Source organism: Monodon monoceros, unplaced genomic scaffold, assembly GCF_005190385.1.
Source record: "Monodon monoceros isolate NGI ecotype Baffin Bay Population unplaced genomic scaffold, NGI_Narwhal_1 Super_Scaffold_1, whole genome shotgun sequence".
Taxonomy (NCBI): Eukaryota; Metazoa; Chordata; class Mammalia; order Artiodactyla; family Monodontidae; genus Monodon; species Monodon monoceros.
Genome location: NW_021703765.1, coordinates 27238111 through 27310199, shown reverse-complemented (window position 1 = coordinate 27310199; position 72089 = coordinate 27238111).

The following is a 72089-nucleotide window of genomic DNA, read 5'->3' as shown; positions in this document are numbered from 1 at the left end:
TGGTGGCTAGGCAATACACTACTAAATAACCGAGATATCACTGAAGAAATCAAAGGGGAAATCAGAAAATACCTAGAAACAAATGAGAAAGGAAACACAATGACCCAAAACTTATGGGATGCAGCAAAAGCAGTTCTAAGAGGGAAGTTTAGAGCAGTACAATCCTACCTCAAGAAACATCTCAAATAAACAACCGAACCTTAGGCCTAAAGCAATTAGAGAAAGAAGAACAAAAAAACCCTAAATTTAGCAGAAGTAAAGAAATCATAAAGATCAGATCAGAAATAAATGAAAAAGAAATGAAGGAAATGATAGCATGGATCAACAAAGTTAAAAGGTGGTTCTTGAGAAGATAAAGAAAATTGATAAACCATTAGTCAGACTTATCAAGAAAAAAAGGGTGAAGACTCAAATCAATAGAATTAGAAATGAAAAAGGAGAAGTAGTAACTGACACTGCAGAAATACAAAAGATCATGAGAGATTACTACAAAAAACTATATGTCAGTAAAATGGACAACGTGGAAGAAAGGGACAGATTCTTAGAAAAGCACAACCTTCCGAGACTGAACCAGGAAGAAATAGAAAATATAAACAGATCAATCACAAGCACTGAAATTGTGACTGTGATTAAAAATCTTCCAACAAACAAAAGCCCAGGACCAGGTGGTTTCACAGGTAAATTCTATCAAACATTTAGAGAAGAGCTAACACCTATCCTTCTCAAACACTTCCAAAATATAGCAGAGGGAGGAGCACTACCAAACTCATTCTATAAGACCACCATCACCCTGATACCAAAACCAGACAAAGATGTCACTCAAAAAAGAAAACTGCAGGCCAATATCACTGAAGAACACAGATGCAAAAATCCTCAACAAATAATAACAAACAGAATCCAACAACACATTTAAAGGATCATACAACATGATCAACTGGGATTTATCCCAGGAATGCAAGGTTTCTTCAATATACACAGATCAATCAATGTAATAAACTATATTAACAAACTGAAGGAGAAAAACCATATGATCATCTCAATAGATGCACAAAAATCTTGCGACAAAATTCAACACAAATTTACGATAAAATCCCTCCAGATAACAGGTATAGAGGGAACTTCCCTCAACATAATAAAGGCCATATATGACAAACCCACAGCCAACCTTGTCCTCAATGGTGAAAAAGTGAAACCATGTCCACTAAGATCAGGAAGAAGACAAGGCTGCCCACTCTCACCACTCTTATTCAACATAGTTTTGGAAGTTTTAGCCAGAGCAATCAGGGGAAAAAAGGAATAAAAGGAATGCAAATCAGAAAAGAAGAAGTAAAACTGTCACTGTTTGCACATGACATGATACTATACATACAGAATCCTAAAGATGCTACTAGAAAACTACTAGAGCTAATCAATGAATTTGGTAAAGTAGCAGGGTACAAAATTAATGCACAGAAATCTCTTTCATTCCTATACACTAATGATGAAAAATCTGAAAGAGAAATTAAGGAAATATTCCCATTTACCACTGCAACAAACAGAATAAAATATCTAGGAATAAACCTACCTAAGGAGACAAAATCCTGTATGCAGAAAACTATAAGACACTGATGAAAGAAATTAAAGATGATACAAACCGATGGAGAGATATACCACGTTCTTGGATTGGAAGAATCAACATTGTGAAAATGACTATACTACCCAAAGCAATCTACAGATTCAATTCAATCCCTATGAAACTACTAATGGCATTTTTCACAGAGCTAGAACAAACAATTTCAAAATTTGTATGGAAACACAAAAGACCCCCAATAGCCAAAGCAATCTTTTTTTTTTAACAGTTTTTTGGAGTATAATTGCTTTACAATGGTGTTTTAGTTTCTGCTTTATAACAAAGTGAATCAGATATATATAAACATATATCCCCATATCTCCTCCCTCTCATGTCTCCCTCCCTCCCTCCCTTCCCACCCCTCTTGGTGGTCACAAAGCACCAAGCTTGTCTCCCTGTGCTATGCGACTGCTTCCCACTAGGTATCTATTTTATATTTGGTAGTGTATATATGTCCATGCCACTCTCTCACTTTGTCCCAGCTTCCCCTTCCCCTTCCCTGTTTCCTCAAGTTGATTCACTACGTCTGTGTCTTTAGTCCTGTCCTGTCCCTAGGTTCTTCATAACCTTGTTTGTTTTTTCTTTTTTTAGATTCCATATATATGTGTTAGCATACAGTATTTGTTTTTCTCTTTCTGACTTACTTCACTCTATATGACAGACTCTAGATCCATCCATCTCCCTACAAATAACTCAATTTCTTTTCTTTTTATGGCTGAGTAATATTGCATTGTATATATGTGCCACATCTTTATTCATTCATCTGTCGATGGACACTTAGGTTGTTTCCATGTCCTGTTTATTGTAAATAGAGCTGCAATGAATATTGTGGTACATGACTCTTTTTGAATGATGGTTCTCTCAGGGTATATGCCCGGTAGTGGGATTGCTGGGTCATGTGGTAGTCCTATTTTTAATTTTTTAAGGAACCTCCATCCCGTTCTCCATAGTGGCTGTATCAATTTACATTCCTACCAACAGTGCAAGAGGGTTCTCTTTTCTCCACACCCTCTGCAGCATTTATTGTTTGTACATTTTTTGATGATGGTCATTCTGACTGATGTGAGGTGATACCTCATTGCAGTTTTGATTTGCATTTCTCTAATGATTAGTGATGTTTAGCATTACTGTAGTCCAAAGCAATCTTGAGAACGAAAAACGGAACTGCAGGGATCTGGCCCCCTGACTTCAGACTATATTACAAATCTACAGTAATCAAGACAGTGTGGGACTGGCCCCCAAACAGAAATATATATCAATGGAGCAGGATAGAAATTCCAGTGAAAAACCCATGCACATATCATCACCTTATCTTTGATAAATGAGGAAAGAATATAAAATCAAGAAAAGACAGCTACATGTAAAGGAATGAAATTAGAACACTCCCTAACACCATACACAAAAATAAACTCATAATGGATGAAAGACATAAATATAAGGCCAGACACTATAAAACTCTATAAAATTCTTATAGTAATAGGCAGAGCACTCTATGACATAAATCACGTCAAGACCATTTTTACCCACCTCCTAGAGAAATGGAAATAAAAACAAAAATAAACAAATAGGACCTAATGAAGCTTAAAAGCTTTTGCACAGCAAAGGAAAACATAAAGAAGATGAAGAGACAACTCCCAGAATGGGAGAAACTATTTGCAAATGAAGCAACTGACAAAAGATTAATCTCCAAAATATACGAACAGCTCATGCAGCTCAATATCAATTAAACAAACAACCCTGGGCTTCCCTGGTGGCACAGTTGTTGAGAGTCCGTCTGCCGATGCAGGGGACACGGGTTCATGCCCCGGTCCGGGAAGATCCCACATGCCGCGGAGCGGCTGGGCCCATGAGCCATGGCCACTGAGCCTGCGCGTCGGGAACCTGTGCTCTGCAACGGGAGAGGCCCCAACAGTGAGAGGCCTGTGTACTGAAAAAAAAAAAAAAAAAAACCAAAAGAAACAAACAACCCAATACAAAAAGGGGCAGAAGACCTAAGCAGACATTTCTCTGAAGAAGATATAGAGATTGCCAAGAAACACATGAAAGGATGGTCAACATCACTAATCCTTAGAGAAATGCAAATCAAAACTACAATGAGGTACCACCTCACACTGGTCAGAATAGCCAGCATTAAAAAATCTACAAACAATAAATGCTGGAGAGGGTGTGTAGAAAAGGGAACTCTCTTGCACTGTTGATGGGAATGTAAATTAGTACAGCTACTATGGAGAACAGTACGGAGGTTCCTTAAAAAATTAAAAATAAGACTACGATACAACCCAGCAATCCCACTACTGGGCATATACCCTGAGAAAACCATAATTCAAAAAGAGTGATGTGCCACATTGTTCATTGTAGCTTTATTTACAATAGCCAGAATATGGAAGCAACCTAAGTGTCCATCGACAGATGAATGGATAAAGAAGATGTGGCACATATATACAATGGAATATTACTCAGCCATAAAAAAGTGAAATTGAGTTATTTGTAGTGAGGTGGATGGACCTGGAGTCTGTCATACAGAGTGAAGTAAGTCAGAAAGAGAAAAACCAATACCATATGCTAACACATATATATGGAATCTTAAAGAAAAAAAAAAGGTTCTGACGAACCTAGGGGTAGGACAGGAATAAAGAGCAGACGTAGAGAATGGACTTGAGAACACAGGGAGTGGGAAGCGTAAACTTGGACGAAGTGAGAGAGTGGCATGGACTTATGTACACTACCACATATAAAATAGATAGCTAGTGGGAAGCAGCCGCATAGTACAGGGAGATCAGCTAGGTGCTTTGTGTCCACCTAGAGGGGTGGGATAGGGAGGGTGGGAGGGAGACAAAAGAGAGAGGTGATATGGGGATATATGTATATGCATAGCTGATTCACTTAATTATACAGCAGAAACTAACATACCATTGTAAAGCAATTATACTCCAATAAAGATGTTAAAAAACTAAATGTATCTATTGGTCAAGATTTTATTCTAGGTAGTATTATAAACAATGTTGGTGGGTGCAAATTCTTAGTAATAGTAGTCTCCACTCTTAATGAGCTTAATATCTATTAGGAAAAACAAGACATGTACACCAACAACTGAAAAATTATATGTTGAAGATACTACAGCTCTCTTTCAAATAATTTCTTACATTTGAATATTTTTAGTTTGGCACACACATTTGCATAAAAGGAGGCCGATTTGTTTTAACAGTGAGTCTTCATGGAGAAGTGAAATTTTATCCAGGCCACAGAAAATGGCAGTCACATTCATTCCCATTTTATATATTACATAAACTTTACATAACCATGTAAAATTTAACAATTTTCAAGGATTATAGTTGTTATAGTTTGAAAAGGAGCCATGAGATTTGGAATCAGACCTAGATTTAATTTCTAAGTCTACTGATTACAACTGCATGGTTAAGGGTGAGTTATTTAATCTCCTGAAGTTTCAGTGTTGCTTCCCTAAAAATGGAGACACTAGCTCCCTCCTGGTCATGTTGTTGATGACTGAGATAACATATGTAAAGCACTCAGATGCATCAAGTGCTCAATAAATATTAGCTGTCTTCTCTCGCTGTGGTTGTTGTAGCTTAGATTGCTATGACACAATGCTGATTGAATCTATGATTTACCCGGTGTGGGCCCTGGGTCTGGCATACTAGTCTCAATAATAAAATTGTCCCTATATGAAAATATAATTTGGCTCTCAGTGATCTGTGTTTGATAATCCTTTCTGGTATGGTTTCCAGGAACATGGCTTGATGAAAAACAAGGACTGTCTTATATGAGGGTGTGTGAATACATATATTCATATGTAAAAAAATATATATATATATATTTGTACTATTTTCAAGTACTTTAAGTAATACAGTCTAGTGTCTCACAAAGTGTTAAGAGAACAGGGTTCCTACCAGATGTGTTTGAATGACTGGCTATCAATCATTTGTAATTAGCACACTGTATGTAAATTTATGCAACTTAAGTACTTGAAAACAATTTATTCTTGTAAGTAGATTAAATTGTCCTTTTTACAATCCTGTTTACATTGGTAATTTACTTAACAGACCCTCATTTCATTGATGGTAAACTTTACTCCTGCTTAAGTTCAAATTCTCTCATTTTGGCTAAGTGCCACCTGAATTCATGAGGTTATATTGTACTAAGAAAAAAAAGGTGGAGTACCAAATTCCATCAATCAACTCCTGGCTGTCAGTGACTGGGAATTGGCACACGCACAAGGACTCCTGACCAGATGGTAGACATCTGTGCTTTTCTCATCCACAGGGCCAGGTCAACAGATAGGCCTCAAAGAGTCAGGGCCCTATAGGTGGAGGGCACCTCAGGGCTGTTAAAACATTTGGGTTATGAGCACCAAAGAAGGAACAGACACCTTGGGATGCCTTGAACTATTTTTTTAAATTATGTCATAGAATTTAGGACAGGAGCCAAGCTTGATCTCCTTGAGAGCTCCTAAGCCTGGGTTAGTACCTGTATCTTCAGAACAGAGGGGAAGATACAAAGGAGCAATATTCCAGAAGGTCATTCTATTAGAAAGTGTCCTTGGAGGGAACCTGAGGGACTTTGGCTCTGACTTATTGTGGGAATTTCGGCTACTTCACAAGTTAGGATATTAATTTCTCTGCAGAAAAGGAACAAAATATACTTTCTGCTTTCCCTACTTGCCAGGGACAGTTTGAGGGTCTCATGAGCTAAAGGATGTGAACATACTTCTTAAATCCAGAGAGAACACAAGAAAGCATTGCACCACAATCCCCTTCACCTACTTAGATCCCAGTTACCCTTCATGACAAAATTAAGCATTTTGTCCTCCATGCAAACCACCTGTTCTTGCCACCTGGGTTGTGCTTTCCAAGTCTGGAGTGTTAGAACCTCTATGGTCTAACAGGGTCTTGCACTCTTCTTGACTCCGCTCTGCAATGGTAAGGAATTTGAGTACAGGAGCCATGTCTTCTCATCCTCTTTCACAGGAAGATGCTAAATAAAAATGTGTTAACTGATTCACAGCTCTGACATTTCCACTCATATTCACAGCCCACTAGGCTGCAGTACTTTTCCCTCAAATATCTGGCTGAAATCCTGTTAAAAGGACAAGCAGGATATTTCCATTCTGGGGCCTTGTCAGTAAGCATTAAGCCCTGCCAATGCCCACGGATGAATCCCTGCCTCTTCTGTTCTGTGAAAGTAAAGGGAATCCATCAACAGCCTCTTGCACTCTGAGAAAGTCATCACTGAGCTTCAAATGCACTTGCAAATCTGTCTCTTTACAGACAGTTGTTATCGAATTTTGATAAACAATAGCGATAGCAAGGACGATAAAGAGAGAGGTAGAGATCCCTTATCATTGTGGTGATAGAAAAAAAGCACTGGTCATGAAAATTTAGAGATTTGAAATAATTCTAACTCTGCTTTTAACTAGCTCTGTAACCTTGAAGTTATTTCACAAATCTGAGCCTCAGTTTCTTTTCTTCTGAAATGTTCATTTGGACAAGATCGTCTCCAATGGTCCTGCCTGTTCCACTACTTAATGATTCTCAGTGGAAAAGATCACAGGTAGAGTAAGTAAGAGGGTATGTAATGGCCAAAGAGGCAGACCAACTCTTATACTCTTTTCTGAAAACAAACAAATAAACAAAAAAACCTCTGTAGTTATTTATATGTTAGCAGAATTAAATTAACCTTTTTTTCTTCCAGTTATATTGAGATATAATTGACATACAGCATTGTATAAGTTTAAGGTGTACAGCATAATGATTTGACTTAATACATCATGACATGATTATCACAATAAGTTTAGTGAATATCCATCATCTCATATAAATATAAAATTAAAGAAATAGAAAAAATATTTTTCCTTGTGATGAGAACTCTTAGCATTTACTCTCTTAACATCTCTCATATATAATATACAGCAGTGTCGATTGCATTTATCATGTCATACATTACATCCCAAGTACTTATCTATCTTATATAAGGAAGGTTGTAACTTTTGACTGTCTTCATCCAATTCCCCCTTCCCCGCAACATTGGTCTCTGGTAACCAAATGCCTGATCTCTTTTTTCTATTAGTTTGTTTGTTTTTGGAGCTTAATTGACCTATAACACTATGTTAGTGCCTGTTATACAACACAGTGATTAGATATGTCTATACATTTCAAAATGATCACCACAATAAATCTAGTTACAATATGTCACCATATGAAGATATTTTACATAGTTGATTATATTCCCCACACTGTACATTTCATACTCATGACATTTATTTTGCAACTGAAAGTTTGTACCTCTTAATCTCCTATTTTTTTTCTCCCCCTACCCTCTTCCCTCTGTCAACCATGGTTTGTTCTCTGTATCTTTAACTCTGTTTCTGTTTTGTTCATTTTTCAAAAATTCCACATATAAGTGAAATCATACAATATTTGCCTTTCTCTGTCTAACATATTTCACTTAGCATGATAACCTCTAGGTCCATCCATGTTGTCACAAATGGTGAGATTTCATTCTTTTTTATGGCTGAGTAATATTCCATTGCATGTATATACTACTTTTTCCATTTGTCTGTTGATGGGCACTTAGATTGCTTCAATATTTTGGCTATTGTAAATAATGCTGCAATGAAATAGGGTTGCATATACCTTTTCAAGTTATTTTTTTTTCATTTTCTTCACATAAATGCCCCAGGATAGAATTTCTGGATCATACGGTAGTTCTAGTATTAATTTTTTGAGGAAACTCCATACTGCTATCCATAGTGGTTGCACCAATTTACATTCCCACCAACAGTGCATGAGGGTTCTCTTTTCCACATCCTGGCCAACACTTATTATTTGTTGTCTTTTTGATAAAAGCCATTCCGACAGCTCTGAGGTGATACCATGTTGTGGTTTTGATTTGCATTTCCCTGATGATTAGGGATGCTGAGTACCTTTTCAATGTGCTTGTTAGCCATCTGCATGTTTTCTTTGAAAAAATGTCTAATCAGATCCTCTCCCATTTTTTAATCAGGTTGTTTGTTTTTTTGATGTTAAGTTGTATGAGTTCTTTGTATTAACCTCTGATAATATATATTGTTTGCAATATCTTCTCCCATTTAGGAGGTGGCTTTTTCCTTTTGTTGGTAATTTCCTTTGCTGTGCAAAAGCTTTTTATTCTGGTATAGTTTCATTTGTTTATTTTTGCTTTTGCTTCCCTTTCCTGAGCAGACTTATCCAAAAAAATATTACTAAGACCAGTGTCAAAGAGCTTACTGCCTATGTTTTCTTCTAGAAGTTTTACATTTAAGTCATTAATCCTTTTTTTTTTTTTTTTTTTTTTTTTTTTTTGCGGCATGGGGCCTCTCACTGTTGTGGCCTCTCCTGTTGTGGAGCACAGGCTCTGGATGCGCAGGCTCAGCAGCCATGGCTCACGGGCCCAGCCGCTCTGCAGCATGTGGGATCTTCCCTGACCAGGGCACGAACCCATGTCCCCTGCATTGGCAGGCGGACTCTCAACCACTGTGCCATCAGGGAAGCCCCATTAATCCATTTTGAATTTATTTTTGTTCATGGTGCAGAGAGTAGTCCAGTTTGATTCTTTTACATGTAGCTATCCAGTTTTCCCAATGCCATTTATTGAAGAGGCTGTCTTTTCCTCATTTTCCTATTTTGCCTTCTTGGTCATAGATTAGTTGACCATATAACTGTGGGTTCATTTCTGGGCTATCCTGTTCCATTGATCTGTTGCCTGGTTTTTTTGTATGTGTGTCTGTATCATATTGTTTCAATTGCTGTAGCTTTTTTTTTCTTAATTTGAAATCAGGGAGTGTCCTATTTCCAGGTTTGTTCTTCTTTCTTAAGATTGTTTCAGCTATTTGGGATCTTTTGTGTTTTCATACAAATTTTAGAATTATTTATTCTAGTCCTGTGAAAAATGTCATTGGTATTTTGAAAGAGATTACATTCAATCTGTAGAATGCCTTGGGTAATATGGTCATTTTAACAATATTAATTCTTTCAATCCATGAACATGATATATCTTTCCATCTGTTTGTGTTGTCTTCAATTTCTTTCATCTGTGTCTTATAGTTTTCTGAGTGCAGGTTTTTTACCTCCTTTGATTGATTCCTAGGTGTTTTATTCTTTGTGATGCAATTGTAAATGGGATTGTTTTCTTCATATTTCTTTCTGATAGTTCATTGTTAGTGTATAGAAATGCAACTGTTTTCTATATATTAATATTGTATCCTGCAACTTTACCAAATTCATTGATGAGTTCTAGTAACTTTTTGCTAGCATCTTTAGGATTTTTTATATATAGTATTTTGTTATCTGCAAATAGTGACAGTTTTATTTCTTCCTTTCCAATTTGGATTCCTTTATCTTGTTTGATTACTGTGACCAACACTTTCAATAATAAGTTGAATAAAAGTGGCAAGAGTGGGCATCCTTGTATTTTTCTTGATCTTAGAGGAAATATTTTCAGCTTTTACATATTGTGTGTGATGTTAGCTGTGGGCTTGTCACATAAGGTCTTTATTATGTTGAGGTATATTCACTCTACACCCACTTTGTCGAGAATTGTTAACATAAATGGATGTTGAATTTGGTCAAAATATTTTTCTGCATCTGTTGAGATGATCATGTGGTTTTTATTCTTTCATTTGTTGACGTGGTGTATCACACTGATTGATTTGCAGATATTGAGACATCATTGCATCCCTGGGACAAATCCAACTTGATCATGGGGTAAGATTCTTTGAATATATTATTGAATTTGATTTGCTAATATTTTGTTCAGGATTTTTGCACCTATGTTCATCAGTGATATTGGGTACTGGTTATTGGGTGTTATATTTCCTTTTTTTGTGATATCTTTGGTTTTGGTATCAGTGTGATGCTGGTCTTGTAGAATGAGTTTGGAAGTGTTCTTTCTGCAATATTTTGGGGATAGTTTGAGAAAGATAGGTGTTAACTCTTCTCTAAATGTTTGATAGAAAGGTAAAGCCATTTGGTCCTAGACTTTTGTTTGTTGGGAGTTTTAAAATTATGGATTAAATTTCATGACTGGTAATTGGTTTGCTCATATTTTATATTTAATCCATATTCAGTCTTGGGAAATTGTATATTTCTGGGAATTTTTCCATTTTTTCTAATTGTCCATTTGATTAGTGTATAGTTGTTTGTAGTAATCTCTGATGATCCTTAGTGTTTCTGTGGTGTCAGTTTACTTTTTCTTCTCTGATTTTGTTGGTTGGGGTCCTTTCTCTTTTTTTCTTGATGAGTCTGCCTAAAGGTTTATTAATTTTATTTATTTTCCTGAAGAACCAGGTCTTAGTCTCATTTATTTTTGTATTGATTTTCTAGGCTTATTTCATTTACATCTGCTCAGACCTTATGATTTCATTCCTTCTAATAACTTTGGGTTTCGTTTGTTCTACTTTCACTAGTTGTTTTAGGTGTAAGTTTAGGTTGTTTGAGATTTTTCTTGTTTCTTGAGGCAGGAATGTATTGTTATAAACTTCCCTCTTAGAACTGTTTTTGCTGCATCCCATAGGTTTTGGATCATTGTGCTATTTTTTTTTTTCTAAATGTAAGTGTGAACTCTTAATTTTTTTTTCTTTTTAACATCTTTATTAGAGTATAATTGCTTTACAATGGTGTGTTAGTTTCTGCTTCATAACAAAGTGAATCAGCTATACATATACATATATCCCCATATCTCCTCCCTCTTGAGTCCTCCTCCCATGCTCTGTATCCCACCCCTCTAAGTGGACACAAAACACCGAGCTGATCACCCTGTGCTATGTTGCTGCTTCCCATTAGCTATCTATTTTACATTTGGTAGTATAAATGCCACTCTCTCACTTTGTTCCAGCTTAACCTTACCCCTGAAAGTGTCCTCAAGTCCATTCTCTACACCTGTCTCTTTATTCCTGTCTTCCCCCTAGGTCCTTCAGAAACATTTTTTTTTCTTTTTTAGATTCCATATGTATGTGTTAGCATATGGTATTTGCTTTTCTCTTTCTGACTTACTTCACTCTGTATGACAGTCTCTAGGTCCATCCACTTCACTTGAAATAACTCAATTTCGCTTCTTTTTATGCCTGAGTAATATTCCATTGTATATATGTGCCACATCTTCTTTATCCATTCATCTGTCAATGGACACTTAGGTTGCTTCCATGTCCTGGCTACTGTAAATAAAGCTACAATGAACAATGTGTTACATCACTCTTTTTGAATTATGGTTTTCTCAGGGTATATGCCCAGTAGTGGGATCACTGAGTTGTATGGTAGTCCTATTCTTAGTTTTTTAAAGAAGCTCCATACTGTTCTCCATAGTGGCTGTATCAATTTACATTCCCACCAACAGTGCAAGAGGGTTCCCTTTTCTCCACACTCTCTCTGGCATTTATTGTATGTAGATTTTTTGATGATGGCCATTCTGACTGGTGTGAGGTGAAACCTCATTGTAGTTTTGATTTGCATTTCTCTAATGACTAGTCATGTTGACCATCCTTTCATGTTTCTTGGCAATCTGTATATCTTCCTTGGAGAAATATCTGTTTAGGTCTTCTGCCCCTTTTTGGATTGGGTTGTTTGTTTTTTTGATATTGAGCTGCATGAGTTGTTTGTATATTTTGGAGATTAATCCTTTGTCAGTTGCTTCATTTGCAAATATTTTCTCCCATTCCAAGGGTTGTCTTTTCATCTTGTTTTATGTTTTCCTTTGCTGTGCAAAAGCTTTTAGGTTTCATTAGGTCCAATTTGTTTATTTTTGTTTTTATATCCATTTCTCTAGAAGGCAGGTGAAAAAGCATCTTTATGTGATTCATGCCATAGAGTGTTCTGCCTGTTATTTCCTCTAAGAGTTTTTTAGAGTCTGGCCTTACATTTAGGTCTTACATCCATTTTGAATTTATTTTGGTGTATGGTGTTAAGGAGTATTCTAATTTCATTCTTTTGCATGTAGCTGTCCAGTTTTCCCAGCACCATTTATTGAAGAGGCTCTCTTTTCTCCATTGTATATTCTTGCCTAATTTATCAAACATAAGGTGTCCATACGTGTGTGAGTTTATCCCTGGGTTTCTATCCTGTTCTATTGATCTATATTTCTGTTTTTGGGCAGTCACATACTGTCTTGATTACTGTAGCTTTGTAGTGTAGTCAGAAGTCAGGGAGCCTGATTCCTCCAGCTCCATTTTTCTTTCTCAAGATTGTTTCATTTTTCAGTGTCTTTTGGGTTTCCATGCAAATTGTGAAATTTTTTGTTCTAGCTCTGTGAAAAATGACATTAGTAGTTTGATAGGTATTGCACTGAATCTGTAGATTGTTTTTGATAGTATTGTCATTTTCACAATGTTGATTTTTCCAACCCAAGAACATGGTATATCTCTCCATCTGTTTGTATCATTGTTAATTTCTTTCATAAGTGTCATAGTTTTCTGCATACAGGTCTTTTGTCTCCTTAGGTAGGTTTATTCCTAGGCATTTTATTTTTTTTTGTTGCAATGGTAAGTGGGAGTGTTTCCTTAATTTCTCTTTCTGATTTTTCATCATTAGTGTATAGGAATGCAAGAGATTTCTGTGCATTAATTTTGTATCCTGCTACTTTACCAAATTCATTGATTAGCTCTAGTAGTTTTCTGGTAGCATCATTAGGTTTCTGTATGTATAGTATCATGTCATCTGCAAGCAGTGAAATTTTACTTTTTCTTTTCTGATTTGGATTCCTTTTATTTTTTTTTCTTCTCTGATTGCTGTGGCTAAAACTTCCAAAACTATGTTGAAGAATAGTGGTGAGAGTAGGCAAACTTGTCTTCTTCCTGATCTTAATGGAAATGGTTTCAGTTTTTCACCATTGAGAATGATGTTGGCTGTGTGTTTGTCATATATGGCCTTTATTATGTTAAGAAATTTCCCTCTATGCCTACTTTCTGAATGGTTTTTACCATAAATTGGTGTTGAATTTTGTTGAAAGATTTTTCTACATATTGAGATAATCATATGGTTTTTCGCTTTCAATTTGTTAATATGGTTTATCACATTGATTGATTTGTGTATATTGAAGAATCCTTGTGTTCCTGGGATAAGACCCACTTCACCAGGGTGTAGGAACTGTTTAATGTGCTGTTGGATCCCGTTTTCTAGTATTTTTTGGAGGATTTTTGAATCTAGGTTCATCAGTGATATGGGCCTGTAGTTTTTTTTTTGTGACATCTCTGTCTGGTTTTGGTATCAGGGTGATGGTGGCCTCGTAGAATGAGTTTGGGATTGTTCTTCCCTCTGCTATATTTTGCAACAGTTCGAGAAGGGTAGGTGTTAGCTCTTCTCTCAATGTTGGATAGAATTTGCCTGTGAAGCCATTTGGTCCTGGGCTTTTGTTTGTTGGAAGGGTTTTAATCAAAGTTTCAAATTCAGTTCTTGTGATTGGTCTCTTTATATTTTCTATTTCTCCTGGTTCAGTCTTGCAAGGTTGTGCTTTTCTAAGACTGTGTCTATTTCTTCCAGATTGTCCATTTTATTGGTATATAGTTGCTTGTACTAATCTCTCATGATCCTTTGTATTTCTGCAGTTTCAGCTGCTACTTCTTCTTTTTCATTTCTAATTCTATTGATTTGAGTCTTCACCCTTTTTTCCTTGATGAGCCTGGCTAATGGTTTATCAATTTTGTTTATCTTCTCAAAGAACCAGCTTTTAGTTTTATTGATCTTTGTTATCATTTCCTTCATTTCTTTCTCATTTTCTCTGATCTGATTTTTATAATTTCTTTCATTCTGCTTACATTGGGGTTTTTTAGTTGTTCTTTCTCTATTTCCTTCAGTGTAAGTTTAGGTTGTTTATTTGAGATGTATCTTGTTTCTTGAGGTAGGATTGTATTGCTATAAACTTCCCTCTTAGAACTGCATTTGTTGCATTGCATAGGTTTTGGTCCATTGTGTTTTCATTTTCATTTGTTTCTTGGTATTTTTTGACTTCCTCTTTGATTTCTTCAGTGATCTCTTGGCTATTTAGTAGTGTATTGTTTAGCCTCCATGTGTTTTTCTTTTTTACAGATTTTTTTCCTGTAATTGATATCTAGTCTCATAGCGTTGTTGTTGGAAAAGATACTTGATACAATTTCAATTTTCCTAAATTTACCAAGGCTTGATTAGTGACCCAAGATTTGATCTATCCCAGAGAATATTCCATGAGCACTTGAGAAGAAAATGTATTCTGTTGTTTTTGGATGGAATGTCCTATAAATACCAATTAAGTCCATCTTGTTTAATGTATCATTTAAAGCTTGTGTTTCCTTATTCATTTTCATTTTGGATGATCTGTCCATTGGTGAAAGTGGGGTGTTAAAGTCCCCTACTATGATTCTTTTACTGTCAGTTTCCCATTTTATGGCTGTTAGTATTTGTCTTATGTATTGAGGTGCTCCTATGTTGGGTGCATAAATATTTACAATTGTTATATCTTCTTGGATTGATCCCTTGATCATTATGTAGTGTCATTCTTTGTCTCTTCTAATAGTCTTTAGTTTAAAGTCTATTTTTTCTTATGGGAGAATTGCTACTCCAGCTTTCTTTTGATTTCCACTTACAAGGAATATCTTTTTCCATGTCCTCACTTTCAGTCTGTATGTGCCCCTAGGTCTGAAGTGGGTCTCCTGTAGACAGCTTATATGGGTCTTGTTTTTGTATCCATTCAGCCAGTCTATGTCTTTTGGTTGGAGCATTTAATCCATTTACAATTAAGTTAGTTATCAATATGTATGTTCCTATTACCATTTTCTTAACTGTTTTTAGTTTGTTATTGTAGGTCTTTTCTTTCTGTTTTGTTTCCTGCCTAGAGAAGTTCCGTTAGCATTTGTTGTAAAGCTGGTTTGGTGGTGCTGAATTCTCTTAGCTTTTGTTTGTCTGCAAAGATTTTAATTTCTCTGTCAAATCTGAATGCGATCCTTGCTGTGTAGAGTAATCTTGGTTGCAAGTTTTTACCTTTCATCACTTTAAATATGCCCTGCCACCTCTTCTGGCTTGCAGAGTTTCTGTTAAAAGATGTGCTGTTAACCTTAAGGGGATTTCCTTGTATGTTATTTGTTGCTTTTCCCTTTTTGCTTTTAATATTTTTTCTTTGTATTTAATGTTTGATAGTTTGATTAATATATCTTGGCATGTTTCTCCTTAGATTTATCCTGTATGGGACTCTGCACTTCCCAGACTTCACTCACTATTTCCTTTCCCATATTAGGGAAGTTTTCAACTATAATCTCTGCAAATTTTTTCTCAGTCCTTTTTTCTTCTCTTGCTCTTCTTGGACCAATATAATTTGAATGTTGTGTTTAATGTTGTCCCAGAGGCCCTGAGATTGTCCTCAATTCTTTTCATTCTTTTTTCTTTATTCTGCTCTGCCATTGTTATTTCCACTATTTTATCTTACAGGTCACTTATCCATTTTTCTGCCTCAGTTATTCTGCTATTGATTCCCTCTAGAGAATTTTTAATTTTATTTATTGTGTTGTTAATCATTGTTTGTTTGCTCCCTAGTTCTTCTAAATTTTTGTGAAATATTTCTTATATTTTCTCCATTCTATTTGCAAGACTTTGGATCATCTTTCCTATCGTTACTCTGAATCCTTTTTCAGGTAGACTATTCTTCTTCATTTGTTTGGCCTGGTGGGTGTTTACCTTGCTCCCTCGTCTGCTGTGTATTTCTCTGTCTTCTCATTTTGCTTAACATTTGTGGTTGGGGTCTCATTTTTGCAGGCTGCAGGTTCATAATTCCCGTTGATTTTGGTGTCTGCTCCCAGTGGGTAAGGTTGTTTCAGTGGGTTGTGTAGGCTTCCTGGTGGAGGGGACTGGTGCCTGTGTTCTGGTGGATGAGGGTGGATCTTGTCTTTTTGGTGGGCAGGACAATGTCCAGTGGTGTTTTTTGGGGTGTCTGACCTTATTATGATTTTAGACAGGCTCTCTGCTAATGGGTGGTGTTGTGTTCATGTCTTGTTAGTTGTTTGGCATAGGGTGTCCAGCACTGTAGCTTGCTGGTCATTGAATGGAGCTTGGTCTTAGAGTTGAGATGATGATATCTGGGACACCTTTCACCATTGGATATTATGTGAGGTCAGGAAGTCTCTGATGGAGCAATGTCCTGAAATTGACTCTCCCACCACAGAGGCTCAGGCCCGCCACCCGGCCAGAGCACCAAGACCCTGTCAGCCACAATGCTCAGAAGAAAAGAGAGGAAAAGAAAGAAAGGAAGAAAGAAGGAAAGAAAGAAAGAAAGAAAGAAAGAAAAGATAAAATAAAGTAAGGTTATTAAAATTAAAAATATTAAGAATAAAAAAGTAATAAAAAAAAGAAAGAAGAGAGCAATGAAACCAAAAACAAATCCACCAGTGATAACAAGCACTCAAAAAAAAAATACAAAAAAAACCCCAAAACAAAACAAAATATAGACAGAGAGAACCCTAGGAGAAATGGCAAAACAAAACTATACCTAGAAAATCACACAAGGAAGCACATGCATACACACTCATAAAACGGGAAAAAGGAAAAAAATATATACATATATATAAAAAATAAAGGAAGAGAGCAACCAAAACAAATCTACTGACGATAATAACCTCTAAATGCTAAACTAAGATAAACATAAAACCAGAACAAAATTAGATGCAGAAAGCAAACCCCAAGTCTACAGTTGCTACTAAAGTCCACTGCCTCAATTTTTGGGATGATTCATTGCCTACTCAGATATTCCAGAGATGCAGGTTACATCAAGTTGATTGAGGAGATTTAATCTGCTGCCCCTGAGGCGGCTGGGAGAAATTTCCCTTTCTCTTCTTTGTTTGCACAGCTCCTGGTGTTAGCTTTGAATTTGGCCCTGTCTCTACTTATTGGTCACCTGAGGGCGTCAGTTCCCCACCCAGACAGGAGAGGGTTAAAGTAGCAGCTGATTCGTGGACTCTGGCTCACTCAGGTCTCAGGGAGGGAAGGGTATGGAATGTGGGGCAAGCCTGTGGTGGCAGAGGTCTGCATGACGTTGCAACAGTCTGAGGCATGCTGTGTTCTCCTGGGGTAGTTGTCCCTGGATCGCAGGACCCTGGCAGTGGTGGGCTGCAGAGTCTCCCAGGGGTGTGTGGATAGTGACCTGCACTTGCACACAGCCTTCTTGGTGGCTGCAGCAGCAGCCTTAGTGTTTCATGCCCATCTCGGGGGTACACACTGATAGCTGTGGCTTGTGCTCATCTCTGGATCTCGTTTAGGAGGTGGTCAGAATCCCCTCTCCTTCTTCACCCTGCAGCAATAGTCTCTTGCCTCTTAGGCAGGTCCAGAATTTTTCCTGGACTCCTTCCCAGCTAGCTGTGGTGCACTAGCCCCCTCAGGCTGTCTTCACACAGCGAACCCCAGGCCTCTCCCTGGGGTCTGACCTCTGAAGCCCGAGTTTCACCTCCCAGCCACCCCCCCACCCTGGCAAGTGAGCAGACAAGCCTCTCAGGCTGGTGAGTGCTGGTTAACACTGATCCGCTATGCGGGAATCTCTTTGCTTTTATCTCTGCACCTGTGTCACTGCGTGCTCCTTCATGGTCCCACAGCTTCCCCCAGCCCACCCCCCACCCCAGTCTCTGCCAGTAAAGGGGCTTCCTAGTGTGTGGAAACATTTCCTCCTTCACAGCTCCCTCCCAGAGGTCCAGGTCCCATCCCTATTCTTTTGTGTCTGTTTTTCCTTTTGCCCTACCCAGGTACGTGATGAGTTTCTTGCCTTTTGGGAAGTGTGAAGTCATCTGCTAGCGTTCAGTAGGTGTTCTGTAGGAGTTCTTCCACATGTAGATGTAGTTTTGATGTATTTGTGGGGAGGAAGGTGATCTCCACGTCTTACTCCTCCACCATCTTGAAGGTGCCTCTATCATTGTGCTTTCATTTTCATTTGTCTCAAGGTGTTTTTTGATTTCCCCTTTGAGTTCTTCAGTGATCCACTGGTTGTTTAGAAGCATATTGTTTAGCCTCCACGTGTTTGTGTTTTTTGCAGTTTTTTTTCTTGTAGTTAATTTCTAGCCTCATTTTGTTGTGGTCAGAAAAAATGCTTGATATAATTTTAATTTTCTTAAATTTACTGAGACTTGTTTTGAGGCCTAACAGGTAATCTATTCAGGAGAATTTTCCATGTGTACTTGGAAAGAATGTATATTCTGCTGCTTTTGAATGGACAGTTCTATATATATATTTAATTATTCTATCTGGTTTGATGTGTCAAATAAGGCCAGTGTTAGTGATTTTCTGTCTGGATGATCTGTCCATTGATGTAAGCGGGGTTTTAACATCCCCTATTGTTATTGTGTTATTATCAATTTCTCCTTTATGTTTGCTAATATTGCTCCTATATTAGGCCCAGGTACATTAGTGAATGTTATATCCTCTTCTTGTATTGATCCCTTTATCTTTATATAATGCCCTTCTTTGTCTTTTGTTATAGACTTTGTTTTACTTTGAGTCTACTTTGTTATGAATATACTTACCCCAGTTTTCCTTTCATTTTCATTTGCATGAAATATCTTTTTCCATCCCCTCACTTTCAGTCTGTGTGTGTCTTTAGGTCTGGGGTGAGTCTCTTATAGGAAGTATACAGTGGGTCTTTTTTTTTTTTCTTAGTGGTCTTATTTTTGTATCCATTCAGACACTCTATGGTTTTTCATTGGAGCATTTAGTCCATTTACATTTGAAGTAATGATTGATAGCTATGTACTTATTGCCATTTTAATTGTTTTTGCAGTTCCTTTTGTTTCTTTCTTCTTTTGTTCTCTCCCCTTGTGATTTGATGGCTATATCTAGTGTTATGTTTGGATTCTTTTCTCTTTTCTGTGTGTGTATCTGCTATAGATTTTGGTGTAAAGTTACATATAACAATCTATATACATGTGATTATTTTAAGTTGCTCACCTCTTAAATTCAAACACATTTTAACAACCTTGTAATTCTTTTCTTTTTTTATATTCCTTCTTTTATGAGTTGTATGAACTGTTTGTATATTTTTGAAATAAAGCCCTTTTCTTCATATTATATGTTACAGGTGTATAATATTGTTATTTACAATTTCAAAAGTTATATTCCATTTATAGTTGTTATAACATATTGGCTATATTTCCTGTGTTGTACAATATATCCTTGTTGCTTAGTTTTTTTTTTTAAACTGAAGTATAGTTGATTTACACTGTTGTGTTAATTTCTGCGGTACAATAAGGTGGCTGAGATATATATATACATATATATATATATATATATATAATGTTATTTTCCATTATGTTTTATCACAGGATATTGAATAAAGTTCCCAGACCTTGTTGATTCATCCTATGTATACTAGTTTGCATCTGTTAATCTGAAACTGCAAATCCTTCCCTCCCTCACACCCCCTTGACAACCACAAGTCTTCTCTATTCCTGTATTTTTTTGTTTTGTAGATATGTTCATTTGTGTTGTATTTTAGATTCCACATATAAGTGATACCATTTGGTATTTGCCTTTCTCTGTATGCCTTACTTAGTATGATAATGTCTAGGTACATCCATGTTGCTGTAAATGACTTATTTCATTCTTTTTTATGGCTGAGTAATATTCCATTGTATATATGTACCACATCTTCTTTATCCATTCCTTTGTTGTTGGATATTTAGATTGTTTACATGTCTTGTTTATTGTAAATAGTGCTGATATTAACATAGGAGTACATGTATCTTTTCGAATTGTAGTTTTCTCTGAGTATATGCCCAGGAGTGGGATTGCTGGATCATAAGGCAACTCTATTTTCAGTTTTCTGAGGAACACCCATACTGTTTTCCATAATGGCTGCACCAATTTATATTCCCACCAACAGTGTAAGAGGGTTATTTTTCTCCACACTGTCTCCAATATTTGTTATTTGTATAGTTTTTAATGATGGCCATTTTGGGTGGCATGAGTTGGTACCTCACTGCAGTTCTGATTTGCATTTCTCTAATAACTAACAGTGATGAGCATCTTTTCATGTTCCTGTTGGCCATCTATATGTCTTCTTTGGAGAAATGTCTGTTTAGGTCTTCTGCCTGTTTTTTGATAGGATTTTTTATTTTTTTGTTATTGAGTTGTATGAACTGTTTGTATAGTTTTGAAATAAAGCCCTTGTCGGTAGAATAATTTGCAAATATTTTCTCCTATTCTGTAGGTTCTCTTTCCATTTTGTTTATGGTTTACTTTGCTGTGAGAAATCTTATAAGTTTGAGTATGTCCCATTTGTTTATTTTTGCTTTTATTTTTATTGCCTTGGGAGACTGACCTAATAAAACAATGCTAAGATTTATATCAGAAAATGTTTTGCCTATGTTCCCTTCTAGGAGTTTTATGGTGTTGTGTCTTATATTTAAGTCTTTAAGCCATTTTGACTTTATTTTTGTGTATGGTGTGAGGGTATGTTCTAACTTTATTGATTTATTGTACATGTGGTTGTCCAATTTTTCCAACACTACTTGCTGAAGAGATGGTCTTTCCCCCATTTTATGTTCTTGCCTCCTTTGTCAAAGATTAATTGTCCATAGGTGTGTGGGTTTATTTCTGGGCTGTCTATTCTGTCCCATTGATCCATATGTCTGTTTTGTGCCAATATCACACTGTTCTGATTACGGTAGCTTTGTAGTATTGTCTGACATCTGGAAAGGTTATGCGTCATGCTTTTGTCTTTTTCCTCAGGACTGCTTTGGAAATTCTGGGTCTTTTATGGTTCCATTTAAATTTTAGGATTATTTGTTCTAGTTCTGTAAAAAATGTCATGGGTAATTTGATAAGGATCACATTAAATCTGTAGATTGCTTTGGGTAGTATGGTAATCTTAACAATATTAATTCTTCTAATCCAAGAGCATGGGATACCTTTCTTTTCTTTGAGCCATCTTCAACTTCCTTTATTAATGTTTTGTAGTTTTCAGCAGATAAGTCTTTCACCTCCTTGGTGAGGTTTATTCCTAAGTATTTAATTTTAATTTTGATGTGATTTTGAAAGGGACTGTTTGTTTACATTCCCCTTCTGATATTTCATTGTTAATGTAAAGAAATGCAACCGATTTCTGTATGTTAATTTTGTATCTTGCTACCTTGCTGAATTTATTGATCAGTTCTAGTAGTTTGTGTGATGTCTTTAGGGTTTTCTATATATAATATCATGTCATCTGCATATAATGACAATTTGCTCTCCTCCTTACCAATCTGAATATTTTTTATTTCTTTTTCTTGTCTGATTGTTGTGGTTAGGACTTCCAATACTATGTTGAATAGAAGAGGTGAGATTGGGCATCCTTGTCTTGTTCCAGATTTTAGCCAAAAGGCTTTCAGCTTTTCACTATTTAATATTATATTGGCTGTGCATTTGTCATAAATAGCTTTTACTATGTTGAGATATGTTCCCTCTATACCCACTTTGGTAAGAGTTTTATCATGAATGGATGTTGAATTTTATTGAGTGCTTTTCTGCATCTATTGAGATGATCATGTGGTTTTTGTATTTTCTTTTTTTGATGTGGTGTATTGCATTGATTGATTTGCATATGTTGAACCATCCTTGTGACCCTGGGATGAATCCAACTTGGTTATGGTGCATGATCTTTTTTGTGAGTTGTTGGATTCAGTTTGCTATTTTGCTGAGAATTTGCATGTGTATTCATCAAAAATATTGGCCTGTAATTTTCTTTTGTGATAGTGTCTTTGTCTGGTTTTGGTATCAGGGTGATGGTAGCATCATAGAATGTCTTCAGGTGTGTTCCTTCCTCTTCAATCTTTTGGAAGAGTTTGAGAAGGATAGGTATAAATTCTTCCTTATACTTTTGGTAGAATTCATCTGTGAAGCAATCTGGCCCTGGACTTTTGTTTGTAGGGAGTTTTGGTTTTTTTATTTTAGAGATTCTATTTCACTTTTAATGATCAGTCTGTTCAAGTTATCTATTTCTTCTTGATTCCATTTTGGTGAACTGTATGTTTCTAGAAAGTTGTCCATTTCTTCTAGGTTGTCAAATTTGTTGGCATATAATTTTTCATAGTATTCTCTTATGTTTTTTTTGTATTTCTGAAGCATCTTTCATTTCTAATTTTTCTTATTTGGGTCTTCTCTCTTTTCTTCTTGGTGAACCTGGCCAGAGGTTTGCCAATTTTGTTTACCCTTTCAAAGAACCAACTTTTGGTTTTATTGATTTTTCTATTGCCTTTTAATCTCTATTTTAGTTATTTCCTCTCATCTTTATTATTGCCTTCCTTCTGCTAACTTTAGGTTTTGTTTGTTCTTTATTAAATTCTTTTAGGTGATGAGTTAGGTTGTTTATTTGAGATTTTTCTTGTTTCTTAAAGAAGGCCTGCATCTCTATGAACTTTTCTCTAAAAACTGCTTTTGCTGTATCCCATAGATTTTGTATGGTTGTGTTTTCATTGTCATTTGCCTCAAGGTATTTTTTAATTTCTTTGATTTCTTCATTGACCCATTGGTTTTTTAGTAGCATGTTGCTTAGTCTTCATGTAGTAGATTTTTTCTCATTTATTTTTCTGTGGTTGATTTCTAGTTTCATGCCATCATGGTCAGAAAAGATGCTTGAAATAATTTGTATACTCTTAAATTTGTTGAGGCTTGTTTTTTGCCCTAGTATGTACAACCCTGCATTTTATCCCTTCCCCCCCCACACACATTTACTGCTTTTCACATCATTTTTTACATCTTTTTGTTTTGTGTACCCCTTAACTACTTATTGTGTATATAGATGACTTCACTACTTCTGTCTTTGAACCTTCTTACTAGCTTCATATGTGGTTGATTTACTGCATTTACTGTATATTTGTCTTTTCAAATGAAAATTTTCCTTTTGTAATTTTCATACTTCTAGTTGTGGTCTTTTCTTTTTCACTGAGAAAAGTCCCTTTAACATTTCTCATAAAGCTGGTTTTATAGTGCTGAACTCTTTTAGCTTTTGCTTATCTGTAAAACATATGACCTCTTCATCAAATCTGAATAAAAGCTTTGCCAGGTAAAATATTCTTGCCTGTAGGCTTTGCCCTTTCATCACCTTAAATATATCATGCCAGTCCCTTCTGGCCTGCAGGGTTTCTGCTAAAAAGTCAGCTGATAGCCTTATGGGAGTCTCCTTGTACATAGCTTGTTGCTTTTTTCTTGCTGCTTTTACTATTGTCTCTTTAATTTTTCCCATTTTAATTAAAAAATGTCTTGGTGTGGTTTTCTTTGGGTTTATCCTGTTTGGGACTCTGTGCTTCCCAGAACTAGGTTTCTGTTTTCTTTCCCAAGTTAATGAAGTTTTCAGTTATTAAGGCTTTATATAATGTTATCTGCCCCTTTCTCTCTCTGTTCTCATTCTGAGACTCCTATACTGAAAATGTTAGTTTGCTTGATGATTTCTCAGAGGTCTCTTAAACTGTCCTCATTTTTTAGAATCTTTTCTTTTTTCTGTTCAGCTTCAGTGTTTTCCACTACCCTGTCTTCCAGATCACTGATCCATTCTTCTGTATCATGTAATCTACTTTTGTTCCTTCTAGTGTATTTTTAATTTCAGTTATTTTATTGTTCATCTCTGTTTGGTTGTTCTTTATATTTTCTCTTTATTAAAACCTTCTGACTTCTTACTCTCTTCATCCAATCTTCTCCTGGGCTCTTTGAACATCTTTATGATCCTTACCTTGAACACTCTATAGAATAGATTGCTTATCTCCACTCCCTTAGTTCTACTTCTGTGGTTTTATCTCTTTTCTTCATTTGGAACATGTTCCTCATTTTTGCCTAATTTGCTCTTTTTATTTCTATGTGTTTGGTAAGTTGTTTATATTTTCTGACCTTGTAAAAGTTACCTTTTTTAGGAGACATCCTATGAGTCCCAGCAGTGCATTTTATCTCTGGTCAGCAGAGCTATATGCTCTGGGGTATCCCTTATGTTGGCTGTATGTGTCCTTCTGCTGTGGTGGACTGACTACTGTAGATGGTCATATAGGTGTAGCTGACTCCCAGTCTGGTTAGTTGCCTGGCCTTGACCTGTGCAAAGGCTGCTGTACTCTGATTGACAGCATCAGTTCATAAGGTGGCTTGCTGTAGAGCCCAGGAGGGTCCCAGGGCTTATTCTGGCCCCCTGGTGGGCAGAGCTGTGTTCTTGTGTGAGTGATTTCAGGACCTGTATTCTTGGATATGTTGATGGGCTTAAGTCAACCATTAGAACTCTATTCTAATGAAGGTGGAGACTCCGTAGATGATACAGAATACAGAAGGTTTATTTATTTGCTTGCGTTTGTGTTCATTCATTCATTTCATTCATTTACATATTAATTTATTTATTCAATAAACATTTACTGAGCATCTATTTTGTACCAGGCAATCTTTTAGTCATTGAGGATACAGGTGTACATAGATACATACATACATAGATTAAAAACCTGGCCTCCATGGAGCTTATATTCCAATATTCTAATAGTGACAGATACTAAAAAAAACAAATAAATAGATAATATGTGAGGTAGGGTTAAGAAATCTTTGAAAGAACAAAGTAGGATAAGGGTATAGAGTCAGGATGAGAAGGTGCTATTTTCAATGTACCTGGTATGTTTGAGGACCAACTAAGAAACCAGTGGCTGGAGTTGAAAGAACTATAAGAAGAATGGTAGAAAATGGTGTCAGAGCAGCAGCAGGACTGGAGACTATAGAGTTTTATAAGATAGTATGTGTTTGAGCTTTTACTCTGAGTTAAATGGAAACTATTATGGGATCTTGAGTCAAGGAGTGTCATGATCTGACATTTTAGAAGGATTATTCTGCTGCTTTTTAGAGAGTACACTGTATAAAAGCAAGGATAGAAGCAGAAAAACCAGTTTGGAGGCAATTTAAATAATTCAGGAGAAAATGGATGGCTGTCAGATTAGGGAAACAGCAATGGAAGTGGAGAGAAGTGGTCTGGAATCTAAATATATTTCCAAGGCTGGGCTGACAGAAGTTATAAGATGACAGAATATGCTAACGAATTGGATGTGTGTCATCAGAGAAAGACAGACATCAAAGATGACTCATATTAAGGAATGACTCTAAGTTTTTTTGGTCTAAGAAACTAACTGGTAGAATGAAGATGCCATTTGTGAGATGAGGAATAAAGTGAGAGCACAAGGACTTTGATGGAAGGTTTCAAATCAAGAATCATGTTTCAAAAATGTAGAGCTTGAGTTGCCTATCAGACAGCCAAGTAAGGATGTCAAGGAGGAAGTTATAGACATGCACCTGGAGATCAGAGAAAGGTCAGAGGTAGAGATATACATTTGGGTATCATCAGCATATAGATATGGGGCCGTGAGATTGAATGAGTTCACTGGGTAAGAGAAAATAAATAGAGAAGATGACCAGGAACTGAGCCCTAGAATTCTCTAACAAAGGTCAGGATGTTGATAAGAGAGTTATCAGCTTTGTCAAATACTGCTAGTAAATCCAGCAGAATGACGGATTTTACTTAGAATCCTCATTGTGACACAGGTGACTTTTTCTCCCTCATATACAATTGTGGTTCCCATCAATAGCTTTTCCTGCTAATTTGAATATGAAAAATGACCACTAAAATGAAACCAAACCTTCATCCACCACTTGTATGAAGGCTCAGAACTGGCTTCTATTTGGGATCTGTGTGTGTGTGTGTGTGAGAGAGAGAGAGAGAGAGAGAGACAGACAGACACAAAGAAACAGAGAGATATTGTGCAGAGAAGCACAATAGAATTAGACATTGTCCCTGGCTTTGAGGACTTTGTCTAAAAAGAAAGACAAGAGAACCACTAACTTGTATTCATGTGGATTCAAAACATGCTTAAATAACTGCCTGCAGAATTTCAGCATAGAAATATTAAGCAATCAAACAGGTGTTATGGGGCTGGGAAGGGTCTATAATGCTTGGAAATTATTGTGACTGCCTTTGGGAAAGCTAAGAAATCTCTTTCAGGAAGCTATGCCTCAGAGTCATTTCTCAAGTTGTGTTATTACATTCTAGATTTGCTTAAGAATGTCCAAAAGTGTTCCATTGTCTAGAGGATAATCTCTCTCCATAGCCCTGGCTGGCTTTCAAAGTTTTTCAAAATCTCATCCCAATCAGTCCTTCTAACTATTCTATTCTAACTTATAGCAAGCACTTCCTTCAAACTCTTAGATCACTAGTTATCTACCTATCATTCATTAGTTGTCTTTTTAAAAAGTTATTATTAAGATTTTACAGTTTTGGAACACTTTTAAGTTCACAGCAAATTTGAGGGGAAGGTACAGAGATTTCCAATATATACCCTGCTCCCACATATGCATAACCTTCCCCATTATCAATAACCCCCACCAGAGGGTACATTTGTTACAACTGATGCACCTACATTGACAGATGATAATCAGCCAAAATCTGTAGTTTACATTACATTTCACTCTTGATGTTGTACATTCTATTGGTTTGTACAAATGCATAATGATACTATTCATCATTACAGGATCATACAGAGTATCTTCACTGCCCTAAAAATCCCTCTGTGCTGCATGTACTCCTCCCTCCCCCCAATCCCTGGAAGGCACTGATTTTTTTACTGTCTGCATACTTTAGAATATAATATAGTTGAAATCAAGCAGTATGTATCCTTTCAGATTGACTTCTTTCACTTAGTAATATGTATTTACATTTTCTCCATGTCCTTTCACAAATTGGCAGCTCACTTCTTTTCAGCACTGAATAATACTCCATTGTCTGGATGTACCAGAGTTTATTTATCTATTCACCTACTGATGGACAACTTGATTGCTTCTAAGTTTTGGTAGTTATGAATTAAGAGTCTATAAAATCTGTGTGCAGATTTTTGTGTAGACCTAAATTTTCAAATCCTTTGGGTAAATACTAAGGAGCACAATTGCTGGTAAGAGTAACTTTAGTTTTGTAAAAAACTGCCAACTGTCTTCTAAAGTGGCTGTACCATTTTGCATTTCCACTAGCAATAAATGAGAGCTCTTGCTGCTCCACAACCATGTCAGTATTTGGTGTTGTCAATGTTTGGATTTTGGCCATTTTAATAGATATGTATAGGTATCTCATTGTTATTTTAATTGTCTTGTCTTTTTTTTTAAAACATCTTTATTGGAGTATAATTGCTTTAAAATGGTGTGTTAGTTTCTGCTTTATAACAAAGTGAATCAGTTCTACATATACATATGTCCCCATATCTCTTCCCTCTTGCATCCCCCTCCCTCTCACTCTCCCTATCCCACCCCTCTAGGTGGACACAAAGCACCAAGCTGAACTCCCTGTGCTATGTGGCTGCTTCCCACTAGCTATCTATTTTACGTTTGGTAGTGTATATATGTCCATGCCACTCTATCAGTTCGTCCCAGCTTACAATTCCCCCTCCCTGTATCCTCAAGTCCATTCTCTAGTAGGTCTGCACCTTTATTTCTGTCTTGCTCCTAGGTTCTTCTGATCATTTTTTTTTCTTTTCTCTTTATTTATTTTTTTTAGATTCCATATATATGTGTCAGCATATGGTACTTGTTTTTCTCTTTCTGACTTACTTCACTCTGTATGACAGTCTCTAGGTCTATCCCCTCACTACAAAAAACTCAGTTTCGTTCCTTTTTAGGGCTAATATTCCACTGTATATATGTACCACATCTTCTTCATCCATTCATCTGTTGCTGGACACTTAGGCTGCTTCCATGTCCTGGCTATTATAAATAGAGCTGCAATGAACATTTTGGTACATGACTATTTTTGAATTATGGTTTTCTCAGGGTATATGCAGAGTAGTGGGATTGCTGGGTCATATGGTAGTCCTATTTTTAGTTTTTTAAGGAACTTCCATACTGTTCTCCAGAGTGGTTGTATCAAGTTACATTCCCACCAACAGTGCAAGAGGGTTCCCTTTTCTCCACACCCTCTCTAGCATTTATTGTTTGCAGATTTTTTGATGATGACCATCATGACCGGTGTGAGATGATATCTCATTGTAGTTTTGATTTGTTTTTTTTTTTTTTTTTTTTTTTTTGGGTACGCGAGCCTCTCACCGTTGTGGCCTCTCCCGTTGCAGAGCACAGGCTCCGGACATGCAGGCTCAGTGGCCACGGCTCACGGGCCCAGCTGCTCCGCGGCATGTGGGATCTTCCCAGACCGGGGCACGAACCCGTGTCCCCTGCATCGGCAGGCGGACTCTCAACCACTGTGCCATCAGGGAAGCCCTGTAGTTTTGATTTGAATTTCACTAATGATTAAGGATGTTGAGCATTCTTTCATGTGTTTGTTAGCAATCTGTATATCTTCTTTGGAGAAATGTCTATTTAGGTCTTCTGCCCATTTTTGGATTGGGTTGTTTATTTTTCTGATATTGAGCTGCATGAGTTGCTTGTATGTTTTGGAGATTAATCCTTTGTCAGTTGCTTCATTTGCAAATATTTTCTCCCATTCTGGGGGTTGTCTTTTGGTCTTATTTATGATTTCCTTTGCTGTGCAAAAGCTTTTAAGTTTCATTAGGTCCCAATTTGTTTACTTTTGTTTTTATTTCCATTTCTCTAGGTGAGTCAGAAAGGATCTTGCTATGATTTATGTCATAAAGTGTTCTGCCTATGTTTTCCTCTAAGAGTTTGATGGTTTCTGGCCTTACATTTAGGGCTTTAACCCATTTTGAGTTTATTTTTGTGTATGGTGTTAGGGAGTGTGCTAATTTCATTCTTTTATATGTAACTGTCCAGTTTTCCCAGCACCACTTACTGAAGAGGCTGTCTTTTCTCCACTGTATATTCTTGCCTCCTTTATCAAACATAAGGTGGCCATATGTGTGTGGGTTTATCTCTGGGCTTTCTATTCTGTTCCATTGATCTATATTTCTGTTTTTGTGCCAGTACCATACTGTCTTGATTACTGTAGCTTTGTAGTATAGTCTGAAGTCAGGGAGCCTGATTCCTCCAGCTCTGTTTTTCTTTCTCAAGATTGCTTTGGCTATTCAGAGTCTTTTGTGTTTCCATACAAATTGTGAAATTTTTTGTTCCAGTTCTATGAAAAATGCCAGTGGTAGTTTGATAGGGATTACATTGAATCTGTACATTGCTTTGGGTACTAGAGTCATTTTCACAATGTTGATTCTTCCAATCCAAGAACATGGTATATCTCTCCATCTATTTGTATCATCTTTAATTTTTTTCATCAGTGTCTTATAATTTTCTACATACAGGTCTTTTGTCTTGTTAAGTAGGTTTAGTACTAGATATTTTATTCTTTGTGTTGCAATGGTAAATGGGATATTTTCTTAATTTCAATTTCAGACATTTCATCATTAGTGTATAGGAATGCAAGAGATTTCTGTGCATTAATTTAGTATCCTGCTACTTTACCAAATTCATTTGTTAGTTCTAGCAGTTTTCTGGTAGCATCTTTAGGATTCTCTATGTATAGTATCATGTCATCTGCAAACAGTGACAGCATTACTTCTTCTTTTCCAATTTGGATTCCTTTTATTTCTCTTTCTTCTCTGATTGCTGTGGCTAAATATTCCAAATCTCTGTTGAATAAGAGTGGTGAGAGTGGGCAACCTTGTCTTCTTCCTGATCTTAATGGAAATTGTTTCAGTTTTTCACCATTGAGGAATAGGTTGGCTGTGGGTTTGTCATATATGGCCTTTATTATGTTGAGGAAAGTTCCCTCTATGCCTACTTTCTGCAGGGTTTTTATCATAAATGGGTGCTGAATTTTGTCGAAAGCTTTCTCTGCATCTATTGAGATGATCATATGGTTTTTCTCCTTCAATATGTTAATATGGTGTATCACATTGTTTGATTTATGTATATTGAAGAATCCTTGCATTCTGGGGATAAACCCCACTTGATCATGGTGTATGATCCTTTTAATGTGCTACTGGATTCTGTTTGCTAGTATTTTGTTGAGGATTTTTGCATCTATGTTCATCAGTGATTTTGGCCTGTAGTTTTCTTTCTTTGTGACATCTTTGTCTTGTTTTGGTATCAGAGTGATGGTGGTCTTGTAGAATGAGTTTGGGAGTGTTCCTCCCTCTACTATATTTTGGAAGAGTTTGAGAAGGATAGGTTTTAGCTCTTCTCTAAATGTTTGATAGAATTCGCCTGTGAAGCCATCTGGTCCTGGGCTTTTGTTTGTTGGAAGATTTTTAATCACAGTTTCAATTTCTGTGCTTGTGATTGGTCTGTTCATATTTACCTATTTCTTCCTGGTTCAGTCTTGGCACGTTGTGCATTTCTAAGAATTTGTCCATTTCTTCCAGGTTGTCCATTTTATTGTCATAGAGTTGCTTGTAGTAATCTTTCATGATACTTTGTATTTCTGCAGTGTCAGTTGTTACTTCTCCTTTTTCATTTCTAATCGTATTGGTTTGAGTCTTCTTTTTATTCTTGATAAGTCTGGCTAATGGTTTATCAATTTTGTTTATCTTCTCAAAGAACCAGTTTTAAGTTTTATTGATATTTGCTACCATTTCCTTCATTTCTTTTTCATTTATTTCTGATCTGATCATATGATTTCTTTCCTTCTGCCAATATTGGGTTTTTTTTTTGTTCTTCTTTCTCTAATTGCTTTAGGTGTGAGGTTAGGTTGTTTATTTGAGATGTTTCTTATTTATTAAGGTAGGATTCTATTGCTATAAACTTCCCTCTTAGAACTGCTGTTGCTGCAGGTTTTGGTTTGCCATGTTTTCATTGTCATTTGTTTCTTGGTATTTTTTTATTTCCCCTTTGATTTCTTCAGTGTTCTCTTGGTTATTAAGTAGCGTGTTGTTTAGCCTCCATGTGTTTGTATTTCTTCCAGATTTTTTCCTGTAATTGATATCTAGTCTCATAGCACTGTTGTTAGAAAATATACTTGATATGGTTTCAATTTTCTTAAATTTACCAAGGCTTGATTTGTGACCCAAGGTATGATCTATCCAGAAGAATGTTCCATGAGCACTTGCAAATAATGTGTATTCTGTTGTTTTTGGATGTAATGTCCTATAAATATCAATTAAGTCCCTCTTTTTTAATGTATCATTTAAAGGTTGTTTTTCCTTATTTATTTTCATTTTGGATCATCTTTCCAGTAATGAAAGTGGGGTGTTAAAGTCCCCTACTATGATTGTGTTACTGTTGATTTCTCCTTTTATGGCTCTTAGTATTTACCTTATGTATTGAGGTGCTCCTATGTTGGGTGCATAAATATTTACAATTGTTATATCTTCTTGGATTGATCCCTTGATCATTATGTAATATCCTTCTTTGTCTCTTGTAATAGTCTTTGTTTTAAAGTCTATTTTGTCTGATATGAGAATTTCTACTCCAGTTTTCTTTTGATTTCCATTTGCATGGAATATCTTTTTCCATCCCCTCACTTTCAGTCTGTATGTGTCCCTTAGTCTGAAGTGGGTCTCTTGTAGATAGCATATATACGGGTCTTGTTTTTATATCCATTCAGCCAGTCTATGTCTTTTCATTGGAGCATTTAATCCATTTACATTTAAGTTAATTATTGATATGTATGTTCCCATTACCATTTTTTAATTGTTTTGGGTTTATTATTGTACGTCTTTTCCTTCTCTTGTCTGTCCTGCCTAGAGAAGTTCGTTTAGCATTTTTTGTAAAGCTGGTTTGGTGGTGCTGAATTCTCTTAGCCTTTGCTTGTCTGTACAGCTTTTAATTTCTCCGTCAAATCTGAATTAAATCCTTGCTGGTAGAGTACTCTTGGTTGTAGGTTTTTCTCCATCACTTTAAATATGTCCTCCAGCTCCCTTCTGGCTTGCAGAGTTTCTGCTGAAAGATCAGTGTTAACCTTATGGGGATTCCCTTATGTGTTATTTGTTGTTTTTCCCTTGTTGCTTTTAATATTTGTTCTTTGTATTACTTTTTTTTATAGTTTGATTAATAGGTGTCTTGGCATGTTTCTCCTTGGATTTATCCTGTATGGGACTCTCTGTGCTTCCTGGACTTGATTAACTATATCCTTACCCATATTAGGGAAGTTTTCAACTATAATCTCTTCAAATATTTTCTCAGTCCTTTTCTTTTTCTCTTCTTCTTCTGGGATCCCTATATTTCGAATATTGGTGCATTTAATGTGGTGCCAGAGTTCTCTAAGACTGTCCTAAAGTCTTTTCATTCTTTTTTCTTTATTCTGCTCTGCAGTAATTATTTCCACTATTTTATCTTCCAGGTCACTTATCCGTTCTTCTGCCTCTGTTATTCTTTTATTGATTCCTTCTAGAGAATTTTTAATTTCATTTATTGTGTCGTTCATCATTGTTTGTTTTCTCTTTCATTGTTCTAGGTCCTTGGTAAACATTTCTTGTATTTTCTCCATTCTATTTCCAAGATTTGGATCATCTTTACTATCATTTTTCTGGATTCTTTTTCAGGTAGATTGCTTATTTCCTGTTCATTTTTTAGGTCTGTTGGGTTTTTGTCTTGCTCCTTCATCTGTTGTGTGTTTCTCTGTCTTCTCATTTTGCTTAACCTACTGTGTTTGGGGTCTCCTTTTCACAGTCTGCAGTTTCGTAATTTCTGTTGTTTTTGGTGTCTGTCCCCAGTGGCTAAGCTTGGTTCAGTGGGTTGTGTAGGCTTCCTGGTGGAGGGGACTAGTGCCTGTGTTCTGGTGGATGAGGCTGGAACTTGTCTTTCTGGTGGGCAGGTCCACGTCCGGTGGTGTGTTTTGGGGTGTCTGTGGCCTTATTATGATTTTAGGCAGCCTCTCCGCTAATGGATGGTGTTGTGTTTCTGTCTTGCTAGTTGTTTGGCATAAGGTGTCCTGCACTGTAACTTGCTGGTTGTTGAGTGCTGCTGGGTCTTGGTGTTGAGATGGAGATCTCTGGGAGATTTTCTCCATTTGATATTACATGGAGCTGGGAGGTCTCTTGTGGACCAGTGTCTGGATATATATCGTTGTTCCAAAGTCCACCTCCTCAATTTGGGATGATTCATTGTCTATTTAGGTATTCCACAGATGCAGGGTACATCAAGTTGATTGTGGAGATTTAATCTGCTGCTCCTGAGGCAGCTGGGAGAAATTTCCCTTTCTCTTCTTTGTTCGCACAGCTCCTGTGCTTCAGCCTTGGATTTGGACCTGCCTGTGCATGTAGGTCACCTGAGGGCATCTGTTCTTCGTTCAGAGAGGACGGGGTTAAAGGAGCAGCTGCTTCAGGGGCTTGGGCTCACTCAGGCCAGGGAGACGGAGGGAGTAGTACGGATGCGGGGCGAGCCTGTGGCGGCACAGGCTGGCATGATGTTGCATCAGCCTGAGGTGCACCGTGCGTTCTCCCAGAGAAGTTGTCCCTGGATCACGGGATGCTGGCAGTGGCAGGCTGCCCAGGCTCCCAGGAGGGGAGGTGTGGATAGTGACCTGTGCTTGCACACAGGCTTCTTGGTGGCGGCAGCAGCAGCCTTAACGTGTCTGGTGTCCATGCTGATAGCTGAGGATCTGCCCGTCTCTGGAGCTCCTTTAAGTGGCGCTCTTATTCCCCTCTCCTTGCGCACCACGAAACAAAGAGGGAAGAAAAAGTCTCTTGCCTCTTCGGCAGGTCCAGACTTTTTCCCGGACTCCCTCCGCTAGCTGTGGCACACTAGACCGTTCAGCCTGTGTTCATGCAGCCAACCCCTGTCCTCTCCCTGGGATCTGATCTCTGAAGCCCGAGCCTCAGCTTCCAGCCCCCACCTGCTCCTGCAGGTGAGCAGACAAGCCTCTCGGGCTGGTGAGTGCTGGTCAGCACCAATCCCCTGTGCGGGAATTGCTCCACTTTGCACTCCACACCCCTGTTGCTGCGCTCTCCTCTGTGGCTTCGAAGCTTCTCCTTCCGCCACCTGCAGTCTCCACCCGCGAAGGGGCTTCCTATTGTGTGGAAACCTTTCCTCCTTCACAGCTCCCTCCCACTGGTGCAGGGCCCGTCCCTATTCTTTTGTCTCTGTTTATTCTTCTTCTTATTTTTTTGCCCTACCCAGGTACGTGGGGAGTTTCTTGCCTTTTGGGAGGTCTGAGGTCTTCTGCCAGTGTTCAGTAGGTGTTCTGTAGGAGTTGTTCCACATGTAGATGCATTTATGATGTATTTGTGGGGAGGAAGGTGATCTCTGCGTCTTACTCTTCCGCCATCTTGAAGCTCCTCCCTGTCTTGTTTTTAAAAAGTGTGTTTCTTATCTCCTCAAACAGAGGAGATAAGCTATGGAATAAATGAGACATTATTTTACTTTTTTTTCTGTCCTGTACTACAAAGTATTATTAATAATGCTATTTGGATGAATGCACAAAAAATACCAAATATGTTCTTTACCTGTCATTCCTAGTGTTTACCCAGAGGTAATGCAACTAAGAAAAAGATGAACAGAAGCATTTTGGGGGTGGTGGATAAACATTGGTGAGGTATTCATCTGGTGTGTTTTCTAAACTTAAGCAGAATATAAATGAAGAAATTTAAATCAATATTTGGTGTGTATATTATTTGTCTTCAGAGAATTTCATAAAACTTCTCTCAAATCTGCCCTCCTTCCTGCCAAGTAAGTCATGACTTACTTCCACAAAAAGAAAAAACAATGCCTTGACCCACGAAGCTTAACTCGAGTGATTAAATAACTTATCTTCTAGGCTGGGACAATTTTGAGAAAGGGGATGCTAATAATAATTACACCAGATAAGCAGACGTGAGCCAGGACAATCCTAGAGATGTTTCCTGGGTCATGGACTCCTTGAAAACGGATAGAAGCTATAGTTTCTACCTCTAGAAAAATCTTACCTTAAGTTTCAGGATATACTCAACCCCCATAGCCTGTCCCAATTTGCTGATTAAGAATCCCTGACTCACATGACCTCATGTCCATCTGAATGCCCTACTCCCTCAGTAAACTCACTATCCACATTAAAAGGTTAAAATGATCTTCAAAGGTCCCTAAATTAAACCAGAAGGAAAAAATATATATAGATATCATTTTCTGTAGCTGGTATACGTTTTCAACCAAAATGTTTATAAAGTTTATATCTGTGGAGAAAATCCTATTTTCTAAAGCTTGCCCTTAAAAGTAGGAGATATGTTCCCATTTAGGGAAACATAAATATTTTTCTATCTATATGAGCATAGTAACTACTTTTGAAATAGATCTATATTTTTCAGTACATTCAAATACAACCCTAAGCCCTTTGTCCTTAACTCCTTTTGGCCTCCTTGACATGCAGTTATAAACTCACCGAACTTGTTATAATGTCTGAGGGAGCTTGGTTACTGTACCACATCATGCCAGTAGGTGCCACCGTAACATGCTGGGCTTCTTTGGGAAGAGTTCTTAAACTACATATTTTGTGATTTCGAATTTTCAACAAAAAGATTATAATAATCCCATTATAAAGTTCAAACAAGGCTTCATGTGTATGCACTCTACTCATTCTGTTCCTTCAATTTTCTAAATATAATTAGTAAAAATATACAAGAAGCAATCATAGGACACTGCCAGTCAGTTGTCCTAAAAGTTGTCAATGTTTCTGTACACATACACACATACACACACGTACATACACACACACACACACACACACACACACACATATTTTTAGGATAGACTTTTACATCTTAAGAATTTTTTTAATAATAGTTTTTAAAATTTAAAGTTACTGCAATCTCATAGAAAACTTGATATCACACACAAAAATAGAAAATGTTTAAATCACCCACAATTCTATCATTCAGAGGCAACCACTACTATCATATGCCTACAGATTTTTCTGTATATTTTCCTATTATAGAATACACATAAAGAAAAAGTATATACACATATAACCCCCTGCTTGTCTTTTTTTCATCTCATATAAAAGTATAGACACTTTACAAAAATCTAGAATTTAGAGTCAGAGAAGACCCTAATGATCTCCTTCTTTCTTTAAAGCAGTTTTATTATAGATGAAGACATGAAGACCTGGATCTTGCCCAACTTTTTGATTTTCAAGTGAACAATTAGACAAAGAACCTGTATTTCAGTAAGTAAATTGATTATTAATATATAATCTCAAATTTAGATGTTATACAATAGTTCAACATGTATAGACTATCTACTATAACTACAATTGTACTTTTTTGAATAGTACTTGAGAGATAACAAAGAACTTTCTTGTGGGGCTTACCTGGTGGTGCAGTGGTTGAGAGTCTGCCTGCCAATGCAGAGGACACGGGTTCGTGCCCTGGTCTGGGAAGATCCCACATGCCGTGGAGCGGCTAGGCCCGTGAGCCATGGCCGCTAAGCCTGCGCATCCGGAGCCTCTGCCCCACAATGGGAGAGGCCACAGCAGTGAGAGGCCTGCGTAAGAACTTTCTTGTGAATTATTTTCTTTAATCTCCAGAATGTGAGAAATACCATTATTATTATAACTTCCATTTTAGACATTAGGGAATTGAGGTTCAAACAGGTCAAACAACATGCCAAAAATCATATAAGAAGTAAATGGATGAGCTGTAATTTGAAATTTAATCCTCTGATCTCAAACCCCATGTTATTTTTAGTATAGTATTATAATCCAGGTAGTAAAGTTAATTAAAAAGAGTCGGTCCTTAGGTGATCTTACAATTTTTCTGAAGAGACAAAATATGTTAATCAGAATGTATGAACAGACAGAGAAACAAACAAGAAAAGCTAGAATTTATTGAATATTCACTAGGGGCTGAGCACTGTGCTAAAAATTTTCTTGCATTATCCTATTTGAGCCTTGCCTCTGAGGTAAGAACTATTTTCCGCATTTTACATGTGAAAAAACTGAGGCTTAGAGAGGTCAAATAATAAATCAGTTAAAGAACTAGGGTTCAGGCTCAGACAGCTGGACCACAGAATCATTATGCTGAATAATTATGATACGAATACAATGAATCTTCTTCACTGAAAAACTTGAAGTTCTGTTTGAACCATTAAATCTGACATCGTTCCCAATGCTGAGAGTAGTGGGAAGAAGCTTCATAGAAGTTGTAGAGTGTTAGTCTGTTAAAAATCAGTGGGACTTAAACTGGACTTTGACATTGAGTAGCAACAGTGGATGAAGTGAGATTAAGAACAGAACTGTTGCCATTGCAGGTGTGGGCAAGAGCAAGAGAAAGGTAGAAACAGGAAAGAATGAGACAACCCACACAGAAGCCTAAACCACATCTTGAATAAACGTTTTGAGTCAGATTTGGAAGGGCCAAATGCCTGGATAAAGAATTTGGGCTTTGCCATTAAAGAATTGAGAGCCACTGAAGATTTTTGAATGCGAAAGTCTGACAATGGTGTGCCATTGGGGAGGTGTTTCTGGAAGGGAAGGATGTCTAGGTTAGTATAATTGGCATTGAACAGCAGCAGCTGTCAGCTGCTTCAGCTTAAAAGTTCATCTTTGGTTTTGCCTACAGAGTTAAGGAAAGAATCATTGCTGTCCATGGTTCTATTGAGGCTACAGCCTGGGGCAAGGTTGGAAAAAAAATAAATGTCAGCCTGATTCCTTCTGTTGAGAAGCAAAAAGAGAGCATAAACTCCACCCTGCTTTAGCAGTGTGAATTTTAGTATTCACATTTCAATAGTTCTCAAGTCTGAATGCACATTAGAGTTATCTGGGGCACTTTTCAAAAGCACAAATGCTCCTGATCCACCCGCTGGAAACTGATTTAGTTTCTTAGGGAGGAGCCCAAACATTGGGAATTTTGACAGCTCCCAGACTATTCTAATGTATAGCAATGGATAGAGAGCCATAGCTGCAACGGAGAAAGCTAAAACTAATGCTGTGTGTGTCTTATGGTCTTAAAACGAAATCTCCTTTCCAAATCTATTGTTTAAACCTGAGCATCCAGCCTCTTATAGCCAGAAAAGCATTTTAAAGGGTATCTTTGGATACTCTCTTTTACATTTCTATATAACTTTGTGCAGAAGCCAAGAGAAGTAATGGAAAAACTTAATTGACCTGTTAGGGATTTTTTTCCCCTTGATTCTACTTCTCTTATGTCTCTCAAATGTAAGAATGCAGGGGCTGATCTTATATGCAAACTTACCATCCAGACCTACCTTTCTGGCTCATCTTCTTACTTTCCCTCCACTAACTTTCCCTATTCATTCAACAACTACTGTGTTCTCAGCAGTTGGTGCCAATGCAAGTAAGACACTTTCTTTCCTCAAGAAACATTTGGCTGAATCATTCTTCAAGTCTCAGTCAAGGCAAGTCTTACCTCTTTCCTGGGTCTTTCCCTGGTGGACTCCACTTTTGAGAGGGTTTTAGCTCTTCTCCCTCAAATTGCAATTCCTCAGGTACCTTTATGTCCTGCTCACAGGAGATGCTCCATGACCTTCTCTAACAGTCTTCCATGATAAACTTCTCCCCATACTCATCACTCTTGAACTCCACTTGTGAGTCCTGATGTTTAGGTAGTAGCACACTCTCATCTTCTTCATTTTCTCATCTGCTCATTCTAATTAGAGCTAATGATTCATGGACTGTAGCTTTTTCTGAGGAGGCCTCTACAGAATACTGGACCCCTCCTCCTAGGATGGAACCTGGAAACTTGGATATTTTTATATCTCCTAGATGACGTTGTTAGACAAGTTTAGAAAGATCTTTCTAGAGCAATATTTTAAGTTTATTTTAAATTTAAATGCACAGTAAGTAAAACATTTTTACCCTGCAACTCAATGCCACCACTTCCATAGCTAAAACAAATATATACCTACTATATGTGAAGTATTCTGATATTTTCTATCCTATTTTAGTTCATTTTAAAAAATGGAAATCTTACAATTCTTTACTGGGTTGTATTTCTTAGTTTGAAAAATACTCTTCTAGAATTCAGCACAGTTATTCACATAAGTATTTGAAAAATACTAGTGGTATTGATTTATATCTTTTTATTTTACTTCTAGGGAATGTTTTTTTACTTAAAAATATCTCCCTATCCCATTTCTCTCTCTTTTAAACTAAGTTATGAGTATAAGCCACTCCCCTGAGGCTGCTTACTATATCCCAGCTCTCTGTTTCTTTAAATCTTCAGAAAGTCTTGGTGCTTCCAGTAGGCATTTCTTTGGACAACTTCACCTATGCTCCAGTCCATAAGGATAAGAGAATAGCTCCTTTCAACACCATAAAGACCTTACCATATATTTTGGTTTGTATTGTATATCTTCCTTGGTGGACTTTAGCCTCCTAGAGAACACAGACCTTGTCTGCCTCTACGTTTATTTCAAGAACTGCCAATACTGCTGTATACCATTTGTCTGTTCAATACATAGTTGTTGAGTGATTGTCTTGTGCCTCTTAACTTGGACTATGTGTAATAAAACTTGACATCAATTTATTCAGGCAGAGACCTCTTAATATACCAAGTTGTCACTTCTAGCTTTCCAGGTGAAAGATAAAGTGGTTGACACTCACACCAAGACAGATTGAATCACCTGTTCTCCAAAGTGAGAAAGTTAGGACAGGAGCTAACTCAAAGGGAATCAGCGATACAGGAGCTGATTCATTTTTTCCTTTTTCTTTTTTTTTTTGGGGGGGGCAGGTAATTGTTGGACAAGGCCCTGAAAACAATTGACAGGCCACATCATTTAATTGCAGAGGTAGAGCTATGAATAGCCCTCTCGATTTTCCATTCAGTGTTAATTGGACCAAAGAAGGTGCTAAGAGGACCTCTCAGAGATTGAAGGCAGTTCTCTTAGTTACTTGACAAAAAGCTGATGCCAAGCTCCTCACTAGTAAGTTGGATTTCACATGGATGCTGTGGATGCTGCTCAGAGAAAGTGTTTAGATTTTAAAAAATGGTTTACGGATAATACACTGTACTCTGATTGAAATTAATAGGGTTAAATGCGAGCTTAACTTTTAAAATATTCCATTTTAGATATCTAGGTTATGTTAGGCTACATAATAATAATTAAGAAACAGAACATTTCCATGCTAAAAGGCTAATTTTTATTACAATGAGATCTAGTTAAATTTATAGGACCATATTTTATATACATATACACAGAGATATACATACAGATATATATTTATATCAAGACTAGCTAATGCCATTAATGAGGCCCAAATTCTGTGTAGAAAGAGAATGAACTCCTCTGAACTGATTATTGATATCTGAGACTGATAACTTCTTTGAATAAATAACTGCATGAAGATCAGAAGATACAATTTTCTTTTGATTTTTATAAATTTGCTTTACAGATTTCTTTTCATTCATTCAACAATAATTTATTGAGTACTCCTGATGTGTCAGGCAAAATGCCAGGTTCCTGACGTTAAGGAGCTCTCAATCTAGTAAGAAAGCATATAAACAAAAAGGTTTTTTGAATACTAAGTTTCACTAGAAAACATAATAGAAACCTTCTTGGCTGATGTAATTCAAACCAGTATTTTGAGAATGATAGTTAAAGGGGAAAATTATAATAAATACTAATGCTATAAGTACTGTATATTTTGCTTAAAATGATAGTCAATTAACTAATTTTAATGTAGGTCAAGGACTTTTGCGTACAGGTTCAATAATTGGAGTTTCACATGCTCTTTCTTATGTAAACCACATCCATCATGCATTATATACTAATTTCCAATTTTATTTTTCATTTTATTTTGAAGAGTGAAAAATTTAAAATACCAGCCTCAAAACAATCTGAGTTCTGAACCCCTCTGGAATGTTATGTTTTTTGCCCCTACTCTTTTACAATTAATTTTTCACCCATCCTTAATTTGACTTGCTTTTATCAAATCATTCTAAACCAATAACTTCATTTTCACAGAAATAACAACCCCTTTTCTTTCACACTCATATTTCATCAATTTAAATAATATATGATTTAATTACATAATTAAAAATTCAATTGTCATAAACAAATACGGGAATGAACTTGGTTGATTCTTGGAAGTGTGCTATTCAAATGCTGCTGAGAACAGATGTGAGTGCACTAGACAGAGTACCAGCCTCACCATCCTGTGTGCCCTGTCAGCTGCTTTATGGAGGATGGGAAACATAAGTTAATATAAAAAATTAATTATTTGAAAAGTCAAGAGAATTCCTAGTGTTGTAATCATGAGTTGAGCAAAATGGAACAGGAACATAGAAATTAGAGAAGGGTTCATAGAGGTGAGGGTATTTGAACTGGATCTTGAGGCTTGAGAGGGGTTTTCAACATGAAGAAACAGCAAAGGATATTCCAGCCTGAAGAAACAGCTTGTAAAAGTTCAGAGAGTCAAGAAGGATATGGAGTGCTTGAGGCTAAATTGGAAGTTGAGGGTGATTGTAGCATAGAATTTAATGGGAAGAGTAGCAAAAGATGAAGTTGGATGAGTAGGATAGGGTAGATGGTAGCAGGGTGTAATAATTAATTAGAGACTTAAAATGTAATTTAGAATACATGATTTATTAATTTATAAAAGTAGGCTGGGTATTCATTAGGTATTTATTAAAGAAATGTAAAGGGAAATAGCTTAGTGTCTATTACTGTGTATCCCTTCTGGCAGAATAACAAGGTCAATATTAAATCTTACCTAGAATGTAAAGTATTTAAAAAAATTTAAACTGTCTTCTAAGTAGAAGGCTTGAAGTAACGCTTTTTATTTTTATTTTTAATTTTTTGTGGTACGCGGGCCTCTCACTGTTGGGGCCTCTCTCATTGCGGAGCACAGGCTCCGGACGCGCAGGCTCAGCGGCCATGGCTCACGGGCCCAACCGCTCCACGGCATGCGTGATCTTCCCAGAGCAGGGCACGAACCCGTGTCCCCCGCATCGGCAGGCGGACTCTCAACCACTGCGCCACCAGGGAAGCCCGAAGTAATGCTTTTTATATGAAGAAGACTTGTGTATCTCAAAACTCAACACTACAAAAGAAAAAAATCCAACTAGAAAATGGGCAAAAACATGCACAGACATTTCATTGAAGAGAATACACAGATGGCAAATAAACACATGAAAATATGTTCAACATCATTAGCTATTAGAGAAATGCAAATTTCAGTCACAGTGAGATATAACTACACTCGTATCAGAATGGTTAAAATGGAAAATTATGGTGAGGGAAAATTGTGTCAAGGATACAAAGAAATTGGATCACTCACACATTGCTGGTGGGAATGTAAAATGATATAGCTACTTTAGAAAATGGTTTCTTTCAAAACTGAAAATCTACTTAATATCTGGTTGTACACCCAGAAATTTCAGTCTTGAGTATTTATTCCAGGAAAATGAAAGTTATTTTCATGCAAGAACATTACACAAATATTCATAGCAATTTTTATTTATAATAACCCAATTTGGAAACTACCCATACATCCTTCAATCGTTGCATAGTCAAACAAACTGTAGTAATCTCTACCATGGAATACAATTCATCAAGAACAAGGAGAAAACTTGCCACACACAAAACTTGGATGAACCTCAAGGAAATTATGCTGAATGAAAAAAATCTTAAAAGGACATATAATGTGTGATTCTATTTGTGTAACATTCTTGTAATACATAATTATAGAGATGGAGAACAGATTATTAGTTCCCAGGTATTAAGGGTGTTGATGAGGGTATGGAAAAGGGGAGTGTGGCTATAGAGGAATAACAAAAGAAATCTTTGTGGTAATGGCACAGTTAAGTATCTTGGTTGCGATTACACAAGGCTACACATGTGATAATATTTCCTAGAACTATACACACATTCCCACATGAATGTGTGAATATATAATTGGTGAAATCTTAATAAATTATATGATTATGCTCATGTCAAATTCCTGGTTTTAATAATATACTAGAATCATGTAAGACATTAACATTGGGGGAGGATGGGAGAATGGTGCACTGGACTTCCCTATATGTTTCTTTGCAGCTTCCTCTGAATCTAGTTATTTCAAAATAAAAAGTTTTTTAAAACTTTATATGTGTATGTGTTATAATTTTGATATGTTCTATTCCTTGTGCCAAGTATAAATGTTCAACCATGCCTGTTACCTGGCAACAGCTTCTGTGTTAGGAATTCTTTACTAGGGTGTGAAAAATCTATTAAGGGTCAAGTTTAAGCTCAAAGCCACAAAATATATGATGGATGTATCTTACCCTTGACAAAGTGATAGGCTTTATGATGGCTGGCTTCAAAACTCCCTACATGTCTTGTGTAGAATGGATCTTGGCAAGAGAGAATTGTTTATGGGAAATACACATTGATTATGTTCAGTAATGTCTGGCACATAGTCAACCTCAACATATTAATTCATCTTTTCTTTAATGAAGGGAATTTAATATAGCGTATTTCAAAATAAACTAACAGAAACCATTTAGCTACTAACAAACATGTTTTTCTGACCAATATCATAATAAAAGCAAGAAAATCACTTCATACATATATATATATATATATATATATATATATATATATATATATATATGGATTCAAGAAAATTCTAAAAACGTTTCATTCCACATGCAAACTCTCAGAGCAATCTCCCTTTGCAGGCCTGCTGGGTGGGTTTTCAGGATTGTAATAAAGATGTTATTTTTACTTACCCTTTTAAACAAATGCCTAAACTTTCATATCTAAGGGACAATACTTTTCCTTTCAGATGCAGAAATAAGACATAATGTAAGTCCCCTTAGAGGAGAGAGAAATGATGACTTCAGTTTCTTTCAAGAGTTAGGTTACAAGTATAAGGCACTTTGATGACTACAGGTTTGATTAGCAAGGCCAAGCAAGGGTACCTGAAAAGAGGACAGGAACATGACCTCTGAAGAGAGAGGCAGACATCGAAAAAGGAGATGGAGGAAATGGCTCACAGCAGGCTCTGAAGTTAGAATAATTGCATTTAAATTCAAATTCTGTTGCTTGCTAGCTGTGCCATGTTTCCTCAAGTATGTTCATAGAAACTACCTCATGGGGTAGCCATGAAGAGTCCAGAAGCCCAGCATTAGGTTCATAGGGGCCCCCAGACAATGGTAGCCAGTGGTGCTGGTGGCAATGACTGTTGTAAGATTGTCGAACCTCAACCCCACAGAGTACATCTCTCGTGTACGTTTTACATGTCCCACCTTGGCTCACAGTCACAGGAAGCACTCTGCAGATTGCAGACCTGGGCTTCTACAGATACCACTTTCGACAAAAAAAGATACAATTCTGTCCAATACTTAGAAAAATTTCTCCAACTACTTATTCTCTGGAAAGCAGTAATCTCTTCTTTTGGTTGAGTGTCTCTGGCAGGTTTTAGTTTGCTACCCACAGCAGGTGATCAATAACTGCTAGCTGACAATCATGAAGAAAGTATATTATCATAGGTGTTGTTTGAATGCATGAAACAGAAACCTACTAAAACCAATTTAGCAAAAAAAAAAAAAAACACACACAAAAAAAGGCATAAATCCCAATTGTGAGATAGGCATTGGGTTTTATGCCCAGGACCTGAAAAGTCATCAAGCAGCCATTCTTTCTCCATCTTTCAGAGATAGCTTGTCTCCACACTTCCACTTAAGTCTTTCATTCTCCTTCCTGCTTTAGATCATCTACAAGGTTCATGGATTCTGCTCCCCCATAACATTAGCTTGAATGTGGCTTTGGTGTCCTGGCAACTTGGAAGAATTACAGTTTAGTGCCTAACACTCCTTGACTGGCTCAATCTCCATATTTTACTTCCATTCTCCTGAGAGACTACCTCCTGACCTACCTCAGGCAGACATTCCTCTCTGGCTCAAGGGACAGGTTCTGTGGTTTGAGTCCTGCCCCTGTTGGGCTGTGGGCATAGCAGCTTCTCAACAAGAAAGGATGGGCAAGGAGAATATAATGAACATTTCTAGAATATGGACACAAATATTTCAGAAATAAGTATCAAAGGAATTTTCAAATTGAATATGAATGCAATTTTCAAAATAACTTCCAGGATAGGTCTTGATATTGATCCAACTTTAGATCAGGTTATGGGACCCATCCTTATGTATGTACAGAGTAAGTGTTCCCCAACATTTTGTGAGTTCAAGGCTGACAGGAAAAGGTCCTGCTTCAAGAACCTGACCTTAGACAGGCACATTATTCTTGGATGGTCCGATTTCTATACTTTTGCTACTTTTGCTCCAAATGGTCAATGAATGTGCATTTCCCCTATCATGGGTTGAGATCTCCCTAATATCCAGCTAAGTATCATCTAAGGCACAAAGGCAAAGGGGCAGGGGGACAGCCAGCAGCAGTCCTAATGCGCCACCGTGTTGTGGATCTTGACTCCTCATCCAATTCCCTTGGTCTTGTTGTCTCAGTCTCTGGTGCCTCAGCTGCTCTTTGCAGCACATTAAAGACTTGCTGTGTCTATTAGCCACCAATAATGCACTAATACATTCGTTCTCCTATTACCTCGGACACTAATTTGGTGGAATTGGATAGTGACAGCAAATGGATGTTGTTGAAGTTAATGACCCAGAAATTTACAAGATAAGTCACATTAGTAGTCAAATTGATTGTAATCATTGTATCATTGAGCAGAATCTGCATTAAGTACAGTATATTGTGCTCTGTCCTTCACAACTCCATTAATTGAGAGAAAGAGGTGATCAGAATCTTCAGCCTTTTTATCTTCCTTCCTGTTTTCACAATGATTCTGTTGCGACTTCTACTTTCTCTTACATCTTGAAGAGAAAGATATTAAGTATACAAGGAAAGAATGGGATTTTAATTTATACATCTGTGAATTCAAATAGTTATGAATTCAAACAGGTCACTCAAGTAGCTATGGTTATTTATTTCTTCCTTTATTGGGTATCATGATTTATGCTAGGTCTTTTCTTGGTCTCATTATTTATGCTAGGTACTTCAGGACAAATTGTAAGACATAGATTTTGCCCTCAAGGAGCTTACATTTGAAGTAGAATAATGCACCGATGATGAGACAGAAGACTCTATGTGAAAGTCACAGTGAGTGGAATAATCACTTCTGAGGAGGGACATGTTGAATTAGACAGAGAGGTTGTCATGTTGGAGCTGGGATTTCAGATAGATATTAAAATATTTCTAAGATTTTGATAAAAATTAGTAATCAAGTCTTTATCTTTTAATTTATAAATAAAAATATTATTCAAAATATACTTACTCTTGAAAAATGTTCACAAATTCTTAAACCCTGTTTTCCTCCTCTATTAAATGGGGATAATATTGTTGGTCTCATATGTCTTTGATAATATGAAAATAATCAAAGAGGACATAAATATTCCATATCTCATTTAATTTTTTTAAGAAAATTAAAAGCCACTTGAAGCCAAGATGGAAGTAACGTGAAGGGTCAGTCTTAAATATATTATTTGTGTTATAAATAAACAAGATGCAAAGATGGCAGAGTAGAAGGATGTGCGCTCACTCCCTCTTGTGAGAGCACTGGAATCACAACTAACTGCTGAACAATCATTGACAGGAAGACACTGGAACTCAGCAAAAAATATACCCACATCCAAAGACAAAGGAGAAACCACAATGAGACAGTAGGAGGGGCACAATCACAATAGAATCAAATCCCATAACTGCTGGGTGAGTGACTCACAAAATGGAGAACACTTATACCACAGAAGTCCACCCACTGGAGTGAAAGTTCTGAGTCCCACGTCAGGCTTCCCAACCTGGGAGTCTGGCAATGGAACGAATAATTCCTAGAGAATCAGACTTTGAAGACTAGTGAAATTTGATTGCAGGATTTCGACAGGACTGGAGGAAACAAGACTCCACTCTTGGAGGGCACACACAAAGTAGAATGTGCATTGGGACCCAGGGGAAGGAGCAGTGACCCTGGAGGGGTCTCCAGCAGAGGTCGGGGATGGCTGTGGCTCACCGTGAGGACAAGGACAATGGCAGCAGAAGTTCTGGGAAGTATTTCTTGGTGTGAGCCTTCCCAGAGTCCGTCATTAGCTCCACCAAAGAGCCTGGGTATGCTCCAGCACTGGGTCACCTCAGGCCAAACAATAAACAGGGAGGGAACACAGCCCCACCCATCAGCAGACAAGTGGATTAAAGTTTTACAGAGTTCTGTCAACCAGAGCAACACCCAGCTCTACCCACCACCAGTCCCTCCCATCAGGAAACTTGCACAAGCCTCTTAGATAGCCTCATCCACCAGAGGGCAGACAGCAGAAGCAAGAAGAACTACAATCCTGCAGCCTGTGAAATGAAAACCTCATTCAGAGAAAGACAGACAAGATGAAAAGGCAGAGGGCTATGTAACAGATGAAGGAACAAGATAAAACCCTAGCAAAACAACTAAGTGAAGTGGAGATAGACAACCTTCCAGAAAAAGAATTCAGAGTAATATAGTGAAGATGATCCAGGACCTTGGAAAAAGAACGAAGGCAAAGATCAAGAAGATGCAAGAAATGTTTAACAAAGACCTGGAAGAATTAAAGAACAAACAAACAGAGATGAACAATACAATAACTGAAATGAAAAATACCTTAGAAGGAATCAATAGTAGAATAACTGAGGCAGAAGAACGGATAAGTGACCCGGAAGAGAGAATGGTGAAATTCACTGCCACCGAACAGAATAAAGCAAAAAGACTGAAAAGAAATGAAGACAGCCTAAGAGACCTCTGGAACAACATTAAATGCAACAACATTCACATTATAAGAGTCCCAGAAGGAGCAGAGACAGAGAAAGGACCCAAGAAAATATTTGAAGAGATTGTAGAGGAAAACTTTCCTAACATGGCAAAGGGAATAGTCACCCAAGTCCAGGAAGCGCACAGAGTCCCAGGCAGGATAAACCCAAGGAGACACACGCCGAGACACATAGTAATCAAATTGACAAAAATTAAAGACAAAGAAAAATTATTGAAAGCAACAAGGGAAAAATGACAAAGAACATACAAGGGAACTCCCATAAGGTTAACAGCTGATTCTCAGTAGAAACTCTACAAGCCAGAAGGGAGTGGCATGATATATTTAAAGTGATGAAAGGGAAGAACTTACAACCAAGATTACTCTACCCAGCAAGGACCTCATTCAGATTCCATGGAGAAATCAAAAGTTTTACAGACAAGCAAAAATTAAGGGAATTCATCACCACCAAACCAGCTCCAGAACAAATGCTAAAGGAACTTCTCTAAGTGGGAAACACAAGAAAAGAAAAGGACCTACAAAAACAAACACATAACAATTAAGAAATGATAATAAGAGCATACATATAGATAATTACCTTAAATGTGAATGGATTAAATGCTCCAACCAAAACACAGGCTCGCTGAATGGATACAAAAACAAGACCCATATATATGCTGTCTACAGGAAACCCAATTCAGACCTGCGATACATACAGACTGAAAGTGAGGAGACAGAAGAAGATATTCCATGCAAATGGAAATCAAAAGAAAGCTGGAGTAGCAATATTCATATCAGATAAAATAGACTTTAAAATAAAGAATGTTACAAGAGACAGGGGAGGACAATACATAATGAGCAAGGGATCAATCTAAGAAGAAGATATAACAATTATAAATATACATGTACCTAACATAGGAGCACCGCAATACATAAGGCAACTGCTAACAGCTATAAAAGAGGAAATCGACAGTAATACAATAATAGTGGGGGACTTCAACACCTCACTTACACCAATGGACAGGTCTTCCAAACAGAAAATTAACAAGGAAACAGAAGCTTTAAATGACACAATAGAACAGATAAATTTAATTGATATTTATAGGACATTCCATCCAAAAATAGGAGAGTACACTTTCTTCTCAAGTGTGCATGGAACATTCTCCAGGATAGATCACAGTTTGGGTCACAAATCAAGCCACAGTAAATTTAGAGAAAATTGAAATTATATCAAGAATATTTTCTGACAACAACACTATGAGATTAGAAAACAATTACAGGGGAAAAAAACGTAGAAAAAAACAAACATATGGATGCTAAAATATATGTGACTAAATAACGAAGAGATCATTGAAGAAATCAACAAGGAAATAATAATAATAAAAAAACCTAGAGACAAATGATAACAGAAACACAGCTATCCAAAACCTATGGGATGCAGCAAAAGCAGTTCTAAGAGGTAAGATTACAGCAATACAAGCCTACCTCAAGAAACAAGAAAAATCTCAAATAAACAATCTAACCTTACACCTAAAGGAACTAGAGAAAGAAGAACAAACAAAACCCAAAGTTAGTAGAAGGAAAGAAATCATAAAGATCAGAGCACAAACAAATGAAATAGAAACAAAGAAAACAATAGCAAAGGTCTATAAAATTAAAAGCTGGTTCTTTGAGAAGATAAATAAAATTGATAAACCACTAGCCAGACTCATCAAGAAAAAGAGGGAGAGGATTCAAACCAATAAAATTAGAATTGAAAAAGGAGAAGTTACAAGAGACACGGCAGAAATACAAAGCATCCTAAGAGACTACTACAAGCAACTCTATGTGAATAAAATGGACAACCTGGAAGAAATGAACAAATTCTTAGAAAGGTATAACCTTCCAATACTGAACCAGGAAGAAATAGAAAATATAAACAGACCAATCACAAGTAATGAAATAGAAACTGTGATTAAAAATCTTCCAACAAACAAAAGTCCATGACCAGATGGCTTCAAAGGTGAATTCTATCAAACATTTAGAGAAGAGCTAATACCTATTCTTCTCAAACTCTTCCAAAAAATTGCAGAGGAAGGAACACTCTCAAACTCATTCTATGAGGCCACCATCACCCTGATACCAAAACCAGACAAAGATACTACATAAAAAGAAAATTACAGGCCAATATCACTGATTAGTATAGATGCAAAAATCCTGAACAAAGTATTAGCAAACAGAATTCAAGGACACATTAAAAGGATCATACACCATGATCAAGTGGGATTTATCCCAGAGATGCAAGGATTCTTCAAGCTACGCAAATCAATCAATGTGATACACCATATTAACAGATTGAAGAATAAAAACCATATGATCATATCAGTAGATGCAGAAAAAGCTTTTGACAAAATTCAACACCCATTTATGATAAAAACTCTCCAGAAAGTAGGCATAGAGGGAATCTATCTCCACATAATAAAGGCCATATACAACAAACCCACAGCAAACATCATTCTCAATGGTGAAAAACTGAAAGCATTTCCTCTAAGATCAGGAACAAGACAAGGATGTCCACTCTCGCCACTCGTATTCAACATAGTTTTGGAAGTCCTAGCCACGGCAACAAGAGAAGGAAAAGAAATAAAGGGAATACAAATTGGAAAAGAGAAGTAAAACTGTCACTGTTTGCAGATGACATGATACTATACATAGAGAATCCTAAAGATGCCACCAGAAAACTCCTAGAGCTAATCAATGATTTTGCTAAAGTAGCAAGATAGAAAATTAATGCACATAAATCTCTTGCATTCCTATACACTAATGATGAAAAATCTGAAAGAGAAAGCAAAGAAACACTCCCATTTACCATTGCAACAAAAAGAATAAAATACCTAGGAATAAACCTACCTAAGGAGACAAAAGACCTGTATGCAGAAAACCATAAGACACTGATGAAAGAAATTAAAGATGATACAAACAGATGGAGAGATATATCATGTTCTTGGATTGGAGGAATCAGTATTATGAAAATGACTATACTATACAAAGCAATCTACAGATTCAATGCAATCCCTATCAAATAACCAAAGGCATTTTTTACAGAACTAGAACAAAAAAATCTTAAAATTTGTATGGGGATACAAAAGGCCCTGAATAGCCAAAGCAGTCTTGAGGGAAAAAAATGGAGCTGGAAGAATCGGACTCCCTGACTTCAGACTATACTACAAAGCTACAGTAATCAAGACAATATGGTACTGGCAGAAAAACAGAAATATAGATCAATGGAACAGGATAGAAAACCCAGAGATAAACCCACGCACCTATGGTCAACTGATCTATGACAAAGGAGACAAGGATATACAATGGAGAAAAGACAGTCTCTTCAATAAGTGGTGCTGGGAAAACTGGACAGGTACATGTAAAAGAATGAAATTAGAACACTCCCTAACACCATACACTAAAATAAACTAAAAATGGATTAGAGACCTAAATGTAAGGCCAGACACTGTAAAACTCTTAGAGGAAAACATAGGAAGGCCAGTTTTTGACATAAAGCACAACAAGATCTTTTTTGATCCACCTCCTAGAGTAATGGAAATAAAAACAAAAATAAACAAGTGGGACCTAATGAAACTTAAAAGCTTTTGCAAAGCAAAGGAAACTACAAATAAGACAAAAAGACAACCCTCAGAATGGGAGAAAATGTTTGCAAACCAATCAACAGACAAAGGATTAATCTCCAAAATATATTAATAGCTCATGCAGCTCAGTATTAAAAAGCAAACAACCCAATCAGAAAATGGGCAGAAGACCTAAATAGACATTTCGCCAAAGAAGACATACAGATGGCCAAGAAGCACATGAAAATCTGCTCAACATCACTAGTTATTAGAGAAATGCAAACCAAAACTACAGTGAGGTATCACCTCACACCAGTTAGTATGGAAATCATCAGAAAATCTACAAACAACAGATTCTGGAGAGGGTGAGGAGAAAAGAGAACCCTCTTGCACTGTTGGTAGGAATGTGAATTGTTACAGCCACTATGGAGAAGAGTATGGAGGTTCCTTAAAAAACTAAAAATAGTGTTACCCTATGACCCAGCAATCCCACTGGGAATATACCCATAGAAAACCATAATTCAAAAAAACACATGCACCCCAATGTTCACTGCAGCACTATTTACAATAGCCAGGTCATGGCAGCAACCTCATTTGTAGAGATGTGGTTGGATCTAGAGACTGTCATACAAAGTGAAGTAAGTCAGAAAGACAAAAACAAATATTGTATATTAACGCATATGTGGAACCTAGAAAAATGGTACAGATGAACCAGTTTGCAGGGCAGAAATAGAGACACAGATGTAGAGAACATACATATGGACACCAAGGGGGGAAAGCGGCAGGGGGTGATGGTGGAGTGATGAATTGGGTGATTGGGATTGACATATATACACTAATATGTATAAAATGCATAACTAATAAGAACCTGCTGTATAAAAAATAAGTAAAATTAAATAAGAAATTTTTTTAAAAAAAGAAATGTAACCAAAAAAGTCCTTTATATTAACATTTTTCCCTCATAATTAACATTTATCTTCAAAATAAATTTTTAATTCTCTTGTCCTCTGGAAAAAAAATTTTTAAATAAATAAATAAATAAACAAGATGCATCCCTGAAATGATTGTCTCATCTGTGGTGTGCATGCACACTTGTGCACTTGTGTATGTGTGTATGTATGTATGTATGCGTGTATGTGTTTATAGCCATGCATGCAAGTCAGCTCTGAAGGCATCGTAAAGAGGAAAGTTCTAGAACGTTTTTGAGAGTCAGTAGACTAGCATGGTAGCATGTGACACTGTGTGCTACAGCCTTTTAATTGAACAGATGAAGAAACTGCAACCAAAAGACAGGAAGAAGTAAATTACCCTATGGCACACAGTTAGGTAAAGCACAAAATATAGATTAGAACCCTGATGAACAAACTCCTAGAAAAATATTCTTTCCACTACTTCAAGACCCTGAGGTGTCTCCTGTGAAGGACAATATTGATTAGGCATTCTGGCTTGTTTTCTGGGTTTTTAGTCTCATTTCTTCATCTTCCTCTATCCTAGAAGGAACCTTCCTCTCTTGTGGTTTCTAGGGTCTTATTCTCACTCTTCCATTTCTCTGAAACAGAGGACTGCATCTTCACCTCTGCTCATCTGAGCTTGAAGCCCTTTCTTTGCCCCCTAGTTATATTGCAAGCTGCCTTGATGAGCATCCTGATCTGAGATGAGAACTCCTTGTGCCACCAGTCCTGATCAGTCCTCAAGTGACTTCCCTGCCTGGCATCTGGAGCTGTCCAATCACAAAGCATCCCCATGTCTTTATGAATTAAAACATTGATTTTTGATGTTTCCTCATTTGAACTCCTGCTTTTGTGCTGTCAGAGAGACTGGGGCCTGCCTAAAACCTTCCATGTGACTGGGATGTCTGCTTGTTCTGCCAGCCCAAGGACCCTTTAACTAATGTCAGTGAAACTGTTGAAAGCAAAGGGAGAGAGAGAAACAATATCAATAATAATAATAATAAATGCGTTCCTTTTAGTCCAGAGAAGCCAGAGGGAAGGGCATGTCAGCAACTTGCCATGTGATGTATTGTGGGAATGCAACTGCTCACCCTGAACAGCAGCACATTCCAATTATAAATATAAAACAGGGTTCACTTCCTGCTGCAAACATGGCCTGTAAAATGGGATGGCAAAATTACTGTCCACCCCATGTTATACTTTCTTATTATCTCATCATAATTAAAAGTTGTTAGGATGCTGAGCTTCCCCTAATCCCTTATTGTTCTTCTCAGAGTATTCTTGTGTTTTAGGATTCGAATTGTTGAGACTGGATTACTGTGGTATAATGGTGATGTGAGCCTAAAGCAACCAACAAAATCAGGTTCAAAAATGCTGGTGAGATACGGAGGAAGATGCTCAGGTAGGACATCACATTTGAGTATGTGTAGGGAAAAGCTTGGCTCCTGGGGAGGATGTCAGGTAATGTGGAGGCAGCAAGACAATAGAAATGGTGTCCCTAAGAGTGACAGGAAGAACAGGCAGAGCGAATCACCAGGGTCAGCATTTAGGGACAGAGGCAGTCAAATGGGGAAAGGCAGAAGCAGATGCCCAAAAGGCTTTAGTTAGAGCTTTTGAAATGTGAAGCTAGCTTTCAGAGCTGACACAAGGAAAGCTGGGGTTCAGAGAGAACAGGACAAGTACCAAATCCATGCTAAAGTATGACAGGTTAAAAATGTTAATACTCAGGCACTACAGTAAATTGTCGTCTGCCCATATAGAGCCCTATTTTTTTAAATCTAGCAATGAAATCACTATCTTGAAGAGATATCTGCACTCCCATGTTCACTGAAGCATTATTCCCGATAGGCAAGGCATGGATAACCATCCTTGTATCCCTGGGGCATATATGTGGATATTATTAAGCCATGAAAAAGGAGATCCTGTTATATGCAACAACGTGGATGAAACATGCAGGCATTATGCTAAGTGAAGTAATTCAGACAAAGAATACACTGTATGATCTCACTTATATATGGAATCTAAAAACATTTAACTCATAGAAACAGAGAAAATGGTGATTGTCAGGGGTTGAGGGGTGGAGGAAATGAGATGTTGATCAAAGGGCATAAACATATATGAATAAGTTCTGGAGATGTAATACACAACATGGTGACTGTGTATTAATACAGTTAATAATATTGTATCATACACTTGAAAGTAGCTATGAGAATAGAACTCTAATGTTCTCAACACAACACAACAAAATGGTAATAATGTGAAGGATGTGTTAACTAACCTTATTGTGGTAAACATTTTGTAATATACATGTGTATCAAATCATCACATAGTAAGCCTTAAATTTATACAATGTTACGTGTCAATTATGTCTCAGGAAGCTGGAAAGGAAAACATAATCAAATTTGAGAAAAAAAACAGAATGTGTGCAAAGAATGTATATTCTCCAGTTTTGGAGTGTGATACTCCATATCTATCCATTAGATCAAGTTTATTAATTGTGCTATACAAATATCCTTACTAATATTTTATCACCTAACATATTATTACTGAGAAAGATGTATTGAAATGTCCCTCACCTCTAATAATCTGTCAATTTCTTCTTATAGTATTGTCAAATTTTTGCTTTATATCTTTTTAGGCTATATTATTGAACACATATGAATGTAGAATTGTACATAATCTTCTTAGTGAATTAACTCATGACTAAATTTTATTGACTTTATTTCTTTTTTTAATTAAAAAAAATAAAAGAAATCATACTATTTAATATCCCTCATGTATTTTTCTCATCTGCCACCCCCTCCCCTCTGGCAATCACCTATTTGTTCTCCATACCTATGACTCTGTTTCTTATTGTTATGTTTATTCATTTGTTTTGTTTTTTAGAGTCCACATATAAATGAAATCATATGGTATTTGTCTTTCTCTGTCTCACTTATTTCACTTAGCACAATATCCCCAGGTCCATCCATGTTGTAGCAAAAGACAAGACTATATATATTTTTATAGCTGAGTAGTATTCCATTGTATGTGTGTATATATATATATATATACCACATGTTCTTTATCTACTCATCTATTGATGGGCTTTATAAATAATGCTGCAGTGAATATAAGGCTGTAAATATCTTTTCAAATTAGTGTTTGCCTTTTTTTATCTCTCCACCAGGAGTAGAATTGCTGGATTTTATGATAGTTCTAGTTTTAATTTTTTGAGGAACTTCCATACTGTTTTCCATAGTGGCTGTACCAATTTATATTCCAACCAAAAGTGCACAAGGATTCCCTTTTCTTCATATCCCTGCCAACACTTGTTATTTGTAGTTTTGTTGATAATAAATAATAGGTGCAAGATGATATATTTGATTTGCATTTCCCTGATGATTAGTGATGTTGGGCATATTTTCATGTGCCTGTTGGCCATCTATATGCCTTCTTCAGAAAAAATTCTGTTCAGTTCCTCTGTCTATTTTTTACTTGAGTTGTTTGTGTTTTTGATGTTGAGTTGTATGTGTTCTTTGTATATTTGTCATATTAACTCCTTAAAATATATATTATTTGTGGATATCTTCTCCTGTTTAGTAGATGGCATTTTTCATTTTGTTGATACTTTACTTCACCAGGCAAAAGCTTTAGAGTGAGGTAGTCCCATTTGTTTGTTTTTGTTTCCCTTACTTGAGGAGACATACCCAAAAATTATTACTATGATGATGTCAAAGAGAGTACTGCCTGTGTTTTCTTCTAGGAGTTTTATGGTTTCAGGTCTTGCATTTCAGTTTTTAATCCATTTTGAATTTATTTTTGTATATAGTATGAGAAAGTAGTCCACTTTGATCCTTTTTGCATGTAGCTGTCCAGTTTTTCCAGTACCGTTTATTGAAGAGGCTGTCTTTTTCCCATTGTCTATTCCTACTTCCTTTGTTGTAGATTAATTGCCCATAAAAATGTGGGTTCATTTCTGTGCTGTCTATTCTGTTCCATTGATCAGTGTCCGTTTTTGTGTCAGTACTATATTATTTCGGTTACTGTAATTTTTAGTATAGCTTGAAATTAGGGAATGTCCTACTTCCAGGTTTGTCCTTATCTCTCAAGATTGTTTTGGCTATTTGGTGTCTTTGGGTTTCCATAAAATTTTAGAATTATTTCTTCTAGTTCTGTGGAAAATGTCATTGTTATTTGGAAGGGGATTGCATTGAATCTGTACATTGTCTTCAGTAGTATGCTAATTTTAATAATTTCAATTATTTCAGGCTATGAGCATAGCATTATCTTTCCATTTGTTTGTGCCATCTTCAATTTCTTTCATCAGTGTCTTACAGTTTTCTGAGTATAGGTCTTTTACTTCCTTAGATTTATTTTTAGGTATTTTATTCTTTGTGATGTAATTGTAAATAGGATTGTTTTCTTACTTTCTCTTCCTGATAGTTTGGTATTAGTGTATAGAAATGCAACAGATTTCTGTATATTTTTTGTGTACCTAGCAACTTTGCCAAATTCATTGATGAATTCTAATAGTTTTTTGGTGGCATCTTTAGGATTTCCTATTTGTCATCTGAAAACAGTCATAGTTTTACTATTTTTCCAGTTTAGGTTCCTTTTATTTCTTTTTCTTGTCTGACTGCTGCAATTAGGACTTCCAATACTATGTTGAATAAAAGTGGCAAGAGTGGGCATCCTGATCTTATTCCTAATCTTATAGGAAATGCTTTCAGCTTTTTGCCATTGAGTATGATGTTAGCTGTGGGCTTGTCATATATGACCTTTATTTTGTTGAGGTGTGTTCCCTCTATGCCCACTTTCTGGAGAGTTTATGGATGTTGAATTTTGTCAGAATGTTTTTCTGCATCTATTGAGATGATCATATGATATTTGTATTTCAATTTGTTAATGTGGTGGATCATGTTGATTGATTTATAAGTATTGAACCATCCTTGTACCCCCAGGATAAATTTCACTTGATTGTGGTGTATAATCCTTTTAATGTATTATTGAATTCGATTGGCTAATATTTTTTGAGGATTTTTGCGTCCATGTTCATCAGTGATATTGTAATTTTCTTTTTTTGTAATGTCTTACTCTGGTTTTGGTATCGGGATGTTGGTCTGATAGAATAAGTTTGGAAGGGCTCCTTCCTCTGCAATTTGTTGAAATAGTTTGAGAAGGATAGGTGTTAACTCTGCTGTAAATGTTTGGTAGAATTCACTTCTGAAGCCATCTGGTCCTGGACTTTGATGGAATTTTTTTTATTGCTAATTCAATTTCATGACTGGTAATAGGTCTGTTTAGGTTTTCTGTTTCATCCTGCCTCAATCTTGGGAGATGGTATATTTCTAGGAATTTACCCATTTCTTCTAGGTTGCCCATTTGATTGGCATATAGTTGTTTGTAGTAATCTCATATGATCCTGAATATTCCTGTGATATTCATTGTAACTTCTTCTTTTCCACTTCTGATTTTATTGATTCGGGCCTTCTCTCTTTTCTTCTTGATGTGTCTGGCTAAATGTTTTTCAATTTTATTTATCTTTTCAAAAAACCACCTCTTGGTCTCATTCATTCTTTCTATTTTTTGTCTCCATTTCATTAATTTCTTCTCTGATCTTTATTATTTCTTTCCTTTTACTAACTTTGGGTTTTGTTTGTTCTTTTTCTCATTCCTTTAGGTGTAAGGATAGGTTGTTTATTTGATTTTTTTCTTATTTCCTGAGGTAGACTTGTATCACTATAAACTTCCCTCTTAGAACTGCTTTTGCTGTGTCCCATAAATTTTGGATTGTTACATTTTCTTTATTTTAAAGTCTATTTTGTCACATACAAGTATTGCTTCCCTGGATTTCTTTTGATTTCCATTTGCATGGAATATCTTTTTTCATCCCCTCACTTTCAGTCTGTGTGTGTCTAGATCTGAAGAGAGTCGCTTGTGGGCAGCATATATCCATTCAGACACTCTGTTTTTCAATTGGAGCATTTCATTCATTTACATTTAAAATAATGATCGAATGGTATGTACTTCTTGTCATTGTGCTGTTTTGGAGTTGTTTTTGCAGTTCTTTTTTGTTTCTTGTTTCTTCTATTGTTGTCCTTTCCTTGCAATTTGATGATTATCTTTAGTGTTATGTTTGGATTCCTTTCTTTTTTCTGTGTGTGTTATCTGTTATAGATTTTGGTTTGTGGTTAACCTGAGGTTATATTTAACTGTATAACTATACATATAAAAATAAATCTACATATCTATTTATATTTATAAAATTATTTTAAGTTGCTGATCTCTTAAGTTCAAACATGTTTTAAAAATCCTGCATTTTTATTCTACCCCCTGAAACTTTATTGTTTTTGACAAATCATATTTTACATCTTTTTGTTTTGTGTATCCTGTAACTATTGTGTATGTAGATGATTTTACTACTTCTGTCTTTTAACCTTCTACTAGCTTCATACATGGTTGATTTACTACCTTTACTGTATATTTGTCCTTTCCATTAAGATTTTTCCTTTCATAATTTTCATATTTCTAGTTGTAGGCTTTTCTTTTTGACTTAGAGAAGTCCTTTTAACTTTTCTTGTAATGCTGGCTTTATAGTGCTGAACTCTTAGTTTTTCCTTACCTGCAAAAATTTTGATTTCTCCATCAAATCTGAATAAAAGCTTTGCCAGGTAAAGTATTCTTGGTTTTAGCTTTTTCCCTTTCATTATTTTAAATATATCTTTCCACTCCCTTCTGGCCTGCAGGATTTCTGCCGAAAAGTTTGCAGATAGCCCTATGGACATTCCCTTGTACATAACTTGATGCTTTTCCCTCACTGCTTTTAATATTCTCTCTTTATCTTTAATTTTTGCCATTTTAATTACAATATGTCTTGGTGTGGCCCTCCTTGTGTTGATCCTGTTTGGAACTATTTGTGCTTCCTGGACCTAGATGTTTGTTTCCTCAGGGCAGTTTTCAGCTACTATGACTTCAATTACATTCTTTGCCCTTTTCTCTTTCTCTTGTCTTTCTGAGAACACTATAATGCAAATGTTATCAAGCTTGATGTTGTCCTAAAGGTCTCTTAAACTGTCCTCATTAGTATTTATTCTCTTTTCTTTTTTCTGTTCAGCTTCAGTGATTTCCACTACTCTGTCTTCCAGCTCACTCATCTATTCCTCTGTATTATCTAATATACTGTGATTCCTTTGAGTGTATTTTTCATTTCAGTTATTGTATTCTTCATCTCTGTTTGGTTCTAATTTATATTTTCTAGCTCTTTTTTAAAAACTTCTAACTTCTCACTTTTTCATCCATTCTTCTCCTGAATTCCTTGAACATCTTTAAGATCATTTCCTTGAATTCTTTATTGGATGGATTGCCCATTTCCAATTTACTTAGTTCTTCTGTAATTTTATCTCATTTCTTCATTTGGATCATATTCTTCTGTTGCCTTATTGTGCCTAATTTGTTGTTTTTATTTCCATGGGTTTGGTAGGTTGATTATGTTTCCCACCCGTGGAGAAGTGGCCTTTTGTAGGAGATGTCCTATGCCTCTCAGCAGCATACTCTCCTCAGGTATCCAGAGCTATATGCTCCAGGAGTGCCCCTATGTGAGCTGTGTGGGTCTCTCTGTTGTGGCAGGCTGATTACTGTGAGTGGTCTGGTAGTCATTTTTGGCTCCTGGTCTAGTTAGTTGCCAGGCCCTGCCTGTGCAGAGGCTGCTGGTCACTGGTGGGCAGAGTTAGTTTATGAGGCAACTGGCTGTGGAGCTCTCAGGGGTCCAGGGGCTAGTGCGGAACACTGGTTGGTGGAGTCAGGTTCTGGTTTGGGTGGTGTGAGGCCAGGCATCCCAGATCTAGTGTTTGCCTGCTGATGGTGGAGCTGGTTCCTGACATGGCTGGCTGAGGGGTACATGGTATGTCAGAGGTGGTATCAGCCTGTTGATGTGCAGGGCTGGGGCCTGGGTGTTCTGGAGGCTAGTACCAGCTCACTGGTGGGTGGAGCCACGTCTTGGAGTCTCTTGCTGCAGGTACCTGGGGTTACCAGAGCTGGTGTGTCAGTTCATTGGTCAGTGGGGCTAAGGCCCAGGAGGTTCTGAGGCTTGTGCCTATTCACTGATGGGTGAGTCTGGTCTTTGGAATAGTGCAGACCCACTGGTGGGCAGAACCAGGTCCTGGGGCCAATAAGCTAAAGAAGGACTCCAAAATAGCACTTGCCAGCACCAGTATCTATGTGGTAGAACAAGTTCCCCAAAATAGCTGCTACCAGTGTCTATGTCCCCAGGGTGAGCTGCAAGTTCCCTCCTGTCTCTCCAGAAGGCTCTCTAATATCAGCAGGTGGGTCTAACTCAGGCTCCTTTCAAATACTGCTCCTGCCCTGGGTCCTGAAGTGTATGAGAGTAGAGTCTCTAATTCCCATAGTCCTCTGGCTCTCCCAAAAGTAAGCCAAACCTTCAAAGCCAAACTGAACTACAAAGCCAAACCTTCTGGGGGCTCATCTTCCCGGTGCAGAACCCCTGGCTGGGGAACCTGATATTAGCCTTGGGCCAGTCACTCCTTGGGGACAGTTGCTGCAATTATAATTATCATCTTCTTGTGGGTCACCCACCTGGGTGTATGGGTCTTGACTGTACTGCGTCTCCACCCCTCCTACCCATCTCACTGTGGTTCCTTTTTTATATCCTTTCTACTAGTCTCGTGGTTTTTCTCATCAGTAATTGCTCTGTAAATAGTTGTAATTTTGGTGTGCCCATGGGAGGAGGTGAGCTCAGCATCTTCCTACTCCACCATCTTGTAACCAAACTCTAAATATTTCCTTAACTGCAATAAATGCAAATAGACCACACTTCCCAGTTAAAGGTAAGTATTTCTAGACTGGATAAACAAAAATCCAGCTATATGTTGCTTGTAAAATTCACACCAAATATGACTTAAGAAACAGAAAACTCAAATAGTCCTATAACCTTTAAATAAATTGAATTGTTAATTTAAAAATCTTCCAACAAACAAATCACCAGGCTCAGACAGCTTCTTTATCAGATTGAGTAAATTCTATGAGACAGTTACAGAACAGAAATGCCAATCTTGCTCTTCCAATCTTCCAAAGGATAGAAAAAGAGGGAAGACTTCCAACTCCTAACACAACTTTTTCCAAACCTGGAGTGGAGGTTGTGAGAACTTTCAATCACATTTGCATCTTCATGACCTAGCAGCTCTTCCGTTTTTCATCACTCCCTCACTTCTGTATGTTGGACCACAATGGATTGATCACTGACTCAAGAGAAGTGCTCCAGCTCTCTCCAATGGGACAACACTCATGTTCTTGCACCTTTACACCTGCTGTGACTGACTTTATTTCAATAATGCTCTTTATTGTGTTTACTATCAATATCATTACACCAGATTTCTTTTTGTTAATAGTGCCTGACATATCTCCTTTTGTTCTGTAATATCATCTTTTGACCTTTATTAAGATATCTCTCTTGTAAGTAAGTTGAATCTGCCCTTGAATTTGGAGTAGAAGCTTCAGCAGCCATTATGACACAGATCTTCAGAGTCCAGCTCTTTCAGACACTTTATTTGAGTTCAGCCACTGCATGAAGAACTGTATCCTTTTGTCCGCCCAACCCTCATGGTAATTTAGCCCCACCAGGAGCCCAAACACCCTCAGTTGAGCCCCCAATACCCTCAGTTGAGCCCCCAACATCTGTGTTTACCTATATTGATGTGATTTCCACTGCTCTTCATTTTCTTCTATAGAGTCAGGTTTTTCTGTAGTATCATGTTACTTCTGCCCAAAGAACTTTTAAGATTTCTCTTAGTGTACATCTGCTGGTAATAAATTTTCTCAGTTTTTGTTTGTCTGAAAATTTTTTTTATTTCCTCTTTATTTTTGAAAGTCTTCTCCCCACCCCTCATGGGGTAGAGAACTCTGTTAACTTTTTTGTTTTTTTTAAAGCACTTTAAATTTGTTCTCCATTGTCTTCTGGCTTGAACAATTTCTGATGAGCAGTCTGTCTGGTATAATTCTTATCTTGTTTTCTCTATATCATGTGGGGTTTTTTTCTGTTTTTTTTTTTTTTTGCTTTCTTTGGTTCCCTTCAGGATTTTCTCTTTACCTTTGATGTTTAGCAGTTCAACATGACATATGTATGTATCTTTTTTTGGGGTCTGGTGGTGTACTGTAGTTATTTATCCAGACTGGTGTTCTCTGAGCTTCTTGGAATTGTGATTTAGTTGTTTTCATTAATGCTGGAAAATTCTTGGTTACTATCTCTTTTTTAAAAATAGTGGTCTGTATTATTTATTTATTTTGATTCTTATTGAAATGTTGATTTACAATGTGTTAATTTCAGGTGTAGAGCAGAATGATTCAGTTATACATATATATAAATATATATATACCTTTTTTACATTCTCTTCCCTTATAAGTTATTATAAGATGTTGAGTATAGGTCATTGTGATATACAGTAGGTCCCTGTTGTTTATCTATTTTATATATAGTAGCATGTATATTTTAATCCCAAACTCCTAATTTATTTCTCCCTCCCTTTACCCTTTGGTAACCATACTTAGAACATTCTCTAACACCATACACAAAAATAAACTCAAAATGGATTAAAGACCTAAATGTAAAACTGGAACACTGTAAAACTCCAGTTTGAGGAAAACATAGGCAGAACACTCTTTGACATAAATTGCAGCAATAGCTTTTTGGATCCATCTCCTAGAGTAATGGAAATAAAAACAAAGATAAATAAATGGGACCTAATTAAACTTAAAAGCTTTTGCACAGCAAAAGAAACCATAAACAAAACAAAAAGACAACTTACAAATAGGAGAAAATATTTGCAAACAATGCAATCAACAGGATATTAATCTCCAAAATATACAAATAGCTCATACAGTTCAATATCAAAAAAGCAAACAACCCAATCAAAAAATAGGCGGAAGATCTAAACAGACAGTTCTCCAAAGAAGACATACACATGACCAAAAGGCACATGAAAAGATGCTCAACATCACTAATTATTAGAGGATTGCAAATGAAAACTACAATGAGGTATCACCTCACACCAGTCAGAATGGTCATCATCAAAAAGTCTACAAATAAATGCTGGAGAGGGTGTGGAGAAAAGGGAACCCTCCTACACTGTCGGTGGGAATGTAAATTGGTACAGCCACTATAGAAAACAGTATGGAGGTTCCTTACAAAACTAAAAATAGAGTTACCATATGATCCTGCAATCCCACTGCTGGGCATATATCCAGGGAAAAGCATAATTTGAAAAGAAACATACACCTCAATGTTCATAGTAGCACTATTTACAATAGTCAAGGCATGGAAGCAACTTAAGTGTCCATTAACAGTTGAATGGATAAAGAAGAAGTGGTATATATACAAAATGGAATATTACTCAGCCATAAAAAAGAATGAAATAATGCCATTTGCAACAACATGGATGGACCTAGAGATTATCATACTAAGTGAAGTAAGCCATACAAAGACAAATATCATATGATATCACTTATATGTGGAATCTAAAAAAATGATACAAATAAACTTATTTATAAAACAGAAATAGACTCACAGACAGAGAACACAAACTTATGGTCATTATCTCTTTTGTTTTTTTCCTCCCTTCAGCTGCTATTCTTCTTCTGAGATTTCATTTATATGTATGTTATGTTGTCTAATATTGTCCCACAGCTCTTGATGCTCTTTTATGCTTATTTTCTTCTTTTTCCCCATTCTTATTTCTTTCTGTTTCAGTTTGGGTACTTTTTGTTAAACTCTCTTCAAGTTCACTGATGTTTTTTTCTCCCCTGTGTAGACTTTTCTTATGAGTCCACCAAAGGCATTCTTCATCTCTTTTTTCTCTAGTCTTTTCATTTTTAGCATTTTCATTTGATTTTTTCTTATAATTTCTATCTTTCTATCTGTTCCATAAAGTCCCCTGTATGTTCATGAATGTGTTCCACTTTCTCCACTGAAGCCAATAGGTTATTAATTAAAGTTATTTTAAATTCTTTATATGGTAGTTGAAGAACCTGGATCATGTCTGAGTCTGGTTTCATTGACTACATTTTCTCCTGATAGTGTGTTGTCTGAGTTCTTGCTTCATAATTTTTTTGTTGGAAGCTGAGTATTTTGTGTAGAACAGTAGATATTAAGACCAATATTATTTTTTATCAGAAATAAGTATGCATTTTCCTTTACTATGCCTTTAGTGGGGGGAGGGAGAGTTTAATCACTATAGTTTGGTGTTGAGCTGGGTTTGGGTTTTATTCTTGCTATGTTTACCCTTGGCCTACCACAGGCTTCAAATTTCTCTAGCATTACCTTGTGCTTGAGAGAAGGACTGGTTTTGTCAGAGGTATTTTCTCAGTGTCTGACTCACTATTAGCATTGAGTCTTCTTGTTGTGCCTGAGATTTATAGAGGTTCACTCCCTCCATCCCTATAAACTGCTGTTATTTGTTACTCAATACTTGCTAACCTGGTTAAAGGCAGGGGGAACAGGTGGACATTCTCTGTTGTCTTGGTTCAGCCTCAGTCTTAGATGCTTTGTCCCAGGGTCCATGATCCTGCCTATTTCTCAATGGTATGGGATCTCTATTGTTCTGGACACAAGATATTTTCCTGTTCCCTTTTATTCCCCAAGGATAAACGTTTTACTCTTCCCCCTGTTGTGATGTCATCACTTGTACCTTATGTCTTGAAAAGTACAGGGTTTTGTTATTTTCTTAGCCTTTTGTTCTCTAAGAGAGACAGAGAAACAGAATACATGTGGGATTTCGTGCCTTTCCTGCAGTTGCTGCTGCTCCCCTCTTCCAAGGCCCGTACCACCTAGAAGGCTTTCTCTCACCTTCCCCCATCTTTTTTGTGAGTGTCCAGTGTGGCCCATGGAAAAAAAAAAGCCTGAGAATAAGAGATAATTTCCTTGTGTCTGTGGCTCCAGTATTTCTATATTATCACACTATGTGATACTTAGCCTTTAGCAATTGTCACGAATTTTAGCTGAGTACTCCTTACCAGCTTAAATGATGCTCAACACATGCCCCAGATGAGCAAGTTCTTATGTCCCATCTCTCCTTGGAGACTTTCCCTTCCCATAGGTCTCAGGCTAGTCAGTTGCCCTGCAACCTTAACTTTCTGATGGCATCAAGAAAAAATATATTTTCATAGATTATCCAGATTTTTCTTGTTTTAAAGGTGAGAATGAAATTTTTTGAGCTTTCTACATCCTAAGCAGAGGCCAGTTATTTGTTTCCATTGTTGTTTAATCTGCTAACCTATGTTTTATGGTTTCCTGTTCCCTGAAGATATTTTCAAGAGCTTTTAATATTTTTAGACATAGGTATAGTAAACATTTTATAGTATTTCTGTGATGTTTATAAAATATGAAATCTTTGTGATGATATTTTGGCTATCTATTGTTTCTGCTGCCTTGTGAATAAATTCACTTGTTTGTGAATCTGCTTATATTAACTGCAGGCTGGTTATTTCCCTTGAAAATTTATTTGTGGAGGTTCCCCAAGTCTTAGGATGAAGATATTTTCCCCCAGGAAACATTTGTATTTATTTTGCTGAATCTCTACTTTTTAAAGTAAATTCATTGTTTTAAATCAATTCATGCATGATTTGATGTTTCTTTGGTCATCCTGGGGATACAAAGGTGGGATGTATATCCGTACATAGGTCTACCATCTTGGGATTAGACTGGCTCTCTCTCTCTCCTTTCTGTCTCTTTTTCTTTTTCTCCTTTTTTCCTTGTTCTCCTTAATAACAAGGCAATTATCCCTCAGTTTTAGGAAGGGAAGCTGTCAGGATGAGGAAGACTCATTCACACTGGGACATAGAGGCATAAGAATATGGAAACACTTGAATCCAAAGAATCAGTACTTCATGATAAAATCTCATACCATCACAGCATATTATTAAAGGGGAAAGTCTATGGAAGAAAGGGGAACAAAAAGGGGACTCTTCCAAGGAACCTCCAATCTCTGTTATTACCTTTCTCTTATACAGAAAAGTAACAGCTGGCACAGAAGACAAATGTGCTGCACTGTATGCTACAGGCAAGAAATAGCTGGATGCTGTATCAACAACTTTCTGGGTGGTCTAAGAATCAGAGGGTAGAAACCTGGGTAGGGCCAGCATTATCACTTTGTTTGGAGGCCAGGCTGGGAGTTTTAATTGGCTGGAATGCATTCTACAGAATAGGTCATTAAGACCTGGGCTGAGTCCAGCTTCCTGGAGCCAGTCAGTGATTTACTTGGGTTTTCTGTATGTTGGTCATTGAAGACTCATTTCAATAAGCCTATTCAATGTATCTTCCATAGGCTCTTAGCCAGGAACAAATTTTTTGACATAAAAATCTATACCTCTATGGCTCTCCCTAAAGCCAAACAGAGTTCAGAGTTTAGCAAAATCAATAAAATTTAAGAAAAGGAATATATTACATCTTGGCAAATCAGGAACAAAAATAAACTTTCCCCATTTCCTGTCTTCTAGATAGAGAATTTCAAGACCTGAAATCATCTTTTTGTTGCTCAGATTTGAAGACTCCAGGATTGGTCTTTGAAATTCTCATCTTGGTTTTGTTTCAATTTGTTATGATCATGAAACAGAAGAAGAGCTTTGCTCCTGTGTTCCTTTAGGTGACTGCCTACTTTTCCAACTATTCATAGACCAGCAAAACAGTCAAATGTTTCCCAGAAAATTCATCCCTGAAGGTTGTGATGTGACCCTAGCCCCATGCTAGCCCTGTGCTACAGACTTGGATATAAAAAAAGCAGTGCAAATATTACTTTTATTTATTTAGAGGGGATCATTCAGTCTAAAAGTGTCTCAAGATGGCTTACAAGGATAGCAAAATATAGCAAAATGGCAAAAAAAAAAAAAAGAAAGAAAGAAAGAGGGAAAGAAGAAAGTAAATGGAGCCAAATATTCCAAAAATACTACTTATGAATTTACCAACAAATTTGATTCTAAAATATAATTTAGTCTCCTTTGAAAAGGAAAATCTGATGAATTATGAAAACTATATAGTGTCTTATCAGGTAAGGGATGTATTGTTCAGGAGACCCAGAACTCTCCTGATGTTAACACCAGCTAGGACAAAGGAAACAGTGATGTTGGAAATCAATATCTTGTACATATTTGAAGTTTTCTAAATGTAATGAGTAAATTCAAGGGAGAGACAAGAAATAAATTCTTTCGGTAACTCTAAATTCCTTGAAGACTAGTGTGATAAGACTTTGTATCCTTAACATTGTGACCTTGATATGGTAAATGCTTAATAAATGGTAGTCATTAAACTAAGCCAAAGTAAGAAGCAGAAATGTACATGGTTGGCACAGAGAATAGTGAGAAGGCTCTTGTTACAGAGAAGTTCAATCATCTCCTCTTCCAGGAGGCTTTTCTTGACACACATCTTCAAGCTGAGTTAATCACTTCTTCTGAAGAGCTATCTCGCTTCCTTACAATCCAGTCCTACTAAAAAATTTCCCCAAGCATTGTGATTAGTCTCCTTCACTGCCAGATCCGGATCCTTTGGGTACAAGGGCTCAAGATTTTACACTGTTGCATCTTAAGTCTAAATTCTCAATTAATGTTTAATGAATTGAATTAATAGGAATATTAGATGATCCTAAAGGAGTTTGCCCTATCTTATAGAAAGACTTTATTCTACAGAAAAAAATTAAGTCCATTGGGCAAGTGAGTTAAATAGAAAATTTTGTAGGCATATTAGTTGCAAAAATTCAGGCCTGCATTTCTCACAGAATCATAGTGAGAAAACACAAACTAAAGCAATTATCTCAGCAGGTAATTTTCTCACAACCAAATTGCTCATGCAGAAAAAAGTTTTTGATGAAGTTCTGTTTAAATTATACTTCTTTCTTTCATTATTACACAAAAAATTATTTCTCTAAGTCCAAAAATAAATGTCCTTCCTATGTGTATTCACATGTCTTAATATATTTGGGGGAAAACTATAACAGCATTTATAAGGCAGTACTGAGAGCTGTCATGAGGTTTGTCTGTTTTGAAGGAATGTGGATAAAAAGGAATTCACATCTCTGAAAGACTGAGAAAGCTGGGCTTTTTTCCTTCTCCAATACTCATGCTGGAAAGTCACTTAACCTTTCTGAGTGTCCATTTCCTTGTTTTTTTTCACACCTTAGTCATGGGGTGATTGAGGGCAGGGACTCTGATTTATGACCTGACAGCACCAAGGAGTAGGAGAAAATCCATAAATATTTATGCAAAAAAAGGATAAATTATGTAATGAATATTAAAGTGTTGAGGCAAGACAACAGATCCCAGGAAACAACATCATAAAAAATAAAACCATCTCATATTTGTGCCATTCTGTTTTGGAACCCCAGCCACAAAGAGGGAAGCAGATTTTGCTCATGCTTTCGTGCTCACTGAGACATAGCTGATTCTGGGATAGGGACGGGGTACTGCTGATGAGGAAATGGCAAGACACTTTATTCCTTTAGCTCTGAGTGTCTTGGGAGTGTCTACAGAGCTTGGTTGTTTATGTAGAGGATTCTGGATTCCACCCTGCTTGCCAGAGGCTTCTGTGTCAACAGCCAGAATTGATGTGTGTCTAATTTTAACTCAAGTGGAGCAGACATTTATTTTGGGAAGACAGGATCCTTTGGAGAATGGCTGCAATTGCCTGTGGTCTGGGTCAGAGCTGAATTTCTTGATCATCTTCCTTAGCTGGTGAGGAAGATTTTATTTAATTTTTACCTGGCCATGATATGCTCTACTACTCTAACTTTCTAAAGGGCCATTATAATTTATTTTTGACTCCCCAAGATGCCTTATCTGTTTCACACTTCCTGGAGTCTATCTGGTTTAGCCTTCATATATGAACAAACAAATGTTCAAGCAGTAAACTTTGATGACATTTTGGGGACCACATTCCCCTCACCTTCCAGAGTACAGCAGCTGTGATGAGGGGAAGGATCCCTGGACCAAGAGTTAGATAAACTGGGGATCCACTGACATATCCTCCACTTTTTCACACCATAGCTTGAGTCACCTCAGGCACGAGACCTGCTAAGAGTCTCTATTTATTCTTTTATAAAATGTATATTTAAATAAAGTAATATTGCTTTTCTCCTGGAGTTTATGTCATTCATCTTACAAAACTTTTAGGACATATGTATGTTATTCTTGGAATCTCTAAGGCCTCGATTCCACAATCATTTTTTATATCTCTTTATACTGCCTTAAAGATGGAATTGGGCATGGAAAAGAGGAAGTTATAAAGGAAATTTCCCAAGAATGCCTTCAAGATAGGGCTGCTTCTACTTGGAAGTTAGTGGTATCAGTAAAGACTCAAAGTAGGACATTGGCAGGGAACTGGTGGCATCTTACTCCTAGTGGGATAAGTGCAAATTGGTGTTTTCTCAAGACCATGTGACCAAGTGATTTTCTCAAGGTTAAGCACTATCATGGGGTTACTTACAGATCATCGACAACTTCATTCTGAGAAGCATTTCATTCAAGTTAAGGAATGTCTATTGGAGGCTTCTCTATATTCCTGAGCATATATGCTGCTGGAATAACTATAAGAATGGTCTTGTCCTCAGGAGCTCACAGTTTACTGTGGGTATAGACACAAGAAATATAGACACAAGAAATCATCAGAGAATAGTGATACACAGTGTATATAAAATGTAAGTGGAATGAAACCCAAGTAGAGTGCCAGAAAGAGCAATGGAGGGTCTTAAATATCAGTTCAGTTTCCACTAGTTCTGTAACTTAAAAAAATCATTTTGTTTTTCTGGACCTCATTATTTCATCTTTTAAATGAGGGGTGGTATAGTGTAGTAGTTAAGTGTGGTCCAGGATCCAGACAGAATTTGAGTCTCTTTCAGAGACTAGCCTGTAGGCCTTTGGTGAATTAAAAAAAAAGACATCGTTTCCTCCAGGAAATGCTCACTGTTGGATTGTTGAGCTGAGAATGGGTTAAGTATCAAGCTCCAAATGGCCCCTTGCTGTCCACTTTGGTACGTTGCACATGGCAGAGCTAAGTCTATCCTATCTCTGATACATACTTGCTCTCTGATCTTTAGCAACTTACTTAGCATCCCTAAGCTTCAGCTTTCTTAGCTGTAAAGTGGGAGTAATAATATCTACTTAGTAGCATTGTTTTGAGGATTAAGTGCAATAACAGATGCAAAGTGCTAGGTGTACACTAAGCATTCAGTGTAGGTTATCAGCAAGATCATCAAAATAATTTTGAAAATGCCAAGATGTATTTAACAAACACTGCATTTTTGAAAGCCAAGAAGGGGGAGTGGGTTACCATGAGCTAGAGATGGCTTTGTGAAGAGAGTGCCCATAGGTGGCCCTTAAGGAACAGCCAGAGTTTAGGTGAGCACCTATACAGGAAAATATATTCTGGGTAGAGGGAATTTCATCGAGTCCAGGGTAAGTGTAACATGTGAGAGAGCAAGTGAGCAAATTCATTTTTTTGGAACAGAAACTTCATGTTGTAAGAGCCAAGAGGAGGGCCTAAGTATTCTGATGCTTCAGGGGATATTTAGGTACGAAAAAGGAGTGTAAGATGGGTACTGATTACTACAGAGATTCTGCAGGTGTTAGGGGTTACCGTTTTGTCTCCACATTGTAGAGAAGTGAAACATCCAAACTACCCCTTAAGTCTTCAGGCTAACATCTGTGTTCTTCCAGGAAGGAAATGTCACCTCGAATGTAAATGTGCTCTGATTTCATGATGAGATGACTGATGTCACTCTATTCTTATCCTTTTGTAGGGAGTCTGCCTTTTCCTCTCTGGCAGCTTTTAGGAATTTCTTTTCCCTTGATGTTTTAATTTTACAGCTTTGTGTCCAAGTATGTTGTAGTTTGTAATTCTCCTCAGGTTTTCAGATTCTTACAACCCAAGGACTCATGTCCTTTTTTTCCCCTTCGGTTGGGGATAGTTTCAGGCATTATGTCTTTAAATATTGCCTATTCTCCATTTTTTTTTTCTAATTGCTAATTCTGGAACTCAGTTAGATGCACTTGGAATTCCTGGATCAAGTTTCCATCCCACTTAATATTAGTCTCTTATTTTCTATCTATCTCCTTGTCTTCTGTGTGAATTCAGCTTAATATTTAGCTTACTGGTTTGCCCTTCAGCTGTGTATATTGTTTTCTTTTAGGACTTTTATCGTGTCACGTCTTTTTGTTTTTTAAACATCTTTATTGGAGTATAATTGCTTTACAATTGTGTGTTAGTTTCTGCTTTATAACAAAGTGAATCAACTATACATATACATATATCCCCATATCTCCTCCCTCTTGCGTCTCCCTCCCACCCTCCCTATCCCACCCCTCTAGGTGGTCACAAAGCACGGAGCTGCTCTCCCTATGCTATGTGGCTGCTTCCCACTAGCTATCTATTTTACATT